At 38.5% G+C, this 63,881-nt stretch overlaps 2 protein-coding genes across 7 annotated transcripts in view; both read left to right on the top strand.

Annotated features, from left to right (window-relative positions):
- The first annotated feature begins 4,347 nt into the window (after positions 1 to 4,347).
- On the top strand, positions 4,348 to 39,913 carry cd2ap (CD2-associated protein). 6 transcript variants are annotated; one of them, XM_068342412.1, is made up of 19 exons: positions 4,348 to 4,683; positions 14,330 to 14,487; positions 17,035 to 17,200; positions 18,248 to 18,348; positions 18,975 to 19,098; positions 19,972 to 20,150; positions 22,467 to 22,554; positions 23,854 to 23,948; positions 25,165 to 25,260; positions 26,785 to 26,838; positions 29,319 to 29,355; positions 29,842 to 29,904; positions 30,228 to 30,369; positions 30,482 to 30,591; positions 32,386 to 32,504; positions 33,538 to 33,621; positions 34,146 to 34,366; positions 34,855 to 34,918; positions 37,132 to 39,913. In XM_068342412.1, exons 1-19 carry the CDS (start codon positions 4,680 to 4,682, stop codon positions 37,171 to 37,173), a joined length of 1,947 nt encoding a protein of 648 aa, XP_068198513.1. In that variant the 5' UTR covers positions 4,348 to 4,679; the 3' UTR covers positions 37,174 to 39,913. The 6 variants fall into 6 exon arrangements, with proteins under 6 accessions (XP_068198513.1, XP_068198512.1, XP_068198511.1 ...); XM_068342411.1 differs by having other exon boundaries at positions 17,032 to 17,200; XM_068342410.1 differs by having other exon boundaries at positions 17,023 to 17,200; positions 32,389 to 32,504.
- Positions 39,914 to 50,129: 10,216 nt separating this feature from the next.
- Positions 50,130 to 63,881, top strand: part of opn5 (opsin 5) — a 16,272-nt gene continuing 2,520 nt past the window's right edge. Inside the window, exons 1-6 of the mRNA XM_068342474.1 lie at positions 50,130 to 50,205; positions 53,378 to 53,524; positions 57,870 to 57,989; positions 62,833 to 63,003; positions 63,208 to 63,542; positions 63,645 to 63,881. The exon at positions 63,645 to 63,881 is cut by the window's right edge and continues 8 nt beyond it. Coding sequence (XP_068198575.1) covers positions 50,187 to 50,205; positions 53,378 to 53,524; positions 57,870 to 57,989; positions 62,833 to 63,003; positions 63,208 to 63,542; positions 63,645 to 63,881 — 1,029 coding nt within the window. The 5' untranslated portion in view covers positions 50,130 to 50,186. The remainder of the gene's footprint in view (positions 50,206 to 53,377; positions 53,525 to 57,869; positions 57,990 to 62,832; positions 63,004 to 63,207; positions 63,543 to 63,644) is intronic.

Raw genomic sequence — 63,881 nt, 5'->3', positions numbered from 1 at the left:
ATTACACATTGGAACCACTACACATGACAGAAACCTACTGGTGTGTTAGAAGTGAGAGAGATTGATGATTTAGATTTTTAAATGTACCAGTCTTCACTAACGGTCAGTATTTTTACACAACTACTTTGTGCTTCATACTTTGTCACACTTAACTTTTCTCTGTTCCTACAGTGCGTGAATGATGAATGATTTCCTCAATTATTTTGTCCTTTTTGTGCGCTTATATATTTAGTATGTTTAGCTTCCCTCAAACATCTGTCTACATGTCTTGTCGGAACTCATTTATGTGAAGCATTGTCGGTCATTTTCTTTCTTTTTGTCAATTTTAAGATGAAATATTTATTTTTGCTATATTTTAATTTAAGGCTACCACCCATGAAGCAAGTCAGGAAGGATCTGAGGTTTGGCTGTGACTTTGGTATATGTGGTGACTTGAAGTAAATGGTTGTCTCCCTCCTTGGCAACCAAAGTGAAGCCCCTCAATGGAAATATGTTGCTGTTTTAAGACTTCAACAGCATCTGTCAAGTTGAGTCTCCTAGATACTAACACAAACGTTCTGCATGGCCTAGGCTAAAGGGAGGGACATCTATACATTCCAACCAAATGCACCACCATGCTGGAAAAAACTGATTTTAGCTAAAGGTCTCCAAATGAAATCTAAATTATGACATATTCCATTCTGTTCATGACAGACGGCATAGATTTCCTGTCTTGCTTGAAGACAAATTTAAAAACGGTGAATATATTTTGCATGTAACACATCTAACACAGTTTTAATTATGAAGTATTTTGAATTTTGCAAGTTTTCAATTGATAATCATATAAAATGCTGAGTTGAACCGTGTCCCTGTATTTTTTGACCTAAAAAAAGAACAGAATTTACAATAAAACAGTGCATTAATGACAATGACAATTGACAGTGGCAATTAATAACAAGCAATTTATGTTAGTAATATTCTTGTTGAACCTTATAAATATGTTAAGAACAACAAACTTGTTGCTCCAGTTTAAAAGTCAAAAGCGTACCAGCCTGACCTCTACTGGACAAAGTGAGTAGTTACACCATAAATCAAGCAACGAAAACTTTGTAACCCATGCAATGGTGGTCAGGAACAGGCATCAGTATTAATTCATGGTGTTAGTCATAGTTTAAATATTCTACGGGTATGTTTCTTGTGAATGGCAATATTTATAAAACAAAATTATACACACTTTCAACCTTATTGAGATCCAAATATTTAAACCATATGTTTTATTCAGAATCCATGAATGATTATTAAAGAAAGACAAGTGGGCAGACAGAGATTAAAAGTCTTTGGTGTCTGATTTTCACTATCAATTGAAACAGCCGCCTCCAGCTATGGATGCCCACACAAGGAGTGAGAAAAGTTGATGGCATCTCTAATAAACTTTTAGATAAACTTACAACTGTATTATAATGTATTAAAATGTGTTTGTAAAATGTGTTTTTTGGATTGTTTTGAGTTTTTTTTTATACATCAGTCTTTAGCTTCATAATTGTCTCAAAGTGTCCCTTTTTTTTTTTTCAAAACCAACAAGCCGATCATACAAGTCTTTCTTAAGTTTGTCTTTACCCTTTTTTTTTGTGGTGGTACTGTACCTCCTCAGTTGACTATTTTTGTTAATTCACTTGAACAGGCCAAGAGTTATACTGTATAACAGAATATTTGTATATGGCTTATTGCTACACAGAAAATGGAACAGCAAGAAAATATAAGAAAATTTCAGCTCTTACAAATCTGAACTATTTCCATTGCCATACTCTTCTTTTGTGCAAATTCTTGTTTTACTGGATGTTTTCTTTTTGTTTTAAAATCTTGTATGTTGTTTATTTTTAGTCTATGCTAAATAAGGGAATGAAATACTATCAATTAAAATTAATAATCATAATATCAATAATAACATTGAATTATTTGACTGAAACAGTAACATATGTGTACTTTTCAAATACAAACATACAAAATTAAACAACTACGTTTTTTGTCAGATAGACTTTTTTGGTGTGGTTTATTGGAAACAGGTAAACTACAGTGGTGATTTGTACTCTAATGCAGGGGTGTCAAAGTCAATTACCCAAGGGGCTGGAATTCAAGACGCAGCCGAAATTGCATGTCAAATAGTCATTGCATTTATTGTTCCTGCAATATTGTGACCTGAAATGTCCTTTTTAAAAGAGTAGAACTGCTTTTTTCTCAATAAAATAGATTGGTGATTCAGCTTTGCATTGAGTTTGACATGTTTGCCTGAGTAGTGTAACCTGGAATGTGCAATGACTTCATTGCAGTACCATATTATCTCCACCTGTTGGTGGTAGATTACCTTCACAAATTAACCTGCTACTTATTCCTGCAAGTCACTGAAAAACATGCGCTGGTGAATTTGATTAGAGCGTGTTGCTTATGCGATCAAACATGTTTGCTTTGACTGCCCTTTCAAAGGTTGCTGACTTTTTGCTTTGATAACACCTGTCAGGATGACATTACCCTCAACTACTTCCCTTGTTTTGTTTTGTTTTTAAACAGTTTATTCTTTATTCTCAGTTTTCTGAATAACTGCCAGAAGGCCATTGCTTTTTATATATCCTCATATTACAAAAGGGTATCATAATTTGCATGTGGGGTTTAGAAATCTGTTGTGTAGGGCTTGTAGTATAAAATCAGACTCAGATCTAATTGAGAGAAATTACATTACAAAATGGTCAGAAGAGTCACTAAAGCTTTGAGAAAATTGCTGTAGAAACAATGCAATTTAAGACCAACATCACTGTTGATGCTTTAGAAGCATGGTGCAACTTAAGAATAACTTCACCAGTTTCTCACTTTATTTCCGCTCTGGCAGTCGAGTTGTTTGGGGTGTGTGTAATGTGTGGATGCTTCACATGGCAGGATTCACCCAGCAGATGGGATCTTGTTGTGCCATTTGGTACCAAACTATGTCTGACAAGAATAGATTTAAAGTGGACACACAAAGATGGAGACCACAAATGGAGAGGCAAAAGTGTTGACAAAATATGGAGGGGAAAAAATCATTTTTTTCCCCACATGGGTAGGATCCATTGTTCACACATCATTGGCTACCTGTGTTGCACTGTGGGGTTCTTTTTAAGACATAACAACTTTTGAGACCTGCCTGATAGGTATGAACATATCCATCCATGCACTTCACCAATGATGCCATATCGCTGCAGTTTATGGTGTAATCTCTTGTGGGGGACTTTTACGAAAACATTTTCGAAATCACAATACATAGCATCAATACCACCACCACTGTCAAGTATGGAGGTCCAGTCATTTAGTACCCACTGCAGCTGCATTGTGGTTGAACAGCTTAGAGACAAGTCCAAATTGTATTCCGGAGAAAAGTTGTCGGCCCGCATATAAGCTATAATGTGGTCTCTGGCCATAGACTCCATGATCTTGCAGACAACACTAGTGAGGCTCACAGGGGATAACAACCAGCTTAGTGTTTGTCACCTTTTTTGAATATAGCAGTGGTATTCCACTGTTTCCAATCAGCTGGACGGATGCATGTTTTTCAAGGACTGCATGAAGATCATGCTCAGGAGTTTTGCTAGTACACTACTCAGCTCCTTTAAAAGTCGGGGGTGCAGATACTTTAACTTGGCTTAAGGTATCATAATGTATACACTACACAGCATTGTATATTGATTGATTGATTGATTGATTGATTGATTGATTGATTGATTGATTGATTGATTGATTGATGGTGGTTAATACTCTCTCCTTCGTTTTAAACATTTTTTAAAATTTTTTATCCCAAATCATCCAAGCAGTAGATCGGCCCACTCTATGTAGCCTGTGGGATAATAATACACAAAAACTCACAAACTGGGTTTGTTCCGCAACTTTTGATTTTAATGTTACCTCAACGGTTAATTAAATACATACGAAATTAATTAATTCAATTGTGTTAGGATTCAGATTTTTTTTTTGTTACTGGGATTAAATAGTTTTCCACCCCAACCCACAATTCCCCACCAACCTTAATGATTAGTGGTGCAGTTAAAACACACACACACACACACACACACGCACGCACGCACGCACACACACACACACACACACACACACACACACACACACACACACACACACACACACACACTCACGAATGCCACAGTCTTCGGGAGGAGCAGGACACACGCACGGGAACGCGCACTAATGTACAGTCGCTACTGTTCGTGCCGAGTGAGCCAATAACCCCCCCCCCCCCCCCCCCCCCAAAAAAAATTTAAAAAATTCCCGACAACTCATTAATCTTTCCTCTCGCGGGACTGTCCTGACTGAAACCTCGTGAATTTTCCTGCCACTTAGTATTTTGGTGGCAGGAGGGAGTCAGCACAGGACGAGCCTGCGGAGGCAAGTCTGAGAAAGGTGGAGACTCCTGGTCAACTTCCTGCATCATAATCTTCAGGCACCACCGTGACGGACCTCGGGAATCTATCGCGACAAGGACGAATGGATATAGCACTCAAGTGGCTTCTTTCTCGGCAGTAAAGCGTCAGAAAGGAAAGGCGAAACAGCTTGCGGTTGATAATACACACATACCTGGCTAGCAGCTAGCTTAGCTAACAGTGGGGCTGCTTAGACAAGAAAAACCCCCATCTTTTGATAGCGAGTAGTTGCAAAGAACAGGAATGGGTGAGTTTTCCATGATGTGGCGCTTGTGTTGTTTTCGGATTTTAGTTGCTTTTTCTTTAGGAGTCAACATAAAAAGCAATTCCAATACATCCAGGGCATTAAGTCGAGCGTTAGTGTCATAAACCATGCTATCGGCTTTCCCCAATGTACAGTTAAAATTAGCAAGCCAGTTAGCTTGCACATTAGCATAGCCAACTAGCTGTCTGATTTAACGTCAGGAGTAACACCATCTCCATCCGCAGCTTTGACTGCCGTTCCTCGCTAGCTTAACATGGCCTGTGCAAATTTCGTTTTCATCCTAAAACTACTTCAGCGTTATTATCTCGAAATTCCAACTTGTCGCCTGTCTGTGCTCGATAATTAAAAAAAAAAAAACTGTCCTGGAAAAGTTCAGACACATTTCAATTAGCCATTTTCTTAGGCTAACTTCCCATTTTCTTTACGTTTAGAACAAGATTTTTGCCATCCAGCGCGTCGTGTGTCGTGACGCGCATTCTTCACATGACAGTGACCGTTTTAATATAATAAAGTTTCTTACCCCGAATGTTTGTAGTGTTTAACTCCTTTCCTGTTAGTGGATCAAACATGTGGGATCTGCTCTGTAAGTTAGTCTCTGATTCCGAACTTATAACCTGACTACCGGCTGTGAATTGATTCCTGATTCTCTATTTGTTTTAGCTTTGACGAAGAAAATCAAGGTGTTTCACTGGCAAACATGACAAGGCTATTAAAGTCTCAGTATATGAAACTGTATGCTACTTTGATGCTTATTATTTCTGAACAGAGTGGTTACAGTAATGGTTTTGCTGTCTGGGTGTAGAGGAAAACCCCTGGCCTTTATGCATGTACAGTAAACAAGTCTTCCATATCAAGAAGCCCTGTAGATCCAAAGTGGTTTCTCTGTGTCTCTGTGTCACAGGAGTATTTCAATAACTCGACTATGTTGTCAGACAGGTTTTTATGTGTTTATATGCGTTGCTGTGGTTTTACACTGAAGTCAAATGAACTGCTTACCTGCTTTGCATAAACTCTGTTACATTCTGCATCAAATACCAAAATGACCATGTAGGAGATGCCAAAATATCTTGTCAATCACTCCATTTGTGAACCCACCAACTAGTCTTCATTTATTGGACATGTTGGGTTCACCAGGTGCCCATAGTGTTGTAGTCTTTGGTGTGGCTCTTTGCTGTGGATAGTTCAGGTGTGTTTGAACATGTCTAAGGTCTGTGTGTGGGTGTGTGTTTGAGAACCCCCCACATTCTCTTTGCTGTCTGAACCTAACCTATGCTATCTACACTCTGGATACGTCTGACTGATGTAAATGTACACATTGGAATTTTGTGTTTTTAGCAACAATCTGTTGGAAATACCAACATGTGATCTGTCAGGCAGCAGTTCTTCAATCTTGGATTTTTGTGTGTGCAAATTTCCATTTTATTTTGATAGGAAGGAATTTATTTGAAAAGAGAGTAATGATGACAATTTAACAAAGGTCCTAAGCAAGACACAGTTGGATCATAGTGTGATTATGTGGCACATTTTATAGTGTTGTTACTTTTCTATTTTATTAATTACGTTCCCTGCAGGGTTCAGTGAAATCTAAACAAAGACTGGGCATGTGCCAAAATGTGTGATTGAATATTAACCTCATTGGCCTACAATAGTCTTTACAAGCATTGGATATGGAGTATTTTCCCACACTGGTTTTAGCCTAATCAAGGTCAGTTTCACATTCCTGGTGAATCTGGTGGTTAATAATTAATAGTCTAATTTGTTCCTATGAGCACATATTTAAAATAAATTAACTCATTCTCATAAGATCATTCCAAGAATCACAAATGTTTGTGGTACTGGTGAATGAAACATCAGTCACATTCTCCAGGTGTGAAATATTTGTGTTCTTCTATTTCATTCTCACCCTTTCATTTCTTTAATGTAAAACAGTTTCATACTTTCAGCAGTGCATGACATCAGACAAGATCAAAATGATATACAGTATAAAGATATGTATATATAGTGTATATACAGTATATCAGATATGTGTGTGTATATATATATCAGATATGTATGTGTCACATCTTATATGTATGTATTTGTCACACAATTACTTTATTTGAAAATAAGATATAAAAATAATAGGCTTTCTGTTTGTTTTAATGAAACTGTGGATTTTTGTCTTGATTTATTAGTTGGTGTATACATGTCAGAACCTGCCCAATTTCCTTAAACCTAAAGGCAGTTACATCCGAGGCATTGTGTTTTCCAACTAATGGTTCAGAACCAAAAGCTATTCAATGTGTAGCAGTTTAAAACTTAAAAAAAAGTCAGGGTGGAGCATTTTTGCTTGAAAAATTACGTAAACTACTAATTGTAAATCACCAGTCAAATTCAGAGATTAAAGATTGCAATGTGGCAAACTCATTTCACAACTGCAAAGAGAAAGGTTGTGATGGTGAGAACCCTTTAATTTCTTTTTATATACAGTCATCAAAAATATTTACAGCACTAAAATTGCAACTTTACTACAAACATTTTCCTCTGCTCAGCTGGCATTCAACGTCACTTTCTACCACTCACTTAATACCACAATCAGTCAGCACACATCCTTCATTTTTGCTATTTAATTTATTTGGCCTAGAGTTTTTGTGTACTCCATTGCAAACATAAGTGTGGGGTGTTCTACTATGTTGCATTGATATGAACCTGCTGGTTGTTAAAATATTGTAGACCAGCATTTTAAGTTTCAGCTCATTTTGTAGCAAATTTTTTGGTCTGGACTGGATGTATTCATTTACAGTGTTGATAGTGTGTTCACAAGTCTTGCAAGCACTGAACGCATAAAGTGACTATAACATGCAGTTTTAATCAGAGTGTGAAAGTATGCTTCATGTTGCTGTTACATGTGTAGAGATTGAAAGGTACATCACCTGCATGACATCAGTCACCCCACTAGTAGAACAAAAGGACTGTGAAAGTTATCTGGGTGTGTAGAAAAAAAAATCAAGATAAATTAATTTATGGCAGAGTTTCTCAGTAGCCTCCAAATTCATATTTTGAATTTTGGTGGAACTTTTGCACACATTTTAATCATTGTTAGATGTTCATCTTGATCCCTCATAGATTTTTTACATGCTAATCACATCTCCTCAGATGTCTTGCTGACATCAGATTCTTGCTCCGATATTTGAGTTCTATTGTTTGCTGAGAGAAACTTCGTACACATGAAAATTGGGAGAGGTTTACTAACTTGATTTAAAGTGCTGAGAGTGTGAGTGCAATTGTCCTAACTCTCAGCTGTGTGAAATGTATGGCAGGTTTGAAGCACGAATGCATGTTGAGGTATTATCCGCACAGCTTGTGCTGTTGGATTAATAAAGTTGGGCAGGAAAATAAAATAAAACGGGTAACACTTTTGTCTTTCCTATCAGCTTCCACTTAGATCAGTGAGGAGGAATGCAGTTATGAGTTTCCTCTTTGCTGATTGTGTGTGAGTGACTTAGGGCTCACTGATTTAGACAGTCTGCCTGGCAGTCAGCTCGCCTGCGTGGCCTTCATCCCCCCCACCTTCCTTCCTCTCCTCCCCTCTCTCTACTCTAACATCCTCCTGTCTGCTACTAGCTTATATAAGACTCAAATTATAAAAACTCTTTACCTGGAAGCACAATTTTAGGAAAAGGAAACAATTGGAAATACTGTCCTGCTGGATTCAAACCCGGCAGATTGGCAGAAAGGGAGATGAAGACTTTCTTTGGTCTCTTAAATTGTTGTAAATTTATTAAAACAACTATTAAATCCTGAGTGTTTAATAAGACTGGAATTCACGGAAGATCCCACTCTTGAGTAGCCTTTGACTTAACTCCTGTCTGCCTGAGTGTGTTCAGTACATTGAAAGATGAATTTAGTCTGATAACAGGGGCACTATGCAAAGCAAGACAGGATTGTGAAGGCATACTGAGTTGACACATAACAAAACTGCCTGCAGTCAATAGCGTTGCTATCAATAACTTGTCCAGGATGAAGTGTTTATTAATTTTAGTGACATGCAGGTATCTTGAAATAAAGTCCATTGCACCACAGAGAACACTAAAAGACTGGTTTTTAGAATGAACCTCCTTGAGTGTTTACATTAACACTTGCTCCATATGCAAGTGTCTGCTCAGCCAAGTGAACATGGTATTGCATGGAATGTATGAGAGTCCAATAGTCCTGATTGAGCGCTGTCATAACTTGGCAGTAGCTTGTGGGTTCTGTGGAGTGTTGGTGTGCAGCCTTATTGCTCTCTGTCTTCACTTTATTCTGTACTGCACCCGTCAACAAAACTTTGTCAGAATATTCTCTGTACTATCCCGTCATATAGAGTGTCTTGGCAAGTGAATGGAAATCTTTTTAGACTTTTATTATGTGTGTCCACATCTGACAAAGGATAGACATGATGACAGGATGCTGATTTATCACTCAGGCCTGAACAGTGCGCCCTTGCGCATTCAGGTATCAACACTTGTGACTTCACCTCATCATGGATTTTTGGTAGGCAGTCAGGTGATAACTATACGCGCATTCTATTGGCTGACGGCATCCGGAAGTGCGCTACGTTCCGTCAGTCTCTGAACGAAATGCACTTCCATGAGACGTAAGAGTGCTTTAAACAGTCGATAAGACTGTGGGAAAAGGTAATACAGATAGAAGGTGGTTTAATATTAGTATGGAGAGGGTTCATAAATGTTTAAATTACCGTAATACGGTAAATAGTTTGTCGCTATATCTCGGAATTCGGTATTCACGTGTGGTTCCTGGAACGCATTAACCGCGAGTAACGAGGACGCACTGTATACTTGGTAATTTTTCTGTAGAGGAATTCAAAGACAGCAGGGTATGCCTTGACTTTTTTGGGGGGGGGGGGGGGGGGGGTTGGTGTTCCAAAGCTGAGTCAACACATATTCCTATTTTGTATTTTATACAAGCAGTAGCTGTTAAATTATAACTCCAAATGCGTCTTGAATACTGTTGGAAATAAAGTGGCATAATATTCTAAAGATTGCCAGAAGACCACCCCCACTATCCTTGTTTGTGTGTCTCATTTCATGCTTCTACTCTCTTTGATTTACTCTCATCTGCTTGACAGCACACCATTAAGCAGATATGCTTTTGGCCTGAACTGTTAGCCTTTTGACCCGTTTTTTGTAACTGTCAAGACAAAGAAGTTACTCTTGATGCATGGTGAAACCATTGTAAGTAACATGTTTAGGCTTTATTGAAATATATTAAACATTTCATACTGTTGACTGTTGTACGGTTGTACCACCTCAAGAAGGCCATGAATGACTAGCAGACCTGCTGACCTACATCCTTCTTGAGACATGAACACAAAGGTTTCCAGGGAAACGTTCATGTCAGCCTGTTACATTCCTGCTTTAGCAATGAGCACTGTTGGCTCATTAATTCATTCAGAAAGATTGGAAATCATTTCCAATCTGAAGCTGTTCAGTAAGTAATGTACATTTCAAATGTACATTACTTACTAAACAGCTTCAGGCAGTGCAGCCTCTCCTAGGACAGTGACTAGATCAGGATTGCTTCTACAACTCTCCAGTGTTGAATCCTTGGGAGTATATAACCCTCATTGAGGACGTGGGTTTGATTTGATTTTGGATAGTACAGGTTGCTTTAGTGTTGTCACTTGCAGTTTTATCTTGTATTTATTGCAAAGAAGTCTCAGCTCTGCCCTCTTGTCAACCCCCTGACTCAGATCTACTGTTTAGGCTTGTGTGTCCCAGTGTACAATGAACTGACAGGAAGTGTACACACACACACACACACACACACACACACACACGCATACACAGTAATCACCTGAATGTCGGCTGCTTATAAATGTATTCAGCCAAGGCATTTCCTCTGAGAAACACACCAAGACGACTTTGTTCTCTGGCCCTGTGCAGGTATTTTACAAGCCGACACCCATCACTCATTCAACAGCAGTTTAAATAACAAAAATGTCTGACTCCTTGTAGATGGCCATTAGAGTTTAGATGTCTTTAATGCTTGTCTTCACAAAAGGAGTTGAAACATATGCAGTTACCAAAAACTCCAATATGATAGTGTGTCCATTTTAGAAGGGAAAGGTTTCATACGATCTCATAAAGACTCTTCCATGGTGAGAATACAAATCAGATTATATTGAAATTAAGTTTAAGTTCTGGAAAACATTTTAATTTTTAATAGCTTTTGGGCCAGTTTTGAGAAAAAAGAAAAAAGCCTATGATCAACCCAGACATCTCAGCTTTTGCTGTCAGCCAAAATGTTTTCAGACCTTTCCTGCCTCCACTCTAATGGAAGCATCTTTCGAGAACACACAGATCAGCTGGCAGATCCACCTATAATTATCCTCCTCTGGCTTGCCATGCCATGTCATGTTCATTAACGATCTCACTGTAGAAACGAGCCACAGAAGCATTACGTTCAACCAGCTGATGGCATTTGCAGTCGAAATTGAGGCGTCTCTACTTTCAGTAACATTTTGTGTTGTCATTCTTTCAGACAACTGCCATCAAATTATATATCTTTTCATTGCTTGGGGAACATTTTTTCCATAAGATTGGAGGCTAAATGGGCAATTTCTAATGTGTTCAAAACCAATTTTCTCTACATTCTCCAAAATCTATTTTAAATCCATAATTTAACCAAACAAATAACAGTATTCTACCATAAATTAGACTTTTATTGTGAAAATAAAAATGTTTCCTGCAGTGCCCTCACATGATGCTTGTTTTGTTCTCTGATGTTATGAGGATAACAGTAATGTTTGTATCTATATTATCTGTGGTAGGTGTGTAGCAGTGTGTTAAGAACTGATTTGAAGTGGCACTGACTCGACCGGACTGCGTCTCCCAGCAGGATGTGTTCATGCGGTTGGTGAGGCGCTGTTATCTGTGCCGCTGCAGAAAGTACCTCTGCTCCACATCCAATCATGTGGAAAGAAGGACACTGCTCAGATGATTCTGTCTGCTTTGCTACTTGTTTTGTTGACTACAGCAGACCATATCTCTTCCTGTGGTTACATGGATAGATGGACCCAAATTACTGTCTGGCTTCTTGGTTCACTTGTTTATTTTCCACTTAGTTTGTGTCTTTTCTGGACCCAATGTGTTTAGACTGTCTATTACAGTGCACTGATACTGTTTGTGAGTTTAAATATAGGGTCAGTTGATCTACCGAGAATCCATTTGACAGCAGTTGAGCTTGTTACCAACAGAGACTGAGGTCTCATTTATACCACGCCTTTTCTTTGTGTTTTCAACACTTTGTGCTTTCTCACAGTGTTGTTTCTGAAATGACACCAGTCCAGATCGAACCACCAACACAGCTGAGAACAGGCGTGTGTGTAGCGGGGCTGTATCATCAACCGTTCAGCCAGAGACATGCTATGTAAAAACTAAACAAAGCTCAAAGCTAAAACTGCTCAGTTCATAAAATCTGCGGGGACTCACCAGTAAGTTATTTTCCCCTCTGTAATGGGTGGTGCTTGTGACCATAATGGGACTGAGGTGAGACATATTATGATCTACAGGCTCCAATATCTGTGGATTTAACGGTGATAGGTTTTAAAGATGAAGATGCGGTAAGAATCATATTTTGAGAAGCTAGCTGCAGTTTTGTTTGTCCACCTTCGATATCAGCAAAGCTACAGAATTAGCCAATGAAAAACTATTTCATGGCACTTAATACATGTTGATAGGACTTCATCGGTGCAGACTCTTGAATTCCTGCTGTGTGTTTTTTATTTTTGAATACTAGATTGATCAATTACATATTTATAACTTTAACCTTAAGGGATTTGGATTAAACAAATTATAAAATTGCCTGATTAATTTGTTATGGACTGCTACAAATCCTCAACCTCTAACAGCCAGTCTTGATTTTGAACTGCTTTGACATCATCTGAGGTGATTAAGAAGAGAAAGGATGTTGTTAGGATTTAGTGGAAGACAGGGTGCCAAATGATGTGAGGTACAGCAAGCTGTTAAAATGTGTGAGATCAGGGAAATTGCAGTGTTGAGGCCTGGTAAAATATCTAGGTTGTATTTCTAGCCTTAAAAATAACCTGCTTTTCACTTTCAGCTGAAAGGTGTTGTTTTGCTGCGTGGTTGCATCTTTTTGAATTTTAATTTTTTTTTTTTTTTTCTGATCATGAATCTTATGCTACAATTCTCCGAGGTGAAAAAAAAATCTGAAGCCTAAAAGAAATACACGTGTTCTTTTACATTTCCGTGGACATTTTGTGTGTTTCACCCCTTAACGCAGACATCCCTGGTTGTTTTACCTCCATCAGCAGGAAGACTGTACAGAACACTCTCCACTCAACTTTCTTCTTTCCTCGAGCTGTTGTTGATTTTATCCTCCTTTTAAAGATTTATGTACTGAGCAGTTGTTGTAGAGGGAAGGGCTGATCTGACATCATCAGTCGATGCTGATGTCTCATTAGAGATTTACCTGTTGATGTCACAGGAAGAGTAGAGCAGGATATTTAAGAGCCATCATATCTAAGCCCAATGTTTCAGCAGTGAGTACTGATTATGTAGCTTAGTGCTGGCAGACTCTTCCCCCATCTCTCTCCTTGTGTCAGTTAGAAACACAGTTATGACAGGGTACCAGTCATGTTTTGGTTCTGGCTATGCTTTGCTGACCCCTCCACTGGTGTGTCTGTGTAATGAGTCTCACCACACAGTAAAATACCTTACCGCATCAGTCTGCTGCAGCCAGCTTATTTTTAGAGGCTGCTCAACCTGCTTCTCTGGAAGGAGCCTGGCCTTTTCCTTTGTGATCACAAATGTATTGTAAGATGAATACACACACACTAAACATTCTGCATGATCATGTAAATGTGTAGACTATATTGAAGTTTTGCTTTAACTGAACTTGTATGTTTTTGTTTGGAACGCATGTCTGGTTATGGCCAGTTTTTTTGATCCTGGTGCTCTATAGAAGTCGGGGATGTTGTTTTGCAGAAAAAACTCCCAGTAGTCAGTTTATTTCCCTGTTTGTCGTCAAATCAGGTGTTTTTCTTCCTGCTGCTTGGAGTGTTATTTTTGTTTGTCTTTAATTTCTGTCTCATTCTCTTGAGAAAATAAATGACTGAACATTGCCTGGAAAAGTTCCTTTTTACACCCCTTATTATACGCTGTTTAGCTAAAGTGTAAGTCATTTGCGTCAATGACTGGCTACTTACAGGTTTAAACATTTAACTGTGGTCACATTTGACAAGTTGAGAACTTGTAGGAACAGGATGTGTATTTTAAATGTGACGTTAAACAAGACTAAAAAGAGTTGTAGAGTTGGTCATTAGACAAAGTTTAACTACGTTCTTCTACTATTACTGAGGTTGCAACATTCCCAGTGACATTTCACCAGAGAGTATTGTAACCAGGTACTGTGGAATCCATTGCAGACGTCTGGAGCTCAGTTTTTAATATGTTTATTTCTGTAAACTGTTTCTTGAAAAAACTATGAAATTATTTTCATCACTGATTTTTGTCAATATTTATGTCATTTATTTTTTTTCCCGAATACTTGCTCCTGTCTCTCTTACCCTCATGCTCTTCCTGTCTTTTCATTCCCTTTACTCTTCCGTACTTGTCTTGAACAGAGGTCTTGGTGGAGTTTGATTATGAAGCACTCCAAGAAGATGAGCTGACCCTGCGAATTGGTGACATCATCAAGAATGTGCGGTACATTGAGGAGGACGGCTGGATGGAGGGAGACCTCAATGGGAAGAGGGGCCTGTTTCCTGACAACTTTGTGAAGGTAATCTGACTGGAAACGCCAAAAATCTAGAAGTTCTCGGGAAATTAAACAGTGCTTGCTTTGTGTAGCTAACGATGGCCAGCAGTTGTCTGCAATGAATAAATAGATGCCTGCTTACCTCATTCTATGATACTTCGTCGTGAGATAGGTAATCAGCTAGGCAGCCTGGCCAGGTCACTGAGCTTGGATAGTTAATCCTCTAAGGAGCCTTCTGGCTGTTGAACTTTGCACTTGCTCACGTTGATGTCATCTGAGATGTTGTCTCTTCCTGCTTTCTTTAATTGGTGTTTTCGCTGAACGATCAAGGGACATGAAACATACCTGGTGGTGAGATGGTAAGGAGTTAGAGCTTCCTCTCTGTTAATTATTATTATTATTACTCTTATTGACATGAATGTGGTTTATTGCTGATATATGCTTTGAATGACTCTACACAATGGAAAGTTTTCTGCCTGCAATAATTTAAAGGAATGCAACCATCCACCTTTGCCAAAATAATTTCTGGTGGTGTAAATTTGATCTACCTGTGAACAACTACACTTTTGTTTTAGACTTTATTTATGTAACAAATTAACCAAAATGTTAACCCAAGCTAGATAGCATTTAATTTAGTCCCCGGTTGCTATGCAGTTTTTCAATCATGACATTCAAAACCAAAATGCATGACCATGTCAAAATTTTTTGTAGATTAAACTTCTGCACGTACTGTTCCACTATAATGCCTCCCCAGCCTTTTGGCATCAACTTTATGAATCCCCTGGGTCTCTCTGGACCGACCAATCAATTTATTATGTCTCTTAATCCTAAAATATGTAATTCTGCATACTTTGTTCACAAACCACCAGGCACAGCCCAAGAGTAACATTCTATTAGTGAACATATACTTTAAACAGCAGATTTAACATCCGGATCTAAATAGACTTCATTTCTATTAAGGCTGTGCCCCCCTGCTCCCCTTCACATCCTCGTGTTGGTGATGGAAGTCGCAGCACGTTTTAGAAATTGTTCTAACAACATCCATTGTTCACTGAGTTTGTCAGGGGAAGACTGAACAACCATATGTTCTGCTCTTTGTGTGGGTGTTCACTCCAATAAACGCCCAGGAGTGTGATATCGGTTCACAGGTGTGTGTGTGTGTGTGTGTGTGTGTGTGTGTGTGTGTGTGTGTGTGTGTGTGTGTGTGTGTGTGTGTGTGTGTGTGTGTGTGTGTGTGTGTGTGTGTGTGTGTGTGTGTGTGTGTGTGTGTGTGTGTGTGTGTGTGTGTGTGTGTGTGTGTGTGTGTGTGTGTGTGTGTGTCCAGCGCATGAGGTGATGAATGGCTCAAAGGTGAGCTCACACACCTGAGAGGGATGGGAGTCTTTGTTGTGTGTTCTCTGTTAAATAGTCTGTTTAATTTTAGCCATGGCTCTGAAGATTTTTTTGTTCTTCTGTTTAATCTTTTTTTCTCACCCACACATAGCTGGACTTCCTCTTCAGTGGAGTTGTAAAGTCAGCATATGTGGACAAAGAAATAGATTGCTCTTTTTTTTCCCACATAAAACACAGCCAGTTGTTGACGGTCAAATACAGTTTAGGAATTCCTGTCATCTTAAAAATTTTCCATGAAAAGTTCCTCCTTTTTTTAATCACCAGTGGAACCTGTCATTTAGCTTTAAAAACAAAAAAGGTGAGGAAACAAACAAGGTGCTGGTATTATTCTGTCACTTACTGTTCGTAAAACTATGTGATTAACAGTGTCTCAAGCTGCACCGGTGTCTAAATAGTCCTAGACTTTTATGGTCATGGTGTCGGAAAGAAGAATTACTGACATTTGAGAAGTACATCGACAAAATGTTTGATTTCAATATGCTTTCTTCTGTGGTTTATGCTGGGTTTGGGGCCAGCCCTTTAGGACCCCACACAGGATGAGTGTGTGTAATGATGGACCGATGTGCAGGTTGGGGATACTCCTGACACAGTTTACTGAAGGTGTGGTCTGGACTTTGTGCTGTAGTCTAGTATTTCCTTGTGCTTTGACAGCTGTTTTACAGCCGAGCTTGCATTGTGATGAGGATCATCAGTGGCAGCTACATTTAGCATGAGTGGGCTGCAACTAGACGATGGTTGCCTCAAGCAGTGATGCAGGACGCTATAATTATAGTTTTCGTGTGTGTGTGTATATACACACACACATTTTACATAGATACTGTATGTGGTCAATCAGTACCTTATTTTATGTTACAGTTGTGTATTCTGTTATCACTGCCATCACTTCTGAAAAATGTGTTTCTGTCTCCTACTGTCTTCATCATTTGCTCTGTGGGACCATGGCCATGTTTAATGTGCCTGAACCTCAATATTCCCTTCATGGTATTTAAATTCTGTTTTTTATTTACACATACATCATTGTAGATGTTACATGCCTCAGTTGGATCAGTGTGTGATTAGTTTTAACTTTTCTGAAAGAAAGTGATCTTCCTTTCAAGTAAAAAAAATACAAAACTTTCTTGATAGCAGATATGAAAATTAAAATTAAAGTATTGGTCTACATTCTAGGAAATAAAGAAGGAATCCAAAGAGGGCAAGGAAGCAAAGAGTGAGTCAAAAGAAGAGACCTCTCAAGCTCCAAGGCGAGAGAAGACCTCGGGTAATGTGGCCAGCCTGGTTCAGAGAATAAGTACCATCGGCATCCCAACTGGTGGCTTCCAGCTATTCCCACCAGCAGCTGCAAGGAGTAAGATGCTGTTGCATGCTTTTCTTGTGAATATACTGTATGTCCAAGTGAAAGACAATGACTGTGTGTTTTTGTGAATGCTTATGATCTATTTTAGGGACCAGCAGACTTAGTTTGCTCTCCATCAGGGTTCTGGTATCAATGCTAGACACTCACTTGCGATCAACAGGAACTTGTCAATATAGAAACTGCTTCAGTCTCAGTGCTTTTCATCCCCCTGGGATACAATGCAGACACTATGTATGAGCTCTGTGTCCTCTGTTGAATACCTGCAGCTACAGTATGTGTTACATACCCATGCCATGTCTAGTCTTGCTCAAAGATACTATCATGAATGCAGTTTTGGGTTACAGTTACTATTACTCCAAAGCTGTTTTAAATCAATCCACTGGACTTTCTTGAAGATATTGTCACTTCTCATCCAAGAGGCTTCTTCAGTTCAGAACTGATTTCTTTAACTTAAATTAATTTGCTTGTGTTGCTGTTAACCGATTTTTGCTAGTATTAGCTGCTACTTTTGCCAATATATTAAAATGCCCGTTAGCTTGCCAAACCAGTAATTGAAATACAAATCATGTCCAAAAGATTTATGTTAATGTTGTTGATACATGTTAGAATATCAATATAATGTGTTTCTATACCAAATTGTTTTTGAATGAATTGTTCTCAAACACAGCTGTGGTAGAACCTCATCTAATCTTATATTTAAACCCTCTCAGGGCTGGAAGATTTTAATCTATTAAAAAAATCTCGTACCTTCTTCTAGTCAAAAATATGCTCTGAGTAAGTGTTCATCTTGTTTGTGTCATCAGCTGTACTGAATTCAAACAGTTTATTTTCAGCTCAGACCAATGCATTAAGATGTTGTCATGACAAAAAAAAAAAAAAAACAACTAACATTTGAAGCTCCACTTCCTGAGTTTGGCTTATTCTGCAGGGTGTGTCACCTTGCAGTCCCAAAGTTCCTTGTGACGGGAGAGAGTGAAGGTGGGGGGGGGGGTACTAGTTTGTAGACTTAACCACCGCTTTCTTGCCTGCCTTTCACAGAACCAAAGAAGAGACAGTGCAAGGTGATGTTTCACTATCAGCCAGTGAATGAAGACGAACTTGAGCTGACCGTTGGAGACATCATAGACATCACTGAGGAGGTATTTAAGGCTATATCTAAATATATGCAGTCACCTGTAGTGTTTTGCCACACGATATGCACACATGACCTTTTAGTGTTAAAGATAAGCACAACACTGGTCATGTGTTTTCAGTGTGTAACTTGAGATATGGTGATGTTGGTGGAATGTTGGAACCATTTAGCATAAAAGACGACGCAGCCATTTGATGGCTATTTCTGATCTGACAAGTCAAGACAAGTACGAGGCGAGACTGTGCAGCAGGCAGTGCTCTGAGTTTATGCAGCACAAGGTGATATGAGATGTTTGTTCATGCTGAGAAACTGTATGTCATGACATTTTAACAACACAGAAGTCATGTGTGTTCTATATAATGTAATTAAAGATGAGACAAATGCAAACAATGCATCATGTCACAATTTTTATTTTGACGTTTGGGTTGCTGGGCGTATGTATGTACAGTACAGTATTTTTTTTATTAGATTCAAGACGGAACCATAAAGATTAGTGTGAATAAACAAGGATATACACCAACTAATTCTGTCAATTTGCTTTAGGCAAAATCTAGATATACGCCCCATTGTTTTAGATTTAGAGGAAGTCTAATTCTCTGTTAGATACTTGAGTAAATGTTTTCCGTTTGGCAGGTTGAAGAAGGCTGGTGGAGCGGCACCCTCAACAATAAATCAGGGCTGTTTCCTTCCAACTTTGTTAAAGAGCTGGATGGCACAGAGGACGGAGAGTCCAACGACACTGCAGCAGCTGAGACCAGTAAGAGAGAAACAGCAGCCTCATTTGTTTGATTAGGCAACATATTTAGAAATGCTCAAGGCTTGAAAGAGGCAGTTTTTCTTGTTTTTGTTAGACTTAGAGATGGTTAGATACTTTATTTTTCAGAGTGCAGATAAAACTTTCTCTTTTATTCTCTAGTTCAGATGAGAGACTTGTCTTTTTTAATATCGATCCTATAATAGAATTGTTCATGTGATTGAAGCTGCTGAGACAAGTCTCAACAGAAAGTTAATCCTGCAGCTGTATGTTTCTAAGTCAGCAATGTGGGTCAGAAGGGTGTGCACCTTTAAGAATCCTGAGCTTAATTTCACATACTGCATGACTGCATCTGAATACCAGAACATGAGGAAATATTCACTCCTGTGTTTAGGACTGATAAAAATTATTGCTCATTCACAAACACAACTTAAGCTCATTGTGTTGGCAAAAAGAGGAACATGTAAGACATAGTACATCCAAAGTACAATAATGATAATGATTATAAATGGATTAGATTTCAATAGCACTTTTCCAGACACCCAAAGTACTTCACGGTGGATCCATTATTTATTCACTCCTCATTCATACTTAGTGATGGTAAATTGCGTGCAGCCATAGCTGCCCTGGAGCAGACTGACGGAAATGTGACAGCCAATCCGAGCCAACAACCTCTCCGATCACTACCAAAACATTCACATACATTCACACACTAGCGAGTGCCTAGTGCCTAGGGAAGGAGGGTAAAGTGTCTTAATCAAGTACACGACAGATAACTAGGGGAGTGTGAGTTGAAACCGCCAATCCTACGATCACTGGTCGACCTGCTCTAACACCTGAGACACTATAACACCTTCTGTGGCAACTCTTTTACAGATGGAAGTGGAATGGAAAGCACTGGCACCCCTACAACACCACAGCCCAACTCAGGGAATGGAGTTATTACTCAGCCCAAAAAGATCCGAGGCGTTGGCTTTGGAGACATCTTCAGAGAAGGGTCAGTCACACTAAAAGCCCGATTGCCAAGCCCAGAAGTGGAGGAGAAGAAAGAAAAGGTAAGTGAGATAAGAACTCATGTAATGGCAATGGTAAACTCATGATGGGAACTCATGTAATGGCAATGGTAAACTCATGATGGGAACTCATGTAGTGATAACCCATTAGTATTTGTCCTTCTTTGTTATGTTGAGGAAGCGGATGTTGGCCTGTGGGGTTTATCCTGTCAAGTTCAGTACAAATTACAATGCATAAGTATAAGGTAGTTGGTGTGAGAGAAGAGGATACAGAAAACAGGGTTAGGTGGAGGCAAGGGGAAAGCCGAAAGGAAAGAAGAAGTACAAGTATCTTATTTATAAGGACAGACATTTCCAGTGAAGAGATTCAAAGAAAACTAAATTGTCGGACAAAATTTTTGTCTTTGCACCTGTAAAATGTACACCAAAGTCACACATATGCTTTATTTCCAGAGGTACATGCATGAAAAAAACAACCCAAAACCCCGGGGCAGCAGTTATTCCAGTTTTGCTGGTAGATTTGTTGACGTTACATTTGAATTCAGAAAGGCCATATTACGGTCTATTAGACTCAGATGACTCAGTTGGTTTGTTTGAACTAGAATATTCATGGTGACTTTTACATCTACTTTCAATATTTAAATTACATTTTTCGCTATTTGCTGAAGGAGTGCAGTGAATTTCTCAGTTTGTTTCAGAGAATAAAAAAAAAATAAAGCTCTTCTGAACCTGACAAGAGACACAAAATATTCTGCAGACTAACCACTGCAACTGAAGAATAATATTTTTTGTTGCGGTTGTTTTTATATATTTAATGTAGTTAAATGCTTGTATAAAGTTCTCATAGAACATTCAACCTGAGATCTTTGGAGCTTGGTGACATTTCTTGACTCAGCCGTCCTGCTGTTATACAAATGTGACAAAGTTTATGTGAAAACAGCATAACATAATTTGTTCAACACACCAATTTCGTCGTATTTTGATTTGTGGAATGCTAGATAAACATCCCCATGAGTCTCTGTACTTTTTAGTGCGCTCTGTAGTTTACTGTCCACACTAAAAGAGCAGCTTGACTTGAATCTTCTGTTTGTTGTCAATACGTTGTTAATACTGTCATCAGCACATACACACAGCATCAAGTCCATACGGGAAATAGCCATCACTGATCGCAGCTCCTCCTCTATGTCACTTTTTCCACTCTGGGAAAGTCTGGACTCTGAAATCTGAAGAAAAGAAAAAAATGTTTTTTTTGTTAATTTCATTTTGTTTTTACAAATGTAAACATCAAACATGAAGGAGGACACTTTCAGATCACTGGTGACATAGTAAACTGACAGGTGGTAACAGTGTCAGACTCATAGCTTTAGTAGATTAGCATGTAACTCTCCTTTTTCCCCTCTCTTTCCTCTTCACAACAGCCCTCATTCTTTCTCACCACTAACATGGCTTCCTCCACTCTCTTCCATACCACCTCATGTCGCATCTTCTCTCCTCTTCACAGGATCTCTCCTTTCAATCTTGATCAGTCCACGTTTTACATTTACTGAAATACAATCTTAGACATTTTCAATTTTTGACTCTTCTCTCCCATGATTTCCGCTGATTTTCTGTTCATCTCAAAAGTCTTGTTTTACACCCGTCTGAAAGTTAAGTTGAAATATTCTGATTGTGCCACGGCTTGTTCTTCATTGTTTTTATTTCCATATAATCACTTTAGTGTGTATCACAAATCCTTACAGCTAATTGACTGAAAGGGAACAAACTGGCTATGTTTTGTTTGTTTTTTTACTCACTTTCTTTTACTAATTATTCATCTTTTCATTACATATACAATTTGTACATGTCTGTCCATATCCTCTACAGCATGGGTGCTCGATACGTCAGTTGATTGTGATGGTAGTTCTCGTTGATCGCGGCGCGAGTTTAGCTAGATTGCACAAAAAAATGGATGTCAGCGCATGTACAAACAGTGGCACTAGGGCCAGCAACATTTGCAAGCTAGTTAGTGTTTGGATAGATCATGTGACATTAAAATAGATGTCAGACTATCAAGCATCCTATCATCTAATTGCCCTTGTTTTTTTGTTTTTTTTGAACTTAAGAAAAAATATAAAAATAAGTATGGAAGCTGGACTGAGTTGTTTGGATCCTAAAAAAGTATGAGCACCCCTGGTCTACCGTGTCTTTTTGCTAACCTCATAATTAACAGCGTCATAGATAAACATTCTATTTATTACCACAACCATGATCAGATGATTCCATTCATTCAATTCAGACACAAACAGACATCCACATGAAGCCACACATTCAGTCATGTGCGATAAATCATTTCCATCTGTATGGTTTGCTTCATTTTAGCCAATCCCTTCATTACCATCAGCTGCAAAGCCCACTCATCTCAACACGACAGACTCGCAGAAAGCAGAAGGAGATGGCAAATCCAAAGGTAAAACACTGAAGTCCTGAAAGCATAATGTTCTGATGTGTGGGAAGTGTATTTAATCTTGTTGGGGAGGTCTGTCCTCAGTTAATGCGCCAGTATTTACTTCATATATGATGAAGCGTCAGTTCAAAAAGCTGGCAGTTATTCAATCAAAGCTTTATTGTCATGTGCAAAGCAATTATGCAGTTGATGACAACCAAATGCATCTGTCACAGTCGCCACCATACATATTTTACCGTTAATCACATTTGCGTCCCCCTAGCATGGGGTCTTCCCATCAGGGCGGTCAGAATGCAATCAGAGTGTGGTGTTGAGCCCAAGGTATCTAATCTTGGTGACAAGCTTCAGGGGCACGATGGTATTGAATTGTGAACTGTAGTCAACAAACAGTATTGTCTGTGCCCCTCTTTGTCTGAAGGGGAGAGGGTAGCGTGGAAGGGGAGAGTAATGGGTTCTTCAATTGATCTGTATTAAGCTTATAGGAAAACTGAGGTGAGTCCATGAGGGAGGAGGTGATGAATGATTTGTGAAGCCGCTAAAAGCATGTTGTAATGGTGAGAGGTGAGTGCTACTGGGCAATAGTCAGTCAGGCAGAGACATTGAGGTTCCTGGGGAACAGGGATTATGGCGGAACCATGCAAGGATGCAGAGTGGAGCTGTGGCTGGTTGAAAATGTCTTGCCGGCTGATCTGCATACCTTGAGAGCTCTGCTGGGAATGTCATCAGGTCCAGTTAGTGTTGAGAAATATACAATGCTTTTAAAATGACTGATTTAAACTTCTTTTTGGAGATTATAAACAACCCACAGGACATGATCTCCATAGGTTGTTAGCAAAGACGTAAAAGGTTTTTAGGAAAGGTTTTTAGCAAAGACAGAAAAGGTTTTCCACCAATTACTTGATTGTAAAAATTGTCATCTTGTATGATGGGGCTCACGTGGGATGTGTACATATATATGTAGTTACAAAAAATCAAGAGCTATAATAAATTATAAAGGTTGTGTTCTATAAATTGATTTCACATCTGAGAATCATATCAAATATAATAGTCTTTTTTTATTGTCTCCTTAATATTTTGATAAAATGTCACTTTCTTTGCTTATATTGCACAAAAAGTAGTTCTTTATTGTCAGATGTTACAGACTGATAAAACAAAAAATGTTCGGATTGCACAAATACACATTTTCTTGAAATTTTAAAGATAAAGAGGAGTTTTTGGGTGCATGATGAGAGCTGTTGTTTTTATTGTGTATGGCTAGCTGTGAGTCGTTATTTAAAAACCCCGTTGTTTCTTTTTCCTCAGCAAAAGAGTACTGCAAGGTTACCTTTGGTTTCGAGGCTACAAATGAGGATGAATTGACCCTGAAAGAAGGTGACATCATCCACATCCTGAGCAAGGTATACCGTCACAGCATCATGCATTAACCAATCACAATGAGTGACCAGTGAGTCATTTTAGCAGGACTAAACTTTAGATTGGTTGTCTTAGGCCACCCCTCGTGCTTTCTCACTACCGTGCAACCACTATTAGAGTTAATATTCCACAGGACTGTGCTAATATTTTGAATGTCATCATTGGGTGTCACATTTGACCCTGTAGCAGCAGCAACTGAGTCACAAGTGACTGCAGGGGCTCTACAATCTATCAGGACAACATTGTATTTTTATTTCTCACTTTAATTACTTTCACAAGAGGAGGTATAAATTTATCCAGTTATGACCGATATATATATTCACTGAATCATAGACTCCAACCCTGTTTTGGATATGTTTGAAATCAATAGAGCAGACTCAACTTCCTTGTATAATAAATGTTGATTCTATTCACTGCTCATCAGGATTATTCTTGAACAAAAGCTTCCCAAAGTTGATGCAGAGTATATTCTGCTCCTGTTACTGAGAGGCAGTTATTCTGCCTTTTTTGTTATACTTGAAACATTTTTGTTTCTAGTACTTACATGACACTGTTGTGCATTGTAATTATCCCCATGTAGCCATCTCAGTAGACTGATTTAATCCACAGAGGTGGAATTGAGAACAGGAAGAACAGCCACCTCATAGTGATCCCAGGACTCAGCTGTTTGACATATTTGGTATGACTGTGACTCATAGCAGGTGAATGTTGACTCATGACCATGATGACTTCAATTTCACTTCCAGTTTAGAAAGGTAGCGCCATCTAGTGTAGAAAATAAAGGACTGATAGTCATTGGAGATGATTTTTAAGGCTCTGCCACAGCAGGAGCATGTTTTATTTTTCTCTTTGGTCGGCTTCTTTGCTGTCAAGTCAAGACAAAACACAACTGTTAGACAGAAGGAAGCAAAGCAAACATCAAACATTTATTACGTAACTGTTTTTCACTATTTTCTCTGGTTTTTCACTCCTTTTTAAAACATTTGTTGTAGTTTATTAGGAACCCTATCAAAAGAATAAAACATGTCTTAAACATGTATAGGAAGAATTTTTGAAGATTGTCTGCATCAGTAAATATTAGGTTGGTTGGAGTCATTATCGCTACAATTATTGAGCTTGCACTGTTTTGAAAAACCTGCGCATGAAATGACTTTCATATAACTAAGCTGCTTTCATCTTTAAAAAAAAAAAACCTGACAGGATACTGGGGAACCCGGTTGGTGGAGAGGAGAGTTTGGGGGTCAAGAAGGTGTCTTCCCAGATAACTTTGTTACTATGCATGAAGTAGAGAAAGAGGTGAGATCAGAGTATTTCTTAAAAGAACTTGATGATTCATTCTTTGTTTTAAGCAGAATGCCAAGACCGTAATTTTTATCACCTAAAACAAGCAATTCATTGGCTTCACTGTGGATCCATAGAAATTTAGCATTTTAAACCAATTTTCTGACATTTTACAGACCAAATATTATGTCAATAATGAAATGGATTATTAGACACAAGACTTAAAAGAGCAATTTTTAAAAGATTTTCCAGAATTTTATTTTGCGACTTACAAAAAGTTAGCAGAATATTAAGACAGTTGAGTATGTGCTTGTGTTGTTCTTTTGAGACCCATCTGTGGCATTATGCATGGTAATCAGCTGGCACCAGCCTTTCCTGTCACCACTTTATACCTTACAAAGCCAAATTCTGATGACCCTAACCCCTGACGAAAAATAAATCGCTGTCTAAAGATGTGAACAAATACACAGAATAAGATGTTAAAATATTTCAAATCTTATGCTGCTTACAGTTCATTATCTTTTACTTTATTTTTCCATCTCGACTGTTCCTAACTTCCATGTCTTCCATGTTCTGGCATCCAGCCATGAGATGGAACCATCAGAACCTAGCTGAACTGAGCCTTGCGGCTTGCAGTCCTTCACTGTCCTATGATTAGCTTGCAAAAAAGAGTTTTTTGAATTTGCAATTCTCAAATCCTGCTACACATGCACAATTTCCAGTCGCTCAAAGTGGATGGAGTTCTACATTCATTTGCACAAGTAGTTGAGGGGGTTCTTTTAACATTTTAAATATAGGCCAGTGGGAACTGTGACAAGGAGAAAAGCTTTACACATGTGTGATTTGTAAATCACCAACGTAGTGGACATGTACTGTCAATTGACTTTTTGATGGAGGGGGAAACTGTTAAATCTATGGAGATGGAGTGGAGATGCAAATTTAACTTTTTAGCTCCTTTGATAAAAATATCACGTCTTAAAAAATCTGGAGGAAAAATCTGAATATTGTTTGTATCAGGAAATGGTACGTGGTTGTACCTTTGATGCTCGAGTCTCACACTATTGTGAAAAGCCTGCACACGAATTGAACTTCAGTTGCAGTTTTACACAGAAGTCCTGTTTAATGTTCTTTTCCTCCACAATTTAATTACTCTTACAAAATATATGCATTTATGAAATATATTTGTTTAGTTTTCATTTGTCTCACATTGCTCATTATTTATCTGCTCTTGTATCATCTAATCAATTTTATGGTGCAGTGAGCACAGCTTACAATTTACACATCACAAATAGGGAAATCGGATTTGGTTTCTTGTGAAAGCCTCTCCACATGAATAGTAAGGCCTCTTGATAATCAGCCAGACAGGCTGGGGTTAAAGGTTTATTTTCAGCAAATTTCTTCCAGGAATGGCATTTGAGATGTGCAGTGTGTGATGCCATATTGTTCTGTTTTAATCTAATGTATCTCATTAGTACTGCCATCAAGTGGTTTGAGAACACCAATGATAAATTCGTACATTCTTTTATGCCCCCATTTTAGGCTCCTGTTTCCAGAGGGTCATTAAAATCATCAATAAGGCAGGAGTCTGAAGAGGTAAGCCTTCTGATGATTTTTCTCCTTCATATTTTAAAGCGTTTTAAAGCTAAAACCACCACCATCTCTGCGTTGTTCTCATCGATCACAAGCTTACTGTTGACTTTTTTTAGTGTCCTGTCTTCTGCTTGTCATGTCTGTACCCAGGCTCTTTCAGCTCAAACAGACTTTGTTGCTGTTTCTCACCTAGGATTAGCACTAGCATAAGCAATACAGTGTATACAGTACATATACTGTATATTCTTGTCTCTCCTGAGCAGCGAATCACCGTGACTGGATTAAATTCACTAAAGTATTGCCAATTGTTCTGTTTCTTCTGAGAATCGGTGAAGTCTGATAAAATTACTCAACTTTGCAAGATGCAAAATGAACATTTCTGTTACAGATATGGATAAAGAAGCAGGAGGATTCATTTTCTACAAAATGCTGAGTTGCGTAACAAGGGCCAGGGAAGTAAGACAGGTCCAAGTGTATTTAGTTTCCAAAATAGCATCAACTGCATTCCCCACTGAGACTATGGTGTACAGCAAGTCAACCATAAAACGGACAGAAACATGACAAACAATTGTCATGTACATGACGGGCAGAATTTTAAATACTGTTCAGGAATGGGACATATATGCACATACCAAACACACCCTCAAATTAAATGCATTCTCGGCAATTTATGTGTCTCTTTCAAACCTGTCTAATTCAGAATGAAATGTTCCCGTGTCAGTTGATCCTGAGTATTTACTGCTGTTTGTGAAATGCAAAAAATCACATTTATATAAGCGACTCTCGTGCTTCAAGGTTGAATCAAGGTTCAGGTTTGCAAGATTACTCTTTGAATATATATAAGTCATACGAGAGGTTGGAGATTTTGAACATGGATGTCCTGCTGAGATTGTAATCAGCTGAAAGGGGAGGTTTTCATACGTATGTGCTTTTGAGACATACTGGTAAGAATGTCTTTGAGCTGACTCAAAGGTATTGCTGTTATGCTAGCAAAGAGGTGTATTTTTTAGAGCAACTGAAATGTTAATCCTCAAAGAACATACCGTACAATCAGTGTGATTTGTATTTGGGATGATCTTTCACGAAGGGCTTTTTGGAAAGAGTTTGAAAGTACCTCTTCCCCTCTTGTTGGTGCTCATGCAGACAAATGTTGCACGATGCAAAATGCACTCAAACCAAATTTGCGTATACTGTGCCTTGCACCTCTCTCCTCCCACAGCTTTCGGAACCAAATGGAACCTTTGAAATTGTAGGTCATGGTTGTAAAACTGCAAAAATTAATAGATTAATCATTTTACTGATTTTAAGAAATGGTTGTCATTTCTTGTATCTTTTTCGTGTGGGTTTCGATGCCGCCCCGTCCATTAATGAGACTACCAAGTTCTGAGTGTGTTGATTCCAAATCTAGAAGTGATGATCATTGTTACCCAAATAAATTTGATGTGTGTTTGTGAAGTTCCTTCTTATTTGAAAGTTGTCGACCTAGTTTTCACAAACCACATATCCTGCGGATATTCTGACATAAGTCACTCTGTATTTGCTGATTTTTACTCATCTACATGAAGTAGCTCCAGTCTTTCAATAATATCCATTCTACTTTTCCCCTGTATCAAAGAGTCCTGCTGTGAAGTACTACACTACATTTGACAAACGCAGCCTTTAGGCTTATTAACAAGAAGAATGAAATCTAACTGCCCCATGCAAAAAGGTGATCAGTTGACTGTTTCTGACTAATTGGATGTCAGGAAACAGTTCTTGTTGGGGCCTGAGACATATTAACTGTTCAGCCATTTTATGTGAGTCATTAAGGTTAACTGAGACAATTTCAATAGAACAGCGTCTGCTTTTATGAACTGCTCCAATATTTTTTTGAGTTTGGCCATGAAGCTGACTGATGACATATCTTAACAAGTGATCACAGAAAAAGGTTTTCCTTGTAGGAATTGCTCAAATTGGTTTCAAATTACAAGTGTGAAACCTTCTCCATACCATGGACTGGATCAAAGGCTAACTCTTTGTCTGGGAAAAAAAAAAAAATCCAGGTCAAACTGAAACACGGTTTGTAGTTTTGAGAGCACCATAGGAAGTACATTAAATTACCGTCACCAATAAAAAGGGATAAAGTTTAAACTGATGAACCATATCAAAAGGGATGTGGTTCAATGAATAAATCAAGGGTCAACTGGAACAGACACATAAAACCCTTAAGTTTAGAGAGTTTATGAGAGCATAGTGAATGTAAAAAAAGAAAAGGAGCATCTGCAGTGTGCAGTGGTGCGGGATGCCAGCAGCGTTGCATTTACAGACGAGTAGGGCAGTTTTCCAGTAAGTAAGTGTGTGTGTGCATGTGTGTGTCTGTGTGTGTGTGCATCTTACACACACTATCAGCCATACACATTCGTACCAGCAAGTACTAATGAGACATAACCCAGTTTTGTCATCCTGACCTTTTTTTCTTTTACTCTCCCTCCTTTTCCTGTCAGAAGTCGAAGAAGCCAACTCCACCATCAAAAAGCATAGGTAAGGAACACTTAACTGCCTTCACCTCATTAAATTAGATTAGCTCTATAGTAGGTGTGAGGCGACGGTGACGCTTACATCATGTTGAACTCATTTACACTTAACATGAGCATCAGATGCAGCGTCGTCTGGTGGTTTTAGTGTAACAGTAAAAAACAGTGCGTCATATCGCTACAAAGAGCTACAGTTTGCAAAATGCACTCTTGCTTTGCTGTTTATCTGTCTGCACAGGAAGTAGCCTAGTTTGCAGTGTGTTAGAGATGGGTGCTTGTACGTCACCCACTTCAGGAGCACAACTTCCTGCCAGTGTTCAGATTCTTTTTAAATAAGTGTACTTGTCACACTGACAAAAACACAAACCAGTGTGTGTAGCTGTTCACACACACCGAGCAGAAAGAAATTAAAAGAACGTGTGCCCTACCTGAAGGCCTTGAATCAGATCAGACAGAGGAGGTGACATTCTGTGGACAATGTTTGGTTTTACAGCTCTCAAGCCGGAGGTTCCCAGTGCAGAAAAGAAGCCTCATCCTAACAGGCCAGAGGACAGAGGTAGTAAGACACTTACCTTGCCTCACATTACAACAGTTACTGTCAGAATTACACAAACAGCAGTTAAAGCGCTGTTGTGTTTTACGTCTGTTTCTTTGATCGTCGATGCAGATTCTGTTTGTCGGTATTCACACTGTTGTGCAGTCGCAGCTCTTAGATATCAGTCTAAGTATTTATGCGTGCTGTATTATAACATTTATCTTAATGAAAACCAGCAATGGATGAACTTGATCAGCAGTCGGGCTTATTAAACATCAGATTAGTCAGTTCCTAACATAAAGTTTTGATTCAGTTACCAACTCAAAGCTTTGTTTTTGTTTCAGTTGACCGGCCTGATCACAAATCCAGGCCTGCAGCGCCATTGGTCCCACCCAAGAAGCCTGTCCACCCTCCAGTTAAAGGTAGACCGGCAGTCCTCCCGCCGAAGAGGCCCAGCAAGCCTCTGGTTCCCTCACAAATCTTCAAGTAAGTCCAGCACTTGTTCGTCTATTCAGCCCATATGTCTAAAGACTATATCTTACACTACATGTGTTAAGCTATTGTTGTAGATATAACAAACATGCCTTCTCATCTCCAGACACAATGGAGAGGTGCCTTCTACACGACCAAAGTCTGATTTGGAGCCAGTATTTCCCGCCAAACCCAAAACGTTGTCTGGTGACTGGGGAGAAAAGACCCCAGATACGGGTATGTGCGTTCTGGCCTCTTCTGTACAGAACTGCTTTAGTGCAGCCACATTGGAGGGTTTCTTAGCATGAGCTGCTCATGTCAGGTCCCACCACAGCATGTCAATGGAGTTCAGGTACATACCTTGCCTGGATCCATCCAACTCTTTAATTTTATTCCTTTTTTTAGCCATTCAGAGGTGGATTTTGTCGTTTGCATGTTGAAGACTACCTGTAATTGAAAGTATACATTTTGCATTCACTCAGATTACAGTAGTTTTATGGGTTTTTAATTTTGAAGATTTGTTTTATACACAGTACAAACACAAATAGAATAAAACATTGCTACCCACACTATCACATCACTGCACTCTGCTCTAGGGTCACCACAGTAGTTAAATACATGTACAATACTGATGAATCCATGAATGAATATTTTTCTGAGGTCATTGGGTCACATTTCACTGAGTCTTGTTAATAGACGATTTATGAAAACCATTGAGTTAATGAAATCCAGAGTAAGTTAATGATTAAAGTGATTTAATAGCTGCAAGATAAGGTTATAATCAAAGTTCCCTGTCAAAGAAAACAACAAAAACAAGAATCATCTTCTTACTTATCTTAAATAGTCATAGTCAACTTTGTCAAATGTATCATATATGCACACTTCAAAAGTCTGTGTTGGGTTCAGTTTATTTTTGCTGTGGAAAAATTGATTTAAGCGTTGACGTGGAACTGCTTCTACAATGAATTGGTGAAAGATGTAAGGATGACGTGGAGTTTGGATTAAATCCTTTAATGGAAGCAAAGCTAATACGAATCAAAAATGCAAAGAGGACGCTGAGAAAGAGCAGGAACAGACACAATAATTCATTTGGAGGTAGATTTTTTTTTTTTTCAGGTTTTAGGGAACAGTTCAGGGGAACAGATTTAGAGGGGAGTAAAAGGTCACAGAGCATGACATCTGAGATGAATTTAATAGTCAACCTGAAGGCAAATCACAGGAGAATACTCAGTCATGACAGAGAAGAGTAAATGTGATAGGGAGCTGCTAAAACGTCATCCTTTCCACCGTCAATTAGTCTGACACATTTTGTAGGGGAACATGAAAATGCAATCTTTCTTCAATCACTGGAAATGCTTTTAAACTACAGCCGTGTCTGCGTAGCTGCAAAGTGCTGTTACACAACAGTCCCTTCAGTTTCCTCATGTTGATTCATTGATGACTCATTTCCTCCGAGTTATATAGTTGGGTTATACATCTTGCTCTACTTTTCAGGATACTGATTGAGTTGTGCTGATGAAATGTGGTGATTCTTGTCAGTAGCCAAAGTGTGGGGAATGATTAGAGAGAGAGAGAGAGAGAGAGAGAGAGAGAGAGAGAGAGAGAGAGAGAGAGAGAGAGAGCAGGATCCATCCTATTATTCCTCCAAATGTCTACCATGTGTTTCCTTTTTATGATCAGTTCTTGGCGTTTAAGAGCATTAAGGTTGCTTTAAGGTTGGTCTTGTTACTTTGCTTATTCTTAGTTGGCGATGACTGACCTAGGCGTCTGGCACACCAACCGTGACACTAAAATCTTTTGACACTTACATGCAAAGATGTCTGTGGAAATGTCAGGGATTTTTGCACCCCTTAGTTACACTGATTCCGTTCTCCATGATTTAACATGCATTAACATTTAATGCATGACCTCCTGGGAAAAGATTAATTACCAAGTGTGAACAAAAGTTTTTCAGACATCATTGTAATGTTCCTCCTAAAATATATTATTTACATGCTTATGTCACATTGGTGCGTCTCTCATCTCCATCAGCAGATCTGATGAGCTTCGAGGAGCTGTCGTCTCCCACGGAGAAGCTCTCTCACCTCACAGCAGATAGACCAAAGATGATCGGCAGGAGGCTACCCGCCAAGTTTGTTGGCGGACAGTCGGTGAGCACACGCTTAATCACATCCAGATGATTGATTTGTTTACAATTCATCCAATACTTTGGTATATTTCACTAAGGTCGGTGTGGATTTTCCATAACCTATTGTACAAACAAATAAGGTCCTTCGCACAAACTACTGTAATCCTGTGTCTTATAAGGGAGCAGGAAGAAGGGACGAATTCAGATGATCTCTTCCTTTTTGAAGAATAACATAACATATTGTGAAAAGATGATGAAAGAGAAATCAAAGTTTATTAAACAAGGCTAACCTAGTAATGTTAATCATTAAACAGGAACAGGGAGACGAGAAGTGTTTTTGAATGTTACATGTTAAGTGAACAAAGCGTAGAAGCAGAGCATAACTATTTAAAATTGGCCAAATGCAAAATCAGTGATTTGAAAGAATGGGAAGATAACATTTCTGTGTATTGAAATATAATTTTGATATTATTCGATGCTATGAATCCTTTTGTCTCCTGTTTGTCTGCTGCTCTCACTTTTTTTATCAGCGCTCTCACTTCTCAAATTGATTTGTGTCTCGGTGGATTTCCTTGGTCTCTGACAGCCGTTGTCTCTCTGTAACCTCTCACGTCCGTCCCACTCCGTTCACACTCAAATACGCCTCCACACACACGCCTGTGTGAGGATGCAGCAGGTCATCTCCTCTTACTTTTCCAGTAGTAGCAAATACAATTTGAACATGAATGTACAATTTACATTCTGAAGTCACCGTCTGAGACACAATTTATGCTAAAAGCTCCATTCAATGCCAGTGCTCCTCACACAGAGGTCAGGCTGCCTGATTTTCTGTCCTGTAATCATCTTTTAGAAGAGTGATGTGCATCAAGACATCACTCAGCTGCACTCTGTCAAAGAGCTGCTTGTAATGAGCTGTCAACTGTGGATGGAAACTTCTCAGTCAGCAAATTACTAAATGTATTTCATAATTGTCAGGTTAGCCAGTCAGGAAAGCTGTGAACTGAAAAATCAAAGAAAATCTGAAATCAAACAGTAAATGAAATTTTCCTGTGCAGCCCAACAAGGAAGTGAGTGTGGAAAAATCCTTCAAGATTGATGAAGAAGACTCGGCCAAACCAAAACTAACGGAAACCAGAAAGGTAAATTGGAGTGTTTTTAAAAATAATACAATGACTGTGCATATGAGGAACTTCCAGTGGAAGGAAATGAAATGATAATATAATTTTATTCATAACAGTAACATAAAAGCCCGTGAACACATTCGGCACTGCCTACCCAGTGTCCAAGTGTTTATGACTTGTTTATGATGCCATGGTGTGACATAGGATGACCACCTACAGTCTCTCCTGTTTAACATTCCAGTAATTGCCAAAGATGTTATCTAACCTGTGTCGGTCGTGGTCAGCTGGGACTAATTGGACCTGTTCAGCTGGTGCCGCATAGCATCGAGCCACTATATTGTTAAAAACAAACAGACGTGGAAGTGGCGTGTCCTCCTTTTTACTCTAATTGTTTCAAAGTGAGATTCTGTCTCTCCATTAATCTGATGGGAAGGATAAGAGCAGAATAAAGAATCTCATCTTTTGTGGTAGAAATATTGTTTAAGGGAATTCTCTAAATCTCACACAATTCCACATCTATCTTTCCTTTTTTTTTGTCTCAGCCTTCCACAAACACCTTATCCCCATCCCCATCGATCCACAAGCCCCCTGTGGCCAGCGCTGAGATTAGTCCCATCCCGGTAGCAACCACAGTCTCGGGTGGAGCTCCGCTCGGCGCCAAGGTCCAGCTCAGTTCCGATGAGCCTACCTCCCAATTGGATGAGCTGAGGAGTCAGATGAAGGACCTGCTGCTGTCTGTGGAGCTGCTTAAGACCCAGCAAATGTAACAAGACTCAATGTCCACATGAAGAACACATACAGAACATTTATTTTAAGCGTAAGATGTTCTGTTGATGTTATACAACGCTCCAGTCACTCTGAATCAAGGTTATAAGTGGCCTATGGCCAACCAACATGTTGCCATATTCCATAGTATACTAAGTGGGATTATGCAATACTATTAGATGTGCTACTGTATGTAGACAGGCTGTCACTTTGAATGCTGTGATTCAGGGTGTTACCAAGAATGAAGTCAGCTGCTTGTCGCAGTAGAACAAGCAGTTGCTGCACATCAACTATTAATGATGCAGAATCTGTGCTTCATGGTGATAATCAGGATTCCTCTGACATCTCATTCTCCTTAGCTCGCAGTGTATTGTGCATTCATGCTTTCTTTCAAATGACATTTGTGCTCAAACGTCACAGTAGTGAGATCATGTGTTTTTCTCCAGGGTTGCACGTTTGCTGATCTGTTTGTGTGTTTGTATTCAGGAGGGAGATGGCAGAGCTGCGCGGACAGCTGGATGAGGAGAGGCTAAAGCGCGTAGCCCTGCAGGTAACATCGATCTCCAGAGAAACACATGCTGAACTTACCCTCATTAGTTTTGCTAGTTATTGATGTTCCCACACAATGAGTTGCTGCACAAAACTGGTGTGAACAACCTGGATGTAGTAAATAACACAGTTAACATTTGTACCTGGAATTATAGCAGTGAGAGGTGAAAGAGGCCTCTCTGAAGATGCCAACTAGTAGTTACCTGTGGTGTGAAAAAAATTATATTGTCAGAAGCAACCATCAGAGTCATTGTCACAGCTTGAACGGGTCACCTGGGGTCGAAGTCGAAGCCATGCTTCATGTTTTTTTCAGTCAGTTGAAGGTCATTTCAGCACCACCGGTTTGCTGGAAAGTCACTGTTACTGTGTTCCTGAAGAAGACGTCACGCATTATTTACCGCATAATTCACCAGTCTTCTGTTTTATCAGACGTTTCTCACATTTTTCTTTGATGACATTTGGAGCATTGAGCCATTGTTCCTCCACTGGCTGTCTTTGCTTGATAATACTCTGTTGTTTGACTAGTTCCATCATCCAGACTTCAACGGCTCTTTAATTACTCCCTTGCTACAGTGAACACTTTTGACTTCCCTTTGCAATGACCCAGCCTCAGGAGCCGACTCTTTCATTTCACTGCTATAACAGGGTCGGCCTCGGTCCTTCATATCTTAACACTGAACAAAAGCAAATCACAGGGAGAGAAACCTCCGTAGAGATCCCAGTCTTACAGTAGATGCACACAGACGTGACAAAATTGCAGATTTGTTCAAACCCCCTGCAGTTACTCATTTCCATGAAGAACTGATAGTGAGATGATAGCAGAATATGGACCTTTTCATCACACTAGTTATCAGATTTACTTACTGGCTGTTTTACTCTTTGCCCTTGCATAGAATTTTTTTTCCAATGTTCATTATGAACAGAGGGTTGAAATGGAATTATTAAATGTGCATACATGCATACATTTTGGTTTTGTGTCTCCACTAAGTGTCATCTTTGTAAATTTGACAGATGAGAGCGATTTTTTGTTCTTTGATCAGTGGAAGAGAAGTGGCCACAGAAACTACATAAAAAAGATGTTGGTTCGTTTAGCATAAAGGCTGAAATCAGACAAAAGCAGCCAGCTTGACTTTGTCACATATAAATTACCTGATTATCAGCATTTCCCAACTTTTAAAATCTTTGTTTTTCAGACCTGTTCCAGTTTTCAGCTGTTTATAGTCCTTACTTTAAGCTAAAATAAGTTGTCCCAGTAGAATAAGGAGAAGGTGTCTGCTACTTAAAGTTGTTTATCTGAGCTCTTTAATCACTTGATATAATCATTTGTGGACACGTTGGCTTCAGCCTGGCCTCCAGCGCCAGAACCGTCCCCATATTCTCTTTTAAAACCCTTTAAAAATAAAATGCAAATGACTGAAGGACGAGTAAACACGGTTGAAAAGAAACATCCTTAGCTATTATTTATTACCAATTTATTAAATTTTGATGTAGTTTGATCAGATAAGATTCATAGATCAATTTACAAAAAAACCCTGTCTTGTCCAGTTGACTGTAATTCTGCCAAAGAAAACATGAGTCAATGCTTCTTTTAATTCAGATAATTTCATCCAAATATTAGGAGTAGGTTTATGATTATGAACATAATCCAGCAGTGTTGCATGATTGAAGGATTTAAACAAGGATAAAATGTAGAAAATAGTTGCTTTTTTAACATATTCGTGATAAAAACTGTACAATTTATTTTGCGTGAACTTTTACACCTGCTCCAACCCTAAAACATTATAAAACATTCCACTCACCGAGTCGTTCTCATGATGAGTGAACTGAAGTAAGGAGCATCGTGTTAAAGGTAAAGTTTCATCTGATTGCTTATGTTTTTGGCTTCTCTACAGATGAACAACCTATTCTTACCATTTCTTCATTTTCCATACCTTTAATCTCTTTTTCCGCTCGCTAAACCTCACTGGGTACATTTTTGCTCTTCTAGCAGCTGCAAGACAAAACACACATTTGCTGTTGAGCTGCAGGAGCACATGACTATCTGTTCTCTCCTTATCCCAGACACAGCAGGACGCCTTCGGCCCTGAGCCACACAGCAGGCGTCATGTTGGTTGAATCGTGTGCGCAACCTACCCGAGCAGATACAGCACTGACTTATTCCACCAGTCCCATTTCCTCTGTATTCTGATCTCCACTCCGTTTGTGTCTCAACAGATGGAAATAGAAAAACTAAAGCAGGCCATCCACTCGACGTGAAGCAAATGCTCCAATACCCATCACGTCTCAAGGTCAGCTGCTGGCCTGTCAACCAACTGGGGAGCAGGAGGTGCGGTGGTGGGGCTGATAGGGGATTGTCAGAGGGTGTGGGAGCAGATGATCCCCCTCCAGCACAATGTTTTTCCAGCGATCTACAAAAAGAAACCTGTCTCCTTCTTTATATGTGATTTACATTTTGCACATATTTGTTTTTTTTTCATGGTAGATGTAATTAAGCTAGAGATGTATATGTTTCAGTGTATTCTTCTTTTTAATTTTGCCAACATGAAAACAAAACAAAAAACCTGAGGCCTTATTTCAAAATACTGCGCAGGACAATTGACGTGTCTCCCCTTCAATCCGGCGTTCCTTGGTCCCATCAGGGAGGAGGTTCGCTCTCAGTACTACTGACTTTGTATAAAGCTGTGTGAGCGGTAGTTTTCCCCTCACCAGATTTTCTTGCTCCTATTTTTTTTTTATGATGCACAAAGAATTAATTTTTAAAATGAGAAAATGCTTGATGTCAATCAACATTTTTAGATCCACTTGGTAAATTATGTCCCTTTCCTGCGCAGCGACTGTCAGCAGCAATCCACTCCATGACTGCAGAGCTCTGCCTGCGTTTTCCTATTGTCTTTATATAAGTTCTTGCATTCCTATCCAGGGTAACACTACTGTGCCTGTTAAAGATACAAAATTATATTAAGTGTTTGTAATGGGAGCCTATATATATACTGTATACTGTATCATTATGGTGTCTGGAAATTTTGCAGCATGATATTGTATGTACATTTTATAAGTCTACTGACATGACCCGTCAAATTCTACATAGAGAGCTTCTATTATGCTGGTCCCCCTTTCTTTCTTTTTTTGGTCAAAGCGGAGTTGAATGTTCTAATTCCAGAGGTAGAGTCTGCAGGTGATGTCAAGAACGAGATGTGAAAAGGAGTATCTGCTCTGTTTTCAGTTATGTTGCTCAACACATTGGAGTCGAAGAAGCAGCATCATCACGGTCATCCGGAATTCTCTTTCTTGTTTTACTCTAGTCCCCCAGCACTTCTGGTTCGTGCATCCTCTTACATTCCAAGTAAAAAGCATAACTGGAAGCACAAACCAGAGAAGCAATAGTAGTAATGAAACTAACCCACATTATTATTCCAAAATATTCTGAGAGTGCTGTCCAATCATACAGAGTACCATCAGGATTGGACAGCAAGGTGAGCATTGGAGATTTTTAGCTGCTGCTGAGTCACTCTTTACATATTCCATTCCCATCAGCATTCTCAATTATTTGTTAGGTGATAAGCAAACATTAGCTTGCTAACATTCTAAAATGGACAAAAATTTGGTCTTATTTATGCTCATCGTGTCCTCTACATTAATTGTGGACATTTTCTGGAAACCAAATGGAGCAGTACTAGCAGCAACCATCGGGGGTGATGTAGCCATAGTGTCATCACTGCCTGTGCTGCTCCTGCCAAATATAAGTTACATCCTCACAAACTCCTAATATTCACACTTCTTGTCATTCTCCTGTCCTGGGTTCATATCAATGTAGAGGATAGATGGGAGTTTGTAACCATGGGTGCACGATTTGAAACAGATTGATGTATTTTCAAGTACAGATGAGATAAAAAATGAGCCTTACTGCTTGACCAACGTATAATTTTTGAGAAATTTGTTTTTCTAACTTTGTACATCCACACATTTTGGATAAGGATCCTGTATTTGGACCTTACAAATAAACTTGTAACTTCTCTATGCAAACAAAACAATTGTCGCCCAGCTTGATATTTATTGTTGCCTTTTGGCTCCAGTCGAGAAGTATACCCCCCACAAAGCAGCTAATAAGACCGGCTCTTATTCATATTTTTTACCACTGCTCAGAATGGCCGAAGGTTAAAATCTTTTTTTTTTAAAGTATATAGATAAATTCTTAGTGCTGCTGTGAAGTTTCATGGCTACAGATGCACACAAAACGGTGCACATCTAACAACTGCACTGTTGGATTAGAGTCTAGGTAGCCCTAAGCTCTGAATGCTGTGTGGTTCTCTGCTGATGAACAACTTATCTCAGACTTTGGACAAACATAGTCTGCAACAGCAGCCCCCCACCCCCCAGGGCTAGAGCAATTCTTGTTGTTTGACTGTACTTGGATGACTGTCTCACGTCAAATTTGCACCACAAATGCAGCTACTGGTTGCTGTCATTCTTTATTTTATTTTTGTCTATTTTAAATATCTCCACACGTATCACACAGATGTCTTAAAGAAGTGTTACTTTTGATTTTAATTCCTCATCAGGCTTCGTTGCATGTGTTTGTTGCGTGTATGCATATGTATGTGTGTCTTCTTGCAAAAAAAAACATGCCAGCGTCCACAATGTTTAATCGTGGAGTCCAGATTGCGTCGGCCAAGTCGATGCTGTACGTCTGACCTTAATGAGCGTGATGCTCACATGTATGTTGATGCCTAACAAGCACAGCAGCCTTTTAACTTGGTGGCTGTGTAATAAAATAGTCACAATGAGGGAACGAGGGACCAGGAGGTTTGGGTGACAGCCATCATGTAATATCTGCTAAACTTCCACAAAATTGTACATTCCAGAGTTCAACACCATGGAAAGAAGAAATCTGTGCACATTTAAAACATATTTTCAAGTGATTTTGTTTACAAGAGCTGTATCCTTGCATGATCTGAGATTCTTCTAAGAAATTAATAAATATCTTTATTTACTGTCAGATCTTCACGTGTTTATTTATTTGAATTCAAAGTCACACATGCCTTTAACGTTGTCAGTCACTCAACAACACCATATAGTCACTACATACACTGTTGTGGGGAAAAAAAGCACAGAGGCGAAGGTCAAAGCATTTGATTGAACATCTGATATGTATTTCATTCCTCACCTGTGGTCATGAGCTCTTGAGCAGTGACCCAAAAAATCAGATTATACACATTCGATCGGCCCAATCGAGCTTGCTCTATGGGGTGTTGCAGCTCAGACTTTGATATTGTGTGACATGTCGATTCACCCGGCGGTGGCTCAGTGTAGCGTTAAAACAAGCCTGTTTGAGGTGGTTGGGGCATGGTTGGATGTATTTTTATAAGTTATCTACATTAAACATCAAGCCTATCCCAGCTGACTTTGGGTGAGAGGTGGGGTTTACCCTGGATAAATAATCAAGTTTTATTTATATAGCACTTAATCATGGCAGCAGACATATCAAAGCGCTTTAACAGACTGAGAAACCCAACTGAACCCTCCAGGGCAAGCATAAGCGACAGTGGCGGGGAAAAACTCCCTCGATGAGGAAGAAACTCCGGCCAGGACCCACACTCTTTTGGGCCGCCATCTGCCTCGACCGGTTGGGTGGAAAAGAAATCAAAGGAAGATAAGAACAGCATCAGAGAGAGAGAGAGACAGAGAGAGAGTGACAGATAGGCCAGATAGAGACAGTATCAATATGGTTAAGGTTGCTAAAGTCAAGGCACAAGTACAGCTGCGTGGATGTATGTCGGCACGGAGGAAGAAAGGAAGCCGGACCCCAGCTGATGGATAGTTGAGGGGTGGTACTGGTGGGCTTGGAGGTGCTGGTCCACAGCGGATGGGTGGATGAGGGGTGGAACAGTATGGTGGTGCAGAGGAAAAAGGAAGCCGGACCCCAGCCGATGATTAGGTTAGGGGTGGTACTGGTGGGATTGGAAGAGCAGGTCCATAGCAGTTGGGTGGATGAGGGGTGAACCTGAGAAAAACCTGTGAGGACATAGAGCACAGAGACTCCAGGGAAGAAGTTTAGTTAGTAGGGTGTGATTGGAGACTTGGAGAGTGAGATCAGAGAAGAGGAGGAGTAACAGAGATGGTTGGAGAGAAGGGGGAGGAGAGAGGAACTCAGTGAGTCTGGATGTTGAGTCTCCAGCAGTCTAGGTCTATATGAAAATAAACGTAGTAACCTAAGTTGCCATTAATTGTAAAATTTATGAAAAAGAAAAGTTTTAAGTCTAGTCTTAAATAGTGAGAGGGTGTCTGCCGCCCGAACTGAGGTAGGGAGGTGGTTCCACAATAGAGGGGCTTGATAGCAAAAGGCTCTAGCCCCCGTCCTACTTTTATAAATTCTAGGAACCACCAGTATTAGTTCATCTCAGGGCCACATAGAAAGACAAACAGCCATTCTCACTTTCGTTTTTCACTCCTCGACCGTTCACCTTTCCTGTATGCTTCTGGACTGTGAGAATAAGCTGAAACACCCATGGGTATTTTTGCTGCCTGGATGACAGAACTATCTTGGAAAAACATTATTTCTGTAGCAGGTTTCATATTTGAAACTTCAGCAAAAATCAACCTCAGGCAGAGGTTGTAGGATGACGAAGTGACATCGTCTCCAGTGACTTTGTGACTTCTTAAAAACGTGTCTGGGAATGCAGCTGGGACCTTTTCCTCGTTGACATTTTTGATACACTTCATGTTAGTCCACATCAGTCTGTAGGTCTCATCTGTGGCTGAATGCCATGGATCTCTAAAGACACAGGACATGACTTATGAGAAAGAACTATTCAAGGGTTTATTCTACAGTTTGTGCTCACAGAGAGGAAATTGTCTATGTTAAAATGCTGAAAGCTGTTATTCTGTTCTAGGACAAGGATTTCTGGTTCATCTGCTGCAGGATACTGTCAGCTTTCCACAAATCTTCCCCAGCTTATGTAACATTTTCAGCTCAAGGGTGAAGCCAAATAGAAAGTCTACCAAGGCCAGCTTTATGTTTATAAAGATGCTCGAGAGTGGAAAAAAATCACATCTGAAGCAGAAACACATTCCTTCAAGATTGAGGCTGTGCTTCACCATATCAAGCTCCTGATCATGTCCACGGAGCATAGGATGCATGTAAACGTGTATATTGAATTTGATGGAGACCTTTATGTCACTCCCCCCAAAATATGGTACCACCCTTTTCTATTAGAAAATACCAAACAGTACATAAAGCAAAATGGCAACATAATGCCAAATAACATACCGATACTAAAGTTTAGTCGATGCTAATGTGTTGAGGTGATGTGTATCAATATTTAAAGTACATCACAAAGGTGCAGACTGACATGTTATTTTTTTTCTATATTTTTTCTATATTATATTTTTTATATTTTCTATATATAATTATTTCATAAATATATAATATAATATTAATATATATGAAATGTTAGATGTTAGTTATCCTGGCACCACAAGTGCAGCTCTATGAGCTTCTTAGAAACCTCTGTTACCTCATGAGACTTTTTTTTTTTTTTTTAGTTCAATACCAGAACCCACCTCCAACTGAGGTAAAGGTGTTTTTTTTTGTTTTATGTAGAGACATTTCAGGGTTAAACACAGAAGCAATAGCCTTAAGACGTTAGTAGTGTTAAACATAAACACTTATTTATGAGATTTGGCTTGAAAATGCATCGAAATCCATCCACACTCAGCTTGCATGTGCCACGTGTCCCCCACTCACATGTTCACATGTCACATGGACCAAAAACACCTGTGCCTCATTGATTACCATCAGGTGTCTGACATTGAGCAAGACCTCAGTGATTAAAATGAAGACACTCAGGCCCCCCTCCCATCTTGGGACCAAGGCACATCAGCTATAATCAGTTGTCACCTCTTTAAAGAAAGCTCCTCATCTCTGGATTAAATTATCAGCAGTTTCAGCCTCATTGACGTTTCTAGAAGCCCAGCAGGCAGGCCGATGTTCTTCTGATGTCCATTCCTCAGTAATAATCAAAGCTCTACTGCAAAAAAAGCAGCATGGTGTCTGTCTTATTTTTTATCTATCAGTAAATTACTCATCAGTATCATAAGTAAGGAAATCCAATGCTTTTTTTGGTCTTCAGATACAAACTACATTGAAGCATTATTACAAATGTTGGATGAAAGACTGGGGAAGACAGAGCCATAAAAGCTGCAAGGTGATATGTTTTAAATACTCTGCTCCTTGCCAGGGTGTTGATTTCCCTTTGATTCTAATTTGACACGTGGTCCCAGTGATTATAACTATGGGGGGAGCCGACTGATCTCTCACGGGTTGATGAACAAACGTTCAGGTGACTGAGGGCCCTTGAATCAACTTATGTAAGTATGTTGGAGACTCTTCATGCTTGGGTCCCACCTCCTCAACTTCAGATGCTGATAAACAAAAAGTGATACAAATAATGGTTTATTTGCTCCACTTTATTGATCCAGCTTGTTTAGTCTCTCTCTTTCAATTTTTTTGTCAGAATTAGTCTAAACTCTAACATTGTTTGATATACTTATTTAAGTTCCCTTTGATCAATTTTTCATTTGTCCAGTGTTGGGGTTTTTTTTCTTCACTGCTTTTACTGCATTTCTCTTATTATTCATATTTTTTCTGTACTTGATTGAAATCTTCATGAAGTCTGTAAATGACATAAACATGTTTATGTCATCTATAAATAATAAATAAAAAGAATAAAAAAAACAATTGGGGAGACTTTCTAAAAGTAGCAGCTCATTTACACTGCAAATGCAATTCTTTTTGTGATAATGGTATGATGGCATCAATTCCTCTTATGGCTGAAGAATCATCTGTAGAAATTGTATAATATTTCACAAAAAGTGGGTGTAACCAGGCCTTTAAAATCACATTCAGGTGCATATCGTCTTGAGTGAATTAACCATGTTTATCTATTTAATAACTATAAATTAATAAAAAATATTTTACATTGAAATATCCTTTACCTTACGCACTGTGCTGCTGATTCCATGAGGTTAATAAATGTTGGCATAGTTGGCCACAGCCCAGCTGAAGCAGACAGTTTAAACCTGCTCTGAGTCACTGAAATAAATGATATATCTTAGTTCATTTTTGTTTCGGCCGTCATTCCTAAGAATGCACATCTTTAAGCCTAAATACAGCTGGTAACTGGCTTTCAAACAGGTTGGTCTTTGCTGCTGCCTGAGCATCACTGTTAACCATCCAGACATGAGCATGCAGTAAATAGAGCCTATTTTGTTGCTTGATTTAACACATAAGTAGCTCTACACGCTGTGTGAACAGGTGAAATACATAAATATGCTAACTAGAGTCTGAGTTGGAGGGAGTCCATATGGATTTATGCTTATATCACAGAAAACATATGATTTTTGACAATGTGATGAGGTGCTCTGTGGAAACACATCTGCACTTCCATTTAAGGCTGCTGCTTGAGCCAAAGTGTTGATTAGATTAGTCCTGCAGGTTGAACTTGCATTGATCTTGTCTAGATTGTCACGATTGTTTGGTAGAGATCCAATCATATCCAAAGGTAGATATTGTACAGACTGAACAAAATACCTACATGTGCACAGAAGACACACATAGAGATATAGAGTTTTATGGACAAGGACTTTCAGCCCACAGAGGTTTTAAACACTGATGTGGCTCTGAACTGATCCCAAATTGAAACTCCCAAAGGCTCCATTAAAAGTGATGAAACAGCCTTGAGCCGCTAAAGCCTGCAGAAAGGCCGTGATAATGGATGAAGGGATTGCATGAAACATCAGGTCTCTTGTGAATTCACACAGGAAAATAACACTTTGTCAGCTGCTCCCACCTAAAAAGCCCCGCCCGAAGAAACGCGAGGTTGAGGATGAAGTGACGTGGTTATGCTAGGACTGAACTGAAACTTTCGTCACACATCGTATGTGTGACAACACCCTTTTTCTTCCGAAAAGGGTGTAGAAACACAGGTTTATGAAAAATATTTTGAGATAATTTGTAGTATTTAAATGTTGAAAGTGTTATGTTTAGTGTTAGGATTAAGGGAATTCGGAAATTTCCATTTTTTCTCCCTCTTCCGATGGTTCCATCAGATCAAGGCCAGTTTACCTGTTTCCAGCGATTAGACATTGTGGAAGAGGAGTTGTCATTAGCAACTCGCAAAGAGGCTTTGGTATTTATTATCTTTCTTTTAGGCCATTGTCAATATTCTCGGTCTCTTTTCTATTGAAACACTTTTGCAGACATGCCTCCTGATGTCACACTGATATCTCACGTTTGTGGAGAATTACCGGAAAATTCCATGACTGTCACACTAATGACGTTCTAACAAGCAGTTTTTCAGACATGAGATTCGTTCCACGTGCATCATGGTTGCTATAGAGATGTAAGAGCCCCACACATCTCCTCATCTAACTCATGATAGTTAGTTACTACTTTATCAAATCTCTTTAAACTGCAATGATGTCATTTTAAAAGTCCCGTTTTATTTAACAGCATCAATATAATACTGGTTTCCTAATGATGACCTGGTTACCACGATCCAGGAGATTTAACTATTCCACACTCTTGATCGGGCAGGTTTATTTGCTCTCAAGAAAAATGTTGCCACTTTGTCTGACGTTGCCATATGGGATACATACAGAAAACAAAGTGCAATGAGCACCTTGTTGTTGAGTGAGTAAACCAGGCAATCATCGGTCAACACTTAGAAATCCATTAAAACATATCGGGTCTCAAACTGGTGTGGTTTATGGATAACATTTGAGAACATGAGCAGAATGTAGCATTTGTGATGTCATTCACAAAGAACAAGTTGTTTTTCATTGACTTTGTCCTGAAGGAGAGCGTGACCAAAGGTGTGACATTGGACTACCGTGTGTCTAATTGGGGCCTGGAGGTGGGGTTGTGCTGGGATGTTCTGTAACATTTTAGGAGGCAGACGTACTGAGACCTGCGTACGAGATGCTTACTCCACACACAAAGGTCACAGACAAATAGTTGGTTTCAACCAACTATTTGTCTGTGACCTTTGAACAAGAACTTCACTTGTTCTAGATGGGGTAGAAAAATTTGCTATTTGCCCCCAGGTCTGTTCTGGTTCATGTTCACACTAATTTTACATGAATCCCATGATGTAAGCCAGGTCTGACGGGGTGTCATCTCACATCATCCACTACCACAAGAACCCACAGAGGTGATGAAGATGCACCAACCTAGTGTTATTAATTAGTAAAAATCTGTTGGAGTCAAAGCTAGTTCAGTCATCAATTTCACCTTAATCACACCGCTGTCCAAAAAAATAAAACTAGGCCTTGAACTGTAAAGAGGATTTAAAATAATTGTGTAAAGAATTTCTGTGCCAGAGTTTATTGTACAAGTGTTTTAAAAGACGAAGAGAATGTGCTGCTTGTATAAATCAAGACCTACAATTTAGTTAGGATTTATATTATATAATGAATCACAGTAGACTAACTTAAAAGAGATTAAAACATGTTTCAAAGTTCTTAAAGGAGAAAGGCACCAACTTGAAGAATGGAATCACTTTTAGCTTCTGTGGCTGACGTGTCTCAGCAAAACGGAATGCTTACTTGGAGGAATTACTGAGGTCAGGGTCTTAAAATGTGAGATGGAGGTCAACTCCTAGCATGTATTTCCTTTTGATCCTTGTCTTCAGCCCTTCAGACGTTTCTGGTTTTTATCCAGTGACACTTTCATGATCCAACCTGGTTCTCCTGTATGTGGTCTTGCATACCTCCATAAAACTGACAGAAAACCTTACTTGAAATGTTATACAAGTTCCCAGGTGTTCTGCTGCTACGTACAACACAGCACCCTTAATCTTCAGCTTCTTGTTGCACAGATCCAGGCCAGATTCCTCTAGAGATGCAAGGTACTGATTGGGAGGATAAAGAGCATGTTCATAGTCTTATAGAATGGAGTGAGAAGCTTATTCATATTTAGAGACAAGATCACAAAGTACCCAATGACTGTACGTATCAGGAATGTTTCGGTGAATGAATGGATTCATCGTTTATGTAAATCCCAATGGAGACCTGGGCTTCTGTACAGGACAGCTGCTGTGCAACAGTGTCCTTGAAAATAAGTCCTTTAATAACCATGACTGCAGACCCACTGGACCAGATTGAATTCAAAGATTGAATTCATAGTTCAGAATTCAATAATTATGTTTAGATTTAATCTGAGTTCCGTGTGGAGCAAATAATTCAAAGAAGTATGTGTTGTTTGAAGGACCCATTAGGAACCAGGTAGGTTCAACCAAGTTGGCCTCTTTGTTTTCCAAATCCATTTAATATCAATAGTTGAGAATACATTATTTTTCCTGTTATTCCAAAAGGCTTTCCAGATTCGACACAGGGGGTGCTAATTTTTACCCCCTGTTCAAGAAGATAAACATTATGAAATTATTTTACCCATCAAACTGTGTCGATGAAAGCCATGGGAATGCTACTACTATTAATTAATGGCACTGGTTTACTGCCTTCAACTACAAAGTAAGGGTAAAATTTGCATAAATCTTGTGCCATCCTGATTTAGTAGCTCATTTATAACTAGATTGTATATGATTCTGAAATTTAACAAGATCCGATCCACAGGTAGAGATGGTGTAAAAAAGGGTTCTAATTGGATTTCTATGGACTAATTCAGTCTGGACTTGATGGACACACCACTCTGATCTCAAAACGTTGTTATGTGTCACCTGAGAAATGATACGCTATGGCATAACAGAGCAGACACAATAGTAACAATGTTGTTGTTTTTTTAATGGAAAGGGGATTGATTGTTAATCACAATCAAGAAGGGCGCTGCATATCAATTTCAAGAAATATCCAACTGTTTCAATTTATATGCGTGTGTAAATGTGTGTCTGTAATGTAAGCAAGAAGGCTGGAGCATCCAGGGATTGGTTCTCTGCTGACCTCTGGCATCAAACAGGCTTAACTAACTAAATAAATTGCCTAGGATCTTCCAGTTGTTGATGGCTGAGGGCCATCCAGCCTCTTGTCAGACGCTGAGAGGATCTAAGAAGTTATTAGGATTTTGAGTGTGAAGCCTCAACAGACTCGGAACTGACACCCACACTTTGAAACGCTGCATAGCCTGAGGTATAGCTAATGCCTTCAAGTTAATCATCCATGTTCTGTATTTACATGTCGTCTTAAAGCCAACCTTTTTACATCATAAGTTGTTCTATATGTTAAAAGATGTGACACAACCTTAGCTTGATTAGAAGAGATTTTGTCCACAAATAAAATATATAGAGATAATTGTATCAAAATTCTAACTAGTTGAATTTCGATTTTGGAAATTTTCCCATCTAAACCAAGGATACAGATGTTGATAAAATGTTTTGGTGTTTGTAAGAGTAGATTGCTTTATTAAAGGTCTAAAATGAATTATTCTATCCGAAAATGCTCTGTGCTGTAGTCGTTTTATCAAATGGAACTCAGTAACTTCACACCATGTGTCATTAGTTTGCTATAAGATCCACAGGAATGAAAGCACATAGAGTAGATCCATCAATACACACAGAAGACGGCACATGATGAGGTTTTGAGCTCTCCTCTCTGTTGCCAAGGTCACTGAGAATCATGCTTCAGCTGATAAGGATATACGTGTTGCAATCACTCAAAAGAATGTACAGATAGAGCCACAATCTAACACACTACATCTTTTAATGAAGGACAAAGAGAAAAAAGAGAGAGTTTGAGGCTTTTTTAAGAAAATACAAAATAACGATCAAAACTTAGAGCTGGGCAAGCTGACATTACTTAAATATAAAATTCAATGACCTCTTCATTTTAATGTTCAGTAATATTAAGATACTGATGACGGTGACTGCTGGAGCATAAGGAAGAGGAATATTAATGAATCAGCAGAAGCGCTGTATATTTGGAAGACATGAGTATTTTAAAATGCTAAATTACAAAAGACAAAACTTACAGGTTAAATCATAGGTTTAAATTTAATTTACATTTAATTTAAATCACGATTTTAATGAATTTAAATATATACTATATATTAATATATATACACATCATATAGTGTTAATATACAGTATATATACTGTATATCCCAATGTATCATTGTAAAATGTCTGAACACAGGTTTTTCTTATATTTATACATATAAATATAAATATACAGCAAGGTGGTTCCGAGTTCGCCTCTCGCTCTGTGCGGAGTTTGCGTGTTCTCCACGTGTCTGCGTGGGTTCTCTTCGGGTTCTCCGGCTTCCTCCCACGTCCAAAGACATGCGCTTCAGGTTATTTGGCAAATTGCCCGTGGGTGTGAGTGCGTGCGTGCTTGTCTGTGTTTCCGTGTGACTCCGCGGTGCGCTGGCGCCGGAGTTTCCCCCGCCTCACGCCGTCAGTCAGCTGGTATAGGCTTGATGAATGCATGAATGAATGAATGAATGAATGAGTGAATGAATGAATGAATGAATGAATGAATGGATGAATGAATGAAGTCACTGTTCATTCCGCAACTTTTCTTTAGTACAAAAGTGCTTTAAACAGTTTATAACAGTGTGGAAAAAGATAACACAATATAAGGTGGTTTAATATTAATATGTGGAGGGTTCATAAACGTTTAAATTACCGTAAGTAATAAAATGAATAGTTTGTTGCCATATTACGGAATTTCGTTTTTCGCGCCTGGTCTTGGAATGCATCATCCGCCAGTAACAAGGGATTACTCTATTTACTTTTTCATGAGTTGAATTTATTTTTTTATTTTTTTAATCTCTTTTCCATTTTTTTTTTCATCCACAATTAATTTGAAAGTAATTATTTTCTTCAGCGCACAAATATTCTGACATTTTCTCAGATAAAATGGCAGAATTGTTGTTTATTGAGGCGGCAATGAATGTCCATTCCGAACAAACAAACAAACAAACAAACAAACAAACTTATGATCACATTTGATTTAATCAGACTTCGAAGTCCCCACGAAATTATGATTGTGAGGACTTTATTGTGAAAAGCCGTAACGGAAGTTGGTATCTTTTCCTGATAGCTAGCTTGATGTGGTTTGTGCGTACATAAAGGACCGTGAGCTCAGCCCTCCAGAGTGACCTGACTGCCGCTCAGAGGTGGATTCTCTGAACAGAAGTTGAAGCTCAACCACAGGAATATTTTACAACGTGTTCTGTTCATCACCTGGACTTCAGCCGACTTCTTGTGTCCGTGGACCATTTTAAATGTGGGACTTAAAACTTGACGCAACCATGATTGATGACCCTTGATTTAAAAGGTGAGTCATGAACCAAACCATCACTTCTGAGTCTTTTTTTTATTTGTTTGTTTGTTTGTTTTGTTTTTCTCTATTTGTGAACGTTTATTATGTGTTACATTTAAAACAACAATTTATAGTGTTATTTTGAAAGAAAGTCTGTTTCTCTCAATTAAATGAACAATGATTAGAATCGGACTCACTACGAAAAGTAAAGACGTAATTTGTCTCCGAAAAAAATAGTTTTTGTGATTTTATTTGTTTATTTTTGTTAGTTATTCTGCAAATTTGTTTCTTGATTATTTATTGATTCAGTCACAGTCCCACACTGTCATATATCATTTGCATTTATTATTAAAAGTTGTTGTTTTTTTTTTTTGTGGCAATTTTTGTGGTTTTTCAGTGAGGTTTTATCAGACCAAAAATCGGTATTTTATTTTGGTGAAGGAAACCCATAGAATTTTTGCTCAGTCTTCATGAAATAAGAATTTTGATATTTTTCTCTTTTCCCCACAAACATCTAATGAAATCCAGAAAGTTTCATTGCTCAGTATCAAGATGTCAAGAATACATCTGGACATGGAATGTGTTATTTTACATATTCACTGATAAGGACACGAAAATCTATTGCAGCTTCTAGAGCTGGAGCCCAAGATAAAAAATAAATGCATATTATTCATCTTAGATGCTGTCAAATCCTGAAGTGTCTCACTTTGTGTTAGGTGGTTCTGGTATTGACTGGCCCTTACAAACGGAATAATTAGATCTGCTGTGGGAAAGCCGCTCTCTCTCAAAGGTATTCCCATTCTGAGCTGCACAGACATAAAAAGTGCTGTATTTTCCTTCCGTGGTGTGTTTAGGGTTACTATATCTTTCCTCTGTTCAACCAAACCATGCAGTATGTTTCTTCTGAAGCAAATCTCTCTCCTTCAAATGCTCAGGGGTTACAGCGTTGTCTGTTTTTTAATTACCTAGTCAGGTAATTCTGTTTCACAGAAACAAATGCATTAGATAAGGTCAAACGATTCTGTACAGTAACAAATAATAAATGACCTCCAAGTCCTCTGTCATTTCGTTACTGAGCTTGTCAATCACTCCGAGGAAAGCTTATTTACACACTCATCTCTTAATCTAAGAATAGATGAATTCTGATTCTGCTTTTTACTATTACCATTGGAACGAATGTTTTTTTTTTTCTTGAGGCAAATATTTCCGTATTTTTGGATGCAAATTTGTGCAAAGTGACAGAAAAGAGTGGAACTGGTCATGTATGGAAATGAATGCAATCTAATGGGAATGGAACCTCCATAAGTTTGTTTGTTTAACTTGGATTTGAAATCTTACTGTGATCTGTATCAGCGTATCAAGGTCACATGTCTTATTATTAATATTCATCATTCATCAAATACCTCACAGTCTATTAGGAAGCAGAGAGTCTGAGAAGACTCCACTCTTTTGTTCACTTCTAATGTCTAATTTAGATTTCTGTCTTTCGTTGAAATCTAAGGTCATATTTCCAGTAGCAGGTTAAAGTGTTTCAAATCTAATTTATTGCTGTGCCTGTTTCGCATCTTCATTCACGCTGTACACCGTCTGTCCAGGGTGTTGTTTAACAACCATCCATTTGTCAAGACCCTGGTGAGGTTAATAAGAAAAACAGTGTATAACTCAAATGAGGCATATTCACCCTCTAACCTTAAAAAAACGTGCAGTTTAGGTTAATTAATTGCTCTAAATTGTCCATAGGTCTGCAGCTGCTCCCAAAAAGCTTCATATTAAATGAATGAATATCAGCGTTGCTTCAGCTCCTCCACCTGAACATCATGAGTGACAAACGTATTGTAAGAGAAGATCTTAAAGAAGTGATGATAAACAAACTGAATGATAGGATGCGTGACTGTGACCAGAGATAAAGCTGGAGTCACGGACCTGAGTGACAGTTATGATGTGAAAAAACGAAGTGTGTTGTCGTCTCTCACGGATGCACCCGGATCAACAGCTCAATACTTTGCACTGATCAATGAGCTTCTTGTGCTATCAACAGACTTCAATTCCCATCTGTAATAAATCCCCATAGGAGGCATCAGTTGTTTTGACACTTGTTTTGTGAAACGCTGATGGATGGGTTAATCAAGACAGGAAAATGTGCAAATGATTTTATGAACAGAAAGGCAAGACAGGATTGGAAACAAGTGTGGATGAGGGGAAAAGGCAGGAAATGTAATCTAAAAAAAACAACAGGGACATTCAAAATAAATCTGAAAATAATTAAGTCAAAATTTAGGAATTTGATCATCCATCCATCTATGTGTCCATCTGTCCATCCATCTGTCCATCTGCCTGTCCACCTACCTACCTAGCTCAGATGATTTGAGATTTTCAGCTGTTAATATAAATTGAAAACATTATATCAGTCAACTGTCAATTGCTAGACAGGTGGAGACTTTTGTATGGACTTCCTCTCTAAAGAAGCTCCAGCCTGTGCCGTGATAGAGAAACACAAAATTACATCGCCTCTGTATTTATAGTTCTACTTATCACAAGTAAACATAAAATCAACATGCATTCATAAAAAACAAAATGTTTCAAACATTAGTTTACTGTGTGTAGGCGTGGGAAAAGCTCCAAAAGAAAAAGGGGAAAGAACTTGTTGGACTTTTTTCAGAACTGATGGGCATTGCTGTTCTTAGAAAGGCTGAACTGACTACATTTATACTCTGAAAATTGACTCACAACACAAACTTTTGGTTTTCTACAAACCACAGAAATTGTTGTGACCAGATTTAACTAAACAGATAAAAGACGTATCTCTTAAAATAGTTTAGGAAAATGAACATTTATAATAAATGGCAATGCTGTAAACTTTAAAGAGGTGAGGACTCCTTTTCTGCAGTTTATAAGTACTGTAACCTGTTTTTTAATCAATGAGTTTAACAAGACCAGATGATAGGTATGTACATTTGTTTGACTGACAGTGTATACGTGTTGTTGAATATAATGGGAATGAATGTTTTATTCTCATTTGATTTGAAAATCAGTTAAAAAAAAACGGAAGGAATTATTCCAAACCTCAATGTATGCATTTCACCGTTAATTCATGGTCCGTGCACTTATGGTTCACGTTTACTTGAAGCTGTGGCGTGTTAACTTTAACCATTGTGAAGTATTTTTATTATTTTCCTCCACTTCACAGAACATTCCCCACTGATGGCGGTGATGGAGAATGGGACTTGGCCACGTCCCTCATATTTACCCCATTATCTCCTCCAAGGTGATCCGTTCGCCTCGAAACTCTCCAGAGAGGCAGATATCATTGCAGCCTTTTACATCTGTATCATAGGTGAGTTTCTGAGTGCAAGGAACACTTTGAATTAATCTTTTCACATTTTATTTGTAATATCATCAATTAAAAAGAGACATCAATGTTTTCCTTAGTCAGATTTTATACATACATTAGTTACTTTTCAACAGCATCACTGTGAGACAAGCAATGGAATGACTCTGGCACATTGATTTAATAAAATTTGTTTAATTTAATTAGGTTATTAATAAGCAGATTAATTTTGTCCCATTACTAAAGTGATCTTTCTTGATGGGTCTGTCTTGGGTTTCCTGTGATTGACTGTCAAGGAAGCATACAACGGTCTCCAGTCAAAACAGGAAATCCCTTAAAATGTTATGCCAAACATCCTGTCTGATGTACAAGATGGAAAATAATATGTCCCCTAGGATAAAAAGCTCAGACCATGCTCATAATAAAGAGCAAAACTGTAAGGAGAATCAAGTTTGGAGATGGTCCTGAAATGAACTTAGAGTCAGTCTTATTAGTGTCTCACTTTAAATAAACAATCAGCCCCTACAAATACATGTTTTAGTGCATCACGCTATACACACACACCAACAATATGCTGTAAGTGATTCCTTTCCATCATTCCTTTTCCTCATAACAAATGTGTTTTATTCGTACACAAATATCAGGATAAAGTGCAGATTATTTAACTGTTCAAGAGAAAAAAAAATCGCTGTGAAATCCCAGTAATAATAGTTATTATTTTCAGTGCATTACATCAATTTAGTGACAGCAGCTCATTCCCTTCACCCTTTGACACAGATTCATTTCACAGCTGTTTTGTTATTTAATTTAAGGAAAAAGCAACATGCCACTGTAAATGCTATTAAGCTTCACAGTCACGCTGTGCTCCTTCTTCTTGCATAAGTTTTGTCACCTTGCAGTTTGAGTTGTTGATGGTCCAACAATATTTACTGTAGGATTCATCTGGCTTTAGAAATCTTGTAAGGACACAGTGGAATGTACGGATAGGTTTGATCACTATCTTAAAGCTGGTTATAGAGATTTAATGTGATGAGCCATCCTCCTCCGCATTAAGTCGATGTAAACGGTCCTGTTTCTGTGACATCCTTTTATTTTAGAGCATAGACACACACCAGCTTGCCATCTTCATCTGTCCAGGTGTGTTCTTCTCTTCGCTAACCTTCAGTAGCAGAACTCTAGCAGCGAACCGTCCAGATCCTTCATGCTGCAACAACCAATTTTCTGTTCTTGGCTCCATTCCATTTCCTTTTATTGTCTATGAGATGTCAGGAAAACGTCACTGCCACTATTATTGCTAAATACTCAATCTCAGAGTTTCAGCTTGTTGTCAGTCTTCCTCTTTTTGTCATGCTCATTTGGTTTTCATCTCAAGTATGTTTAGTTATCAGCCCGTTCATCTGTGCATTCAGCTGTCATTCTGTCCTTCAGAGCTTCACACACACTGAAGGTTGGATTGTCTGCAAAATATTCTCTACCTTAGAGAATGGAGGGTATTTGAAACCACTGTATGGTGTTTTTGGGAACTTGTGGCAGAATATGCTATTGACAGATAACTCCCAGTCATAGCTACACACTGATCCACACACATGCATAAACAGGATTATCCAGAGGAAGGTGCCTCAATAAATAAAAGACCTGAACAGATTGTAATCTCTGTAATCTCTGTGAATAAACAGAGATCCCATATAAAGTAATGGATGTTTTTCATCCATCATCAGGCTGAGTGGAGGTGTTCCATCATGCATCAGCAGTCACAAGCTTATGTGCATTATGCTTTCAGGTTTGGTTGTCATCAAACTTTCCCCCACTGCATCACCTCTTCTTTTCCCCATACCCTCTCTCCCCTCATCAGCATAACATCATTATTAATCAGTCAAAAACTGATAAACAATCACATCACATGATTGTCTGGAGAATCAGGAGAATGGCCGTTGCTTTTTCTACTCTGTTATTTTTTTTCCAATTGCACGAAAAAAAATGGAATGAATCAGGCTTTTTTTTAGTAAGGAAAAACGGTTTTGTATGAATGGGAATCAGCTGACTCGCCAGGTCAGACACCAAAACATTAATTTTAGTTGATTCTGAGCCAAAAATAATTATATTGAGAAAACTGTCGAAGAACAAAATGAAGATGGATGATTTCTCATATCCATTGCAGAACTGGTTAGAAGTGAGAAGATTGTGGTCACAATTGTGTATGTGTGTAGCAGTGCAGAACCATGCCACGCATATGCACAATCAATAGACAAGAAAAAGGTATTCATATACTATAGTTGGCTCTTTGTTTCATTCTATTCACGTATACCAGATGTTAAATTCTGACGGCAACAATTGGTAGGTATGTTCTGTAGTTATAAGTTTTGTATGAAACAGTCTGCAATGGAACCAAAACAATGTCTTATTTTTGTGTGTATCTCACATAAAACTGTATAAGATCTTCAGATTACAAATTTAATTTTATTAGCAGCATCCTGGTAACATGTAGCCAGTGTTTGTTTTTGGGGTTTTTTTTGCTAGCTTGGATGTTTTAATTTAGTGATAATGTAGTCTATGTTACCGACTGCTCTGGCCCTCATATGTCGTCTAGCTTTAAGAAGGTAGTCTTAAAGGAGATGTGGCGGAGAGAATCCACAAATTTTCAAAATTAAAAAATATGTCTTGTAATCAGATAATAAATAGCAAATAATCTAAGTTATGTATTCTTTCTGTTCAACCCAGTACCAATTTCCCCACAGACCAGTAGTGGTCCACAGCTCGGGGTTTGGGGACCCCACCTGCACTTCATAGCTAGTGGTTTCATCTTTAGCAGCAACAACTGCAACCCCATGCTACAACAGGGTTTAGGGTGACACGTATAAAAAAAGTAGAAATTAGGAGCAGGTCAAATGCGTCTTCACACTCATACAAACTTCATTGTGCAGTCTTTCTGCTTAGGGATAACCCGAGGGCATGGTTGTTGCTGCCAATGTTTGATGCGTGTCTAATGTTAATGTCCTAGCCTGAGGCTCGCACTTGCTATGTTTCATTTACAGTGCCAGAGCAAGAAGGGATGCTGTAGTTCTAGATTATTTTTTTTTTGTTGTTGTTGTTTTTGAAGAGGAAGTTTTTCATTTTAGTAATGAAATTAGTGAAATTAATTTAAGTAGAAGCATGCAGTGGTGGGTTCCTTGACTCAAACAATTTATTGAAGCAAAAGCAAACAAAGAATATCAGGGTTTCAACAACTTTTCATCAATTCCAGCTTGACAGTGACATCTCATGCTGTCTCAGAAAATCCCATGGGTTTTCTGTGGGATTCAGGTCTAGAGAAAGTGCAGGCAAATAAAACACACAGCACTACTAATGTTGGCTCTTCAACACAATTACTAAGATATGCTTTTGCAGATAATGTACTTTAGTTCAGCCCCAGAAATTATAGTGCATGCAATGTCCTCTACTGCAGGTAAGAATACATAGACTGGCAGTACAGGTAGATGTTTGAGGAGGGGGGAAATTGTCATGGTTACAAATTACAAGCTGTCATTCCTTTGAATTAACAGCAATTGTTTCAGACACATTGGTTGGGTGAGAAAAAAAGGATGCATGTTCTCATCAAGGCAGGCTTGGTGGGGCTGGAAAAATAGTAGTCTTGACGAATATAGACAGAGATTAGGTCTACTGTGAGCTAAATCTGACATAATCATCATGATTAAATTATACAGTTATGTCAATGTTTCATTTCTGTAAAGAATTATAGTGAATGATAGCTATTTGAAATGAAGACCTGGACTTTCTAATACAAAATTCAGTAGCCAGAGAATTTTAAGCAGCAATCAGACAGTTTAGAAGAAAAAGAAGGAATCCTAAAACACAACCTTTACTAATATTTTATTTCATCATGTGTTCATTATGTTTTTATGTCCCTTAATAGTTTCTGGTTAGTCTTAGGGAGTAGTACGTTTGTATTGAGAGTTGTAGTGGTATTTAAATTACCTCCAATGGTGATTATAGATGGAAATTTAATAGATAATGACTTATGAACAATTCAGCCAGCGAACAATCTCAGAACCAATTGTGTTCATAGGTTGAGGAGCTGAGTTCCCCTGTAAACCAACGGGCTTAATAAGAGTTTAAACAGCTCATGCTTATGTGACTAATTTTATAATAATGTAATACTCCAAAATGATGTCAAAATGATTCAACCTCTACTTACCCTAAACCTTGGTCATGTTGGTTTTTTATAACTAGCCAGGTTCTTGTCATAGAGGCTATTTTTTTGTGAAGCACACCCATGTCATTTACATGCATGTAGAAAGTATTGCGATTGATGTGTCAGAAGTACACTTTATAATTATGTCACTCTATCTTACAGGGATCCTATCTGCAACAGGAAATGGCTATGTCATGTATATGACCATCAAGCGCAAGAGCAAGTTAAAGCCTCCTGAGCTCATGACTGTCAATCTAGCTGTCTTTGACTTTGGAATATCAGGTAGGAGTTTATGTGTGCACTAACAACAATTAGACACACCAAAATGTTTTAGTACATTTGCAAATGGAGATATTTGTCATGGGAATTAATTGGTATGAAAATATAGAACCGAGATGTTTTGTTGTTTCAGTTTGAGTTAATAGCTTCAGACATCTGTGAGGGTATATAGCATGAGGGAGCTTCAGAAAACATCTTGGCAATTTGCATTGTGTTCATTGTATGCACCAGGAAAAGAAGGCTAAAATTGTGTATTTACAGAGTAATTCGTCTCAGAACCAAGAGGGACATCCTCCTGACGTGATCAGCTCTGCTAAAAGTTTCCCTGATGGGTAGATGACATGACATGTGCTTGTCATTTTATTGGTGGGCTTACAATAGAGAGTAGAGTAGAACTTTGATGATCCCATAAGGAGGTTCCGTCAGAGAAATTAACTTCAGAAATTAACACCGAACAGTGAGCACACAAAAGTAAAGAGGAAAAAGCACACAGAAAGTAGTACCAACGCCAATGACTGAATATGACTGAATGTGGATATTATTTATTAAATCTTAATAGAAAACAGTTGTCTTTTATCTTATTTTTACCACCACAGCTGAGTCACAAACCATGGACACAGTGTTTGCCACATCTTCTTTATGCATTGCTGTTGTGTGTATATGTGGACATAAATCAGGATGGAAGTCGTTGCAATTTCCTTTCAGCAAAGAAGAGCAACAGGGCAAAATAAAATTGATCTGGCTAAAATCTCCACATTTGATTTATTCACCGTTGGTTAGAGAATGAAATGAATTCCACACCCTTAATTATTTGTAGTCTTGATGTCATGCATTATTTATCTCTAGGATGTATTTTAATATGTTACATCAACCTGTTCTACTGCATCTTAATATGTCGATGTTTCTGCCTGACCAATTCAGACTCCCGAGTTGATTGACTTTCCCTTTTGCTAACTTTTTGATATATTTTTCCCCAAGCTCATGATAGCAAAAGTTTGTTGTTGTTGTATTTATTTATTTATTAATTTACACTCTTGTGACAGACTTATCCAACTTAAGTGATGAGATTTTCCAAATTTCTTTATTATCCCTTTATGAAAGCGTTGTTCAGAGAATTTTTTTTTCTAAAGTTTTTTTTTTTTTTTAGTATATAGATATAAATGAAATACTGAGTTCACCGTTACCTAAAATAATTTTCAGCTTTAATTAATCTTTGAAACTGACACAGAACAAGCAGAAATCCATGGTATATTGACCTGTGTATTCGCCTCCCCAAGTCAAATAGATAAAGGCCACAAGTACAGTACTCTGAAATTGAACAAAGCCAAACTGTCAGTACATGTGCTTGCCTTCTAGCTAATCCAACAGTGGCCATGGCTCAGGGCATATCCTGTTCAGATCTTGTGAGAGGAATAGTGAGGCAAATACTGTTTAATCAGGTCATGTTTATAAATGAGAGCTGGTTCTCAAATATTTTACCCCTTCGGTTAAAAAAAATATTGTGGACATTTATTAGATAACAAGTCATCACAAAATGTATGAAGCAGCTTGTATGAGCCAACATGTTCCTTTAATTTACCAGATTTTCTGACACATGCAGTTAGCACTCAAGTCTGTAGAGAAGTCACCTCTACAGACTTGAGTGACATTAACTTAGAGTTTGTTCATGTCACTTTGATGATGTGGTCTGTTTGAGGATCATCACCATCACAGCCATGCATGATATATGGTTTACTGCACCTGCTATCGGTAAGGGGAATCTATACCTAATAGCATATGTCATGCAGATCCACATTGCTTGCAGTAATAGCATGGTACATATGATACTTCTGCAATGACATTTGGACATTTGGTCCCTTTTTCATTTCAACCATGTCTAATCCATCAGATATTGGTTATCACTGTTGTTGCTACTGATTGTGGCAACACAGAAGGAGATTGAATAAGCAATTATGATCTGTCATAATTAGACTTTGAAAACTGATAGTGTTTCCAGGCAATTCTACAACCAAAAACCTATAATGAAATGAAAATAAAATTGTGCTCTCAATAAGGATTAATGTTTGAACAAAGCCACAGCCACTCTCAATACAAATAAATTGTTATGTGAGCAAACCCATCTTCTTAGGAGTCATTTCAAATTATTAAACTTTTTTACAGGGCGCCACTTAATTTTGGCACCCTGTAAAATTTCTAAGTGCTGATCTGTATTACGATTAACAGGTGAGACCTTTCATATTCCGTCAACACAATGATATAATATATAAACTTACATAAATAATAATTCTGTGTTCTTATTTTCTCATAATCACCAATGCTGCTAGAATGTTTACATACAAGGCAAACATTGTGCTGTTCTTTGGTCATAGCTGAAATTACTTGAACATGACAGACGTTACATGATGAGCAATTACTATTCAGGCCTCTTCTTGGTTGAATAAACCTGTATTTTGTTCTCTTCCTAGACAAATTATCATAATTGATCCTTGTATCTCTGACGTGTGCATATGAAATGCTTGTAAAGCTTGTTATTCCAAAAACAGATCTTTGCAATGAGATGATGAAAAACAGTTATCTTTTGTTCACACAGCCAAATTGTTGGTCAGACACCATAATAACAAGGCAAATTGGTGCTTTGTCATCATCATTTTTGAGTCCCAATCAGTCATGATTACACTTTGGGTTGTATTTTCAGGCCAAAATATACCAAAAGGTTAACATTTTATATTAGAAACAATTCAGAAATTATATAAACTGGAATGGCAGTCCAAAATGTGGGTACGTCTTTTTCGTCACTGCCTGGTCAATTCCAAGTCTTATGAAAACCTGTTGTGTAGTTTTTGTGTTATTCTGCTAAAATACAACCAACACACACTCACACACACACACACACACACACACACACACACACAGACACACACACACACACACACACACACACACACACACACACACACACATGCACACACTATGTGTGAGACTGCACACAAATGTATCCGGTCTTTTAAATATAAAAAACTTAACTATCATACTGAACACGATACAATTCTGAGAAAAGGATTTTATGATCAAGAGCTATTGTAGTTGTCTTGAGAACTCTAGATTTCTAGTTTTAAAATAAATATGTACAGCATTGTAAAATTGTTATGTGACTCAATTTCATGAATGAAATATATTACATAAAATAATGATACAAGAATATAGAAAATGAATTCACTGATTATGGCACCAGTTAATTGCTTGCTTCATGATGATGTAAAAAGATTATGTTGAAGTAACTCTAATAATCCCATCGTTCTGGCTTGAATGAAATAATGACAGAAACATATTGAAACACAGATTTATGGATTAGGCTCAAAGGTTGGACTTAAAAGCAGCAACTGTATCTGGGAATGAGGGTCAATACAATAAAATACTCATTTCTTTAAGCCGTCAAGTAATTCACTTTGGAAAGTCTAAAAACAGTAATTGAAATGAGTAATAGTTATTAATATTATGCAACTGAAACCATATAATTAATGAGTTTTTACCTTATGTAAGACTTAATGTCATCCTAAATGCAGTAAACCTCACTAATCCTGCCTTGGTTGACCTATTCACAAAGGCTTACGAGGACTTTATGACATCATAAATGTGATATTACACATGCTCTGATTATGTTGTGGTTTTCTTCCATTAAATTACCAACACTTAATATAAAAACTTAAAATAATATCATAGTGTAACCAGATTTGTGTGGAAGAAAGATCTAAAACAGACATGGAACAAGAGAGTCTGTGAACATTAACATGTACAGCACACACACCTCGCATCTCACACTCCTGGGAAATCTGTGGGCCCTGCAATAAGCTGTTGGCTTACTGGTGAGTGTTTTGCACCACCAATAAGGCAGGGAGTCTTGATTTAAGTTCATCAACACGTCTGACTGCAGAACTGAATCTTTACTGCTAATATTGTTTACTGCATTACAGTAATACTCATCCCAGCTAAAGAGTAGACGGAATGACGCACTGAACTCTATTTGACACAAAGCAATCCTAAAGTCTTTTGTTGTGCTTTGTAAAAAAACAAATAAACAAAAAATAAAACTATACAGCGGTCTTTGTTTGTTCATTTTAAAATTTCCAGTACTAAGGAATTCCACAGGCTGTCACGAGTTATCACATGAAGTCCGTCTTATAATTCCTTGGAATATTCCTCGAAATGGGAAATTGGAAAAAGAAAGGGGCTTTTGTTGTCTGCAATGCAAGATATCTGATGGAATTTTTCCTGCCAGCAATATTTTAGTCCCACTGCAAGGAGACCATATTTCACTTCTACATTATAGATTTTAATAGTGAAATATAATACATGTCAGTATTTATGCAGATAATTCAAGCACAATCTATAGAAAATATAAATTCATCATCAAAGATCAAAACAAAATTAGTATGAAAGAATATTTACTGTGAAATAACAGTGTCAGAGTTCCTCCATTACCCAGAATTCACTTTCCGTATAACCCATAATAAACATAATTGTAATATTTGTTTAATATAGTTGTGTCTTGAAAAATCTCTTTCGGCTAAAGAAGGAGGCAGTTACTACCGAAGGGAGAGTAAAGACTCAGTAAGATTTGTTTGTGTCATTTTATTCAGAGCTCTGAGACTCTCACCTGAATAAATATTTGACTGAACAAACCATGTGAAGCAAATATTTCTCCAAAAAAAATATTCAAGTTTTCATGAAAGGTGAAAAAACACCATGCCAGAACTGGTGAACTCCATCAAAACAGATTTTTCTTTCTTTGGTTGTTGTCGTCGTCCTCTTCCTCCTCATCTTCATCCGTCACTTTTTGTCTTCACAGTAACGGGAAAACCCTTTTTCATCGTATCTAGTCTGTCCCACCGCTGGCTGTTCGGCTGGGAGGGCTGTCGTTTCTATGGCTGGGCGGGGTTTTTCTTTGGCTGCGGCAGCCTCACCACGATGACGGTGGTCAGTCTAGACCGTTACCTCAAGATCTGCCATCTCAGATACGGTGGGTCAGGGTGTCCTTACTAGCAATCCAGACCAGAAACATAAAAACCAGTACAGAAAGAAAAAAAAATGTAATTCATACCACAAGAACCCCTCTGGATTTCCTGCCCCCGTCACAAGACACCCTTCAGAAAAATATTTTAGTCATGCAGCTGAAAATACATTTTAAAGTGTATCATGTTTTTTCCTGTTTGTATACCCTTAGGGGCGTGGCTAAAACGCCACCATGCTTTCCTGTGTCTGGCCTTTGTGTGGGCTTATGCAGGATTCTGGGCCACCATGCCTGTGGTCGGCTGGGGAAACTACGCCCCAGAGCCTTTTGGGACCTCCTGCACATTGGACTGGTGGCTGGCACAGGCCTCCTTCTCGGGCCAAAGCTTCGTCATGGCCATTCTATTCTTCTGCCTCATCCTCCCCACAGGTATCATCGTCTTCTCCTATGTAATGATCATCTTCAAGGTGAAATCCTCTGCAAAGGAGATCTCCCATTTCGACGCCTGCAACAGAAACAGCCATACCCTTGAGATGAAGCTCACAAAGGTGCGTGTGAAGTATGAGGGAAGGTGTGAAAGACAGTAAAGAGGCTGTAAAGAAAACATTCAGAAATCACATGAATGGCAAATATGTCTTTGTTTCTACTAGGTGGCAATGCTGATCTGTGCAGGCTTCTTGATAGCCTGGATCCCTTATGCGGTGGTATCAGTGGTGTCAGCGTTTGGTGAGCCAGACTCAGTTCCAATTCCAGTGTCTGTCATCCCTACACTGCTGGCCAAGTCCTCAGCCATGTACAACCCCATCATCTACCAAGTCGTGGACCTGAAGAATTCCTGCTTGAAATCCACTTGCTTTAAGGCCTTGAAGGAACGCAAGAATTTTAGA

This window comes from Antennarius striatus, chromosome 19 (genome assembly GCF_040054535.1).
Source record: "Antennarius striatus isolate MH-2024 chromosome 19, ASM4005453v1, whole genome shotgun sequence".
NCBI lineage: Eukaryota > Metazoa > Chordata > Actinopteri > Lophiiformes > Antennariidae > Antennarius > Antennarius striatus.
Note: the sequence above shows the minus strand (reverse complement) of the source record. Positions and strands in the feature narration are given on the sequence as shown.

Excerpts from the sequence above, each read along its gene's own strand:
- cd2ap (XM_068342409.1), top strand. Across the intron at positions 17,201-18,247 it reads CCCACCAGCAGCTGCAAGGA|AACCAAAGAAGAGACAGTGC; the intron begins GTAAGATGCTGT and ends TGCCTTTCACAG. Across the intron at positions 29,356-29,841 it reads TCCACCATCAAAAAGCATAG|CTCTCAAGCCGGAGGTTCCC; the intron begins GTAAGGAACACT and ends TTGGTTTTACAG.